Source organism: Oreochromis aureus, linkage group 3 (genome assembly GCF_013358895.1).
Source record: "Oreochromis aureus strain Israel breed Guangdong linkage group 3, ZZ_aureus, whole genome shotgun sequence".
In the NCBI taxonomy this organism is placed as follows: domain Eukaryota; kingdom Metazoa; phylum Chordata; class Actinopteri; order Cichliformes; family Cichlidae; genus Oreochromis; species Oreochromis aureus.
The window spans coordinates 71728832-71789586 of NC_052944.1; the positions used below are offsets into that span (position 1 = coordinate 71728832).

At 40.7% G+C, this 60755-nt stretch overlaps 2 long non-coding RNA genes and 1 pseudogene across 2 annotated transcripts; 2 read left to right on the forward strand and 1 right to left on the reverse strand.

Moving 5' to 3' along the window:
- Positions 1 to 13449: 13449 nt before the first annotated feature.
- On the forward strand, positions 13450 to 18373 carry LOC120437514. Its single transcript, XR_005611195.1, has 3 exons — positions 13450 to 13585; positions 14425 to 14506; positions 18261 to 18373. It is a non-coding gene; the product is annotated as an uncharacterized LOC120437514 (long non-coding RNA).
- Positions 18374 to 24495: 6122 nt separating this feature from the next.
- On the reverse strand, positions 24496 to 26105 carry LOC116324240 (annotated as a pseudogene).
- Positions 26106 to 37206: 11101 nt separating this feature from the next.
- LOC120437512 lies at positions 37207 to 40444 on the forward strand. Its single transcript, XR_005611193.1, has 3 exons — positions 37207 to 37663; positions 38438 to 38524; positions 39815 to 40444. It is a non-coding gene; the product is annotated as an uncharacterized LOC120437512 (long non-coding RNA).
- Positions 40445 to 60755: the final 20311 nt, after the last annotated feature.

The following is a 60755-nucleotide window of genomic DNA, read 5'->3' on the forward strand; positions in this document are numbered from 1 at the left end:
TTAGGTCATCACCATATTCGGAAGAGTATGCCACAAGGAGGAACCTCTATGTTGCATTTAATTCTTAAAATACATGAATGTTCTGTACATGCAAATTAGGTGCTTGTAAACGCAAGAAGGGGCGTTACAATACCCTGATGTTATAAAAGCAATCTAGAGTGTATTTTGGGTAGAGATGTACAACTGTTTGGCAGTTTACACCTCTCCACGCTGCGTGCATTCATTAAAATCAATTGTTTGATTGACCTCTTCTGGACCATCATTGTTTTACTCTCCTCCTCAATTTCGAACCCGTAACATTTGGTGCATTGGCCGAGGGTTGAGGGAGAAAAGGTGGAGGTTGAGACCGAGAGGGTCCAAGGTGCTCAAACAGGCAGACACGAGTCAGTGGTCGAAGTGAGTGGACATAAGCCGGCTTATTCAAAGGTAAGGCACTACCTGTTGAATTATTTCCAAACAGTGCTGAATTGGTTCTGACAAAATTGAAAGTCTACTCACTGAAAATTACTGGTAAAGGTCTGTTTTGATTTTGGTGAAAATCTCATGAGAATTGAAGTTGAAGTAATGATAATGTAAGGTTAAGTGACAGTACTGATTAAAGGAAATGCAGTTGGACTGCTAAGGAAAGAGAATTTAAAGTAGTTGGACTACTGAATTTAGGATATAGGTCATTTGAAATCTGTATATGGTCATACAGTTATAATTGAATATAAAGCCGGGCTTGGACACCGATATGGTGGGTTTGTGATTTTTGGGGTGTCTTCAAAATAATTAAATTGTATAGAGCGGGACTCTGGGAGTCTAACAAGTGCATTTGTCGGAAGGTGACGCTTCCAAGTTGTCGGTGACGATCGACAGCTGCCTCGGGGAGGGATAGTTCACTTGGCAAGTGTGGAGAACTACGACACTCCAAAATAGCCACTGACTGGGTCAGTTTACCGTCCGGGCGGTGGTTTGCACTTTTTGGTCAGTAGAAACCGGGTTTCGGGCGTCTACCTTTTAACTTAAAACTTCGGGGAAGCCTGGGATGTGGGGTGTCCACATAACAGGGCTTTTCGGGTTGAGTTGATTGATGCTTTTAAATTGTGTAGGGTCTTAGATATTTGGCCACGGCCCGGGGCGAGACTGGTTACAATTGATGACAAAAACTCAGGAGTTTATCGGTCGGACCGTTAATTTAAAATTGTCTAAATTGTGTAGGTTTTGAAATGAGAGGCCTAAAATCTGTGCAGTTGTAATCATAGGACGTCTGTGTAAATAGATTAAGAGACTTGTCTGAGGCTGAGAGTCAGGCTGGTATTATTTTTAGATTGTGTGTGTGTGTGAGAATGCAAATAAGGCAGCTGAGAGGTCAATAGAGTATGAGGAAGTTAATAGGGACTGCTAGACATTGCGGGTGCACGTACTTAAGACGCTGGTTTTGTTTATTACAATATGTAAGTAAAGTTTTATTTCTTGCCATGACTGTATGACTTTTGAGGGTTTTGAGATAGGATACATAAACTGTTGATACTTAAGACCGTTACCTGGGTTCTGAGAACTGAAATTGAATTTGAGATAATTTAATTAATAAATATGTCTGTAAGCCATGTGTGTTTTGGGGTGTCGAAGTAAGATGTTTTAGGATTTTAGATGGGTTTTGTTTCAGTTTGAGATAATATATACAGTTACATTTTCTGTGTGTGTGTTGTTGAGTGACAACATGCGCAGTTTAAATTGGGCGCTGTTCCTTCCTCTTTTAGTTTCAAAACACAAAGGCTGTTAGATTAAAATTACTGTGAGTAACGGTTTGACTTTTGACTAGGGAAATAATATGCTTACTTTTGGGTCTATGAAGATGAGAGGTTGAGTTTATTTTTCTGTTTAAAAACACATAAGTATATGCACTTAGTACACCCACTCAAGAAATGATTGTGTGATTGATGCTACAAAACTGACCTAAAGAATGGTGATGTGGGTGGAGAAGTCTTAGTTGTCCTGATGTGTGAAAGAGCGCTATTAAAATGTGTGTGAGTGAAATGAAGGCATATGGTTTTTTAGTAGAATTACTGATTATTTGTAGATTGTGAAATTAAAAGGAAGTCTCTGCAGAAGCTGTAGAAACAGGAAAACCGTGTGTGTGTGTGTGGGACAGGAAATGCATGCCCATAAAAAGGGAAGCTCACGGTGACAAGTGTGCACCCAGAGTAGAGAGAGAGAGTTAACTCTAGGCACATGAAGCAAATGAAGCCTTTAAGAAAAAATGAATATAATACTAATTATATGGTTTAGTGTGTCAATACAGGTGGGCGTCTTTCAACTTTGCAACCTTGAGTTCAGCAGCAGAAAAGTAGATTAAAAGAATTGGGAAAATAAGCCAGTCTTTGGCTCGAAATTGTGCGGCTGGATCTCTCACTTTGTCCCTGAAGCGGAGAAGAAGTTCAAAGGACAGTCAATCGCCTGATGAAGACCGATAGAACATCGTGGACTTGAATACAGCAGGCAAACGACAGTGCCACTGATCCAGTAACACTGATGACGACTGACGACCAGTGTAATGTAACATGTACTGTGAAAATACAGGCTGGGCAGTTGAACAGTGGGATAAAGAATTGTGGAAGAGCACTGGACATTGAGTGATATTTTGCCATGCTGGGACTTAATCTGAAAGAAAGACTGTAAAGAAACAGAGAAGAAGACAACAGCTGAGTTGAGACTGTGTTTTTGCGGGAGCTTTGAAGCCCGAACAGGACATTGTGCAGAGAAGACCAGTGAGAGATGAAGCTGGGACGAGTTTGACTGCGAGAATATAGGATATAATTGGATTGAAAATTGAAACCTGAACTCATGAATTGTTTAGGGATGTCCACCATAGCATAACAAAGAGGTAAACATTAGAAAAGGTAAGAATAATGAAAGAAATAATTGTCATTACCTTAATGAATAGAAAACACACATACAAATTGTTACATGTGAGATTATTTTTGAAATGAACCAGAAGTGAGATAGTTTGAACCTAAAGCTCAGTGGTGAAATGCATAAATTAAATATGAATATATAGGATGCAATGAAGAAACAGCTTACACGTAGTGTACATTAACATGAATACATCGCAAGGCAACGAAGAACTCAATGAATTAATTTAATGAAGAAGCAGTTTACACCCAATTAACATAAAATGCAGGGAAGAACACGCTTACATGCCTGGCATAATTGGTGTTTCTGACCAGAGACAGAGAAATGGGTTATTTAACCACTGGTGATAATAATGAAAATGTCTTAGTTTTGTTATTTTCAGGAGTAAAGCAGACTTGGACCAAGTCTCCAGATCCAGCAGTCGGAAGAAAGTTAGAGGTTAACATCTATGGATAAGTTAAGGCAAGTTTCTGGTTGAATTGTTCACAGCATGATGTGTCCAGGAACCTGAAAAGCAAGCCCCAGCTCCTGGCTGAAGACCAGGAGGGCGGTAATTTAAGGTGGGAAATCAAAATGTGGGTTAGTAACTCGGGAAAAAGAAAACTGACTGCTTAACTGGAGAGTTGGGAAGAAGTCTGGGAGACTGTGAAGTCATAGATGCAAAATAACATATACCCATACACACACAAACAGAAAATGCATTAACCTTATAAAGACAAGCTCCTGAAGCTTAATGAACAGATATTGATTAAAAACCTGGCTAAGAACATAAGCATATGCAATGAAGATCTGCTTGCTGCTTGTATGAGTGAGAGAATGGTGTGAATGGTTCATAAAATAGATGGAAAAACAAAAGAAAAGTGTCTATAAGAGTGACTCAGGAGTGCTCTTGCACTGATTGATCAAAACAAGTGATTAGTATAGAAAGAAAATGAAAATAATTCAATAATGTGATAAAGTTTAAACATGTATTTCTTTTGCCAAGTTAAATTGTTGAGATATGGCTGAGTATGGAAAAGTTTGAGAGCTTGTGTGAATGTGGACAGAGGAGGTTGCTGTGTGGGTGTGATTGAGGCCTTAAAGGAGGGGTAGATTGTTCAGAGGTGCAAATTTGATTAGGAGGTGTATAAATTAGTGTTGACACATTGTTGTAAGGTGTTAGGCTGAATCTGAGTATGGTAAAGTGCCTAACCGGGGTTATTGTTGTGTACGAAACGGTGCAGCTTTTGGCGAGGTTTTCAGTGTGTCGAACGGGTGAAATTTCAGATTGTTGAAGATTTTTGAGGCTGTTGTTTTATTTTTAATAGAGGGAGTTTTGATAAACATGGACATGTCTAAAAGGGCCCATAGTTTCTATAACAGTGCACTTAGAAAAAACCTGTCAGGTGATTTTGTTTTGTGTTTTGATGAGCTAATAATCAGCTCTCTTTTTCTCATTTTTGTTCTAAGCAGGCCTGCAAAAGAGTGGATAACAGCGCTGAAAATTCTCGGTGACCTTCTCCAGATTACAATAGGCAGAGGAGAAGGCTAACTCTCTGTCTAAAAGGATTGCCATGAGCCAATCCAGTCCAAAAGCAGAAAGAAGAACTTTTTTCTTAAAACAAAGTAAAACAAATAAATGAGTTGATGTTGCTGAGAGTGAAGACTGAAAATTTGCGAGATAGTCTCCACTGTCAGCAAGACCTGATGTTAATGCATGTGAGTGAATGTGTGTAAATGGATGGTGACTGGACGGACGAGGCAGACCATAGGTTGGACCGACTGGACACTGACAAAAGACTGGACTAAGGTTAGACACATGACTGATAACTTTTCTGTTTTAAGTTTTCTTTTTATAATACAGGTTGGATCATAAGTGAGGAAAAACTGAGTATGAAATGTGAAGTTCTGGTTAACACACAGGTTTTTGTTTCTAGGGCGTTTCAAGGATGCAGGCTGTGGATGGAGCCAAGAAAGGATTTGACATGATGATTAATTTGATTTCATTCCTTAAATACAGGTTTGAAGGGCCGGAGCATGTATGCCTAATATGATAGGACTAAACTTTTCTTTTAATTTCCTAAGCTTGAGTGAAGGATTTTGAGTTTGTAACACATGAGATGTGTCACAAAAAGGGGGGTGTTAATATATGCGATTAGCTACATGAAAGGTGCTCTTTTAGGGTTACTAAGCAAATGTCTACGTGACCTTTCTGAGTTCTGAGAATAACTCTGTTAAGTTGACAGGAAACACGTCGAGACAGCAATATAGGGCAAATATGTTTGAGCTTGTAATTAAATGTGGGGCTTGAAAAGAGGAAGCAAATTTGGTACAGGACGTACTTGAGATGATCAGACGAGAGAAAGGAGAAGAACAGAGCACAAATACACCGAGTTGTTTATATTACAAAGAAGATCAAAAGCTTGTTAGACACAGGTTATAATGGAAGAATATAAAGGGATGAGAGGAACTTTACATAACATAGAAATCCTGCAACAATTGTAAATTGCCCAAACACAGTGTTCAGACCGGATATGCGCTACCCGTTAAAGGGGGCGAAGAAATCAGGCCTAAGTTTGAAAAATGAAATGGGTTAACTCGATAGAGGATGTTTCCAAAGGTAGAGAAAATAATGTAGGACCTTTTACCAGGAGAAAGCTAATTGTATCTTTTACACTTTACAGTGTGCATTGAGGGAAGTCAGGAATAGTTTAAATTAGGATTGAAAAAATTAAACTAGGTGAAAAGGGGGTGTAGCAAGTGGATTTAGGGCAGTTCACAGCCTGGCGTAAACGCAAGGTGCTGTCACACAGCTTAAGTTATTTGGTTGATTTATTTTATGACAAAATAATAAGGAAATATTAAAATATACAACACGTTGAGAAGATCTCTTATGTTATATTTTAGTGTTTAACATGGAAGATGCCTCTCTGGAGCTTCTCTCCTGATGCTACTCCACCAAAAGAAGCTTATTTATAGAGACTATGTCAGCTCCCAAACAGACAACAACAAACCAAGACTAGCAAAAACAATCTGAATATAAATAATAATAAATAAAGAACAATACAGAATCCAAATCTGAACCAAAGAACAAAATAGTGAAATGTGGATTATTGGGTTTTCTCTGTATATATGAAGTATTTGTAATGTGTATCTGCTAATGAAGGCTTGTAGAGGCCAGTTTATACTCACAAACAAGTGCTCAGCCAGACTGAAAAACAGGAAGCTTTAGTGCACAAGGCATATTAATAAATATAGACACAAAAAGAGAACTCCCCATATAAACAACGTTCAAAAATGTGTGAAGTATAAAGTACCGAAATAACACTATATAAGTCACAGCTGATGATTCTAATGTTAGAGAGCTCTTGCAACTGGCGTCTGAGCTGTGCAGAGGTCTCTCTTAAGACAGGTACTTATGTAGGTTAGCATGAGGTTGAGTTAATTTTATACACAATGCATAACTGTGCTTGTTTAGAGTTGATGTTCTATCCAAGAGGGTTTTAAGCTTCACTGGTGAGAGTGTCCAGGTGATACATGTTGAGGGAAGATGAGAACATAGCAGGTGAATTGCACGCACGCTTACAAACACACATGATTTAAATATAGGCCAGGCCAAAGGCCTGGACTTGATGCAGCTTTCAACTTTACAGCTCCTAACTTGTAGGAATGGCGTGGAGTGTAATGAATGAATGCAAAACATGCTTACAGACACAATCATAACAGGGGTTTATTTTACAGGGTAAAGGTGGACCACAGGTTGCTTTGTTTCTGCTTAGCAACTACTGAGGTAAATGGTGTTAAAGATAAATATGCAATAAGTGAACAGGAAATGTGTGAGGGTGAGCCGGGTGAAACAAAATGTTGTAGATAATGGAAACTTGTCTAACGGGCATTAACAGTAACCTTTGCATGTTATGTATATGCTTGAGGCCAAAAGAGGCGTAAATCCAGATAGAAAATTTTGAAGTGTGCTTTTTAGCGGAGAGTCAGGCTGACATGGGGATGGTGTGCATTTTACTTGGGTTGTGTTTAATAAGACTAAAAGCGTTGCTCTCACACACATAAAGAGTATTGAGATTGAATAAAGTTAATATAATGGATAGAGCCCAGAACATGATAATATATAAGTGAAATCAAATGCAATGTGTGATTTCACTTTTATTGGGAAAATAATTAGCCAAGAAATGTGTATTGAACTCTCCACATACTTTGAAACTGCGCAACTCTGAGTGGGCAATGTAATGAAGCAACTGTTACATATTTGCATTAAACTAGTCAACATAGACTCACCACAAAATGATGTAGGATGTTGCCCTGCAGCGGGGGCAGAAAATCATTTGCAAACCAGGGATCTTATGTTGATTATCATATTCTTACTTATGTACACACACACACACAGAAGGGAAAAATTTCAAAACAAAACAAAAACAACTTCGCTTAACCTGTCAAGCACAGGAGCAAAATAAAAATCTTTTGGGCTTTGTTAAAATTTCTTTAGTAAAAGTGTAAAAGGCCAAACCTAGGAAGTTCGGCAAACAGGAAAGTTCCTCTAGTATCAGGAGTTAATAGTCAGGAAACATTTCTCACATTAACGCCTTATATCTGACAAATCATTGACTCATAGATGCAGATAGACATACAAGTGCACATACATCCAGATGTGCATTTAGACATTAAAAGTGTAGAGACATGTACACACAGATTGGCAAACCGGTACAGAGTCTAGCTGAAGAGCTTAACAAAGTAGACGTGGCAGTAGGGTTTGTGATTTGGCCTGATATGATATTGTGAACCAACTTTGAATAATGACAGGAACCTGAGATGAACACAGTAGGTTAGTAAGGTGTAGCAGAGAAAGGTTGTTTGTTTTCTATCCCTTACAGGAGAAGATTTCCACTAGAGAGGGACCCAGAAAAGGAGCAGAGACCACTTAAGCATGAAGTGTTTTCAAGTGGGAGCTGGTGTTTTATTGCTGGACCACCTAGAGGACATGAGGTTGTTGTCGGATTAGCTGAGTCAGGGGGCGGCTAGAGAGGGTCAGAGTGAAGGTAGTGGACCTGGGAATGGTGTAGTGACGTCTTTGGAAGACGTCAAAAGGGGGAATTGTGGAATTACAGGGATTATTTTACATAACCATCATCTTATCATTGCATTAATTATCATTTCATCGAAGTGTTTATTGAAGCTGCTGGCATTATGTTATAATTTATATTATAGGGGTTATCATAATCAAATATTAACATTTTTATTACAGGTGCAGTTATAACTACTTTAAAATGATTGAGTTAAATATATATGTATCATAACTCATATGCTGAGTATATTGTTACAGTAAAATAGTAGCTGAGCAAAGGCCTGAATGTATTCAGCTTCTTGTGGTATTTGAGTTTGCTTAGTTACAGGTGACGGAAGGATGTCCAGTCCATGGTGACCTCAAAAGCCTTAGGTCATCACCATATTCGGAAGAGTATGCCACAAGGAGGAACCTCTATGTTGCATTTAATTCTTAAAATACATGAATGTTCTGTACATGCAAATTAGGTGCTTGTAAACGCAAGAAGGGGCGTTACAATACCCTGATGTTATAAAAGCAATCTAGAGTGTATTTTGGGTAGAGATGTACAACTGTTTGGCAGTTTACACCTCTCCACGCTGCGTGCATTCATTAAAATCAATTGTTTGATTGACCTCTTCTGGACCATCATTGTTTTACTCTCATCCTCAATTTCGAACCCGTAACAGAAGCTAATACCAACTTTAGCTAGCACTGTAAAAACAACATGTAGATGCATTACAGATTACTTTTCATATAGCATGAACATATAGCATGCACTACAACAATTCTGTGAAAACGTACCCAACTAAAACAAATGTATTTAAATTACTTACCTTCTCAGTATGCCTGACTCAGTGCCAAAGGTTGCATGTGCCTAAACAGTCTTCCAGAATCTGGCGGTCAATTGCGCTCTCCTTAAATTATGTTGTTGTCTTATTGGATAAGACTCTAGGTCTTATTATCCAATCATATTTAGTTGTTGTCTTTGAATATATTGCATCATTTCCGGTTGTGGTCAAACATGATTACAATGGTTTTAGTATTCTAATTTAGTCACTTTAAATCAATGCAAGAAAAATGAGTAGTCTCAGTATTGTTTATAATCAAGTAAATGGTACTTTATTCAATCATGTAAATAAGAGAAACATGAAAGGCTTGTGTAGAATTAACTAAATTCATTTGTGCAAATTCAAAAGCCTGCCAATTCTCATTTTTTCAGTGTACTTTCACTGTAGGATTAATAAAGTTTTGTTCTCACTTGTTTTTCTCATGTGATTCTTTGGGTTTCACCAAAGTGTCAGATGTAAAAATAAGAATTGCGTTGGTTTAGTTATGTTTAATTGATACAAAACTCTTCAGTGCAAAAATTATAATTAAAACCCAACAACAGGAACTTGTAGGTGACAGTTAATGGCACAAACACAAGCTTCAGTATAGAGTACGAGTAAGACTGTAGCCGGGATTTAGAAATGAGTGAGGACCAGAATTGCAATCCTGTCATCTATTCAGCAGGATAAAATGTTACACTTGTAAAGAAACAAGAGTTGCAATCAAAAATAGAAATTTTAAAAAGTTTATTTTAGTTTGCGTAGTTTTATTCTTTTGCAGGGGCAGCTGTGTATGTATAAATATGGAAGATGAAAGCTGTCTGTGTAAAACAAAGGAAACGAAACAATAAAAAAATGGAAAATAATTATTTTAACTTGACATGAAATTAGCCTGACTTACTCCATGACTCTGGACCTACGGAGTCTCTGATTCACTCCTGGTGCCTGAACCAACCAGTTAACCAGTTAATAACCTAAATATAACCCAGTGAGTGGCAGGCAGGCCAAAACTTCACAGAATTCTCTACAGTAAACATATTGGTTTGTGCCATTTTTTCAATCTTATTTTGAAATAAAAGAAAAAAAAAGGTTTAAAGTCATGACCTCAGCGACCTTATAGTTCATTCTGACCATGAGTGTGCGAAATGTCTTAATGTCTTTACTACCTTACTCAGCCAGAAACCATTCAGAAGCAGCTGATAAGACAAAAATTCAATTTTATTTACTGATTGTTTCATTTTAAGCAAAATTAAACAAACTAATATTTCGCTTCTCTGCTTTACCAGAAAATTTAAAAAAAAAACTTAAAAAAGAGGATTGAACGTTGTGGTGATCAGCAGGAGAGTACAGCCTCTATGCAGAAAGTAATTTTGACTGTTCATAGTAAATATGTTCATTGTACTCCATAGTAGTCCACTGTAGAAGCGTCACTGACGATCTCCTTATATCCATGTGGCATTTAAACCGAAACACCTCCCTCTACTGGTCATATGTAAAACTTGAAATTTATTGAAGATCTGTTCAGAGGCTCGTTAGAGAGTTTGGTTTCAGTTACATCATTCTTGTGACCTGCTGAAAACTAGATTTTCATGGTTAGGCTTTAAAACTGAGTGCCAGATTCTTCTGAAGTGTCAATATTTAGTCGTCCACATCACACAGAACGCTTTTAATCTGTCAGAGATTTTGATATAAGAGTGAAATTATTTAAAGGTGATTCATAACGTTTTTTATTCATTCATTTAAACTTTAAACAAATTAAAGTTCCCTAAATTTTAAGTCAAAGGTCTTTTTGCCAAATTATATACTGTAATGTTTTACTTGAACCTCATGCTGGCAGTGTTGCTCACTGTTAGGTTGCCTGGAAGACAGTGCAGTATATCACAGTGCATCACAGACATCATGTGTTTATACATTAGGGTGTATTTACTGCAGAATAAATGTACTTTAATGTACTTTAATCTTCATCAGTGTTGGATCACATTACATTGGACCTTATTAGTTTCTTTAAACAAACAAACAAATAAATGCATCCATGCAGTGCTGCAACTTTTAAGCTAGCATTAAAACTCAGTGACTGCACATTAACAGCAAAGAACAGTCTGCAAAAAGAAAGCACTTTTTACTTCTGACTGTGATTATTAAATATGTTCACTGTACTGTACAGCTGATCAGGATGCCCATACATGTTAAAACTGATCATCATAATTATGAACAAATATTTAAGTAAACATGTTTTTTATTAATGAGTTGAATAAAATACTGACATTCTATTAGGAACTGCAGATGCTCAACTTGTTTATTCTCCAGAACAAAATGTGGAAGCATCACTGATGATCGGCTTGTATCCATGTTAGTGTTTAAAGTCCAACATCTCCCTCTAGTGGCCATATATAAAGCATGTGTGAGGATGGTGTTAATGTAAAATGTGAATCATAGTGTTCCAGTCAGTCATCAGTGTGTCTCTGCACAGCTGTAATTAAAAGGTGTTCAGAGGGCCTCAGTGTCTGAATGGTTCCAGTTCAGCTCCATAACAGCAGCGTCCCTGGTTTGATTCCTGTGTTTCAGCTCATATCTGCCTCTCTCACTGAGGGGGACGTCCACTACATGGACATGGATTTGTTCATCAACCAAACTACAGATCACTGAGAACAGAGGACATGAGATTCTCTTTAAAGTTTGTGAATGAACTATGAAGTTTCACTGAGTACAATGTGCTTTATTGATTCTCATATAAAACTTATTTCTTTTTTTTAATAATACATGGGCATTTAAGAATAGATTCATTAATGAAACGGATATTCACCACTACTCCCGGAGTATCAGTTGTACCACTGTATCTGTACTAAGAAAGGAACGGGACATCTTCAGAAGAAGAAGGCGCGCTTTACTTGGTGTGACAGTGACAGAAATATATATATGTATTTTATAATGTTATCACCCACAGCCTTTGCACTTATGAATAAACCACAGACTCAGAGGAAGAGGGCGGGCTTTACTTGGTGTCAGTGAGAGAAATGAAAAAAAGCTCAAATGAGTGAGAAGGACGATGAAGGAAACATCTGTGCTGTGTCTGCTCTGTAAGTAGAATCTCTGTGTTTGTTTGAATTCTTGTACTTTGACTGTCTGCTCTCCTGATAACTGATGATGGAGGAGAAGACATGAAAAACAAATCAGGCTGAATTCAAGTTCAAAACACCACGAGGACCAACTGCAGGTCTGAACTGACGCTTTATCTTTGCTCAGGAGTCGAGGAAACACAGCAGGCAGTGAAAAGCTCAAATCATTCACTCATTATATCAACACAGCTGCACAGTTGACACATGACTTTACTGGGTTATTATAAGTAATGGATATTTTCTATAAAATCTGTGTATTCAGTTCACATGATTGTAATCATTATGATCACTGTAAGAACTCTTTTTTAGATCAAACTTGTTTAGAAAAATCCATGTAGGCTTTCCAGAAAGGTTTGGATTTGTTGGGAAATGTTAATGAAGCTAAAAGTGAATGATCCATAAATTATATTTAACAGTACAAGTGTCACAGAGGTGCAGTGGTAGTCAGTCCAAACATCAGCTGGTGATTAATGTTTTCTACTGGCCACTCAAATACTTTTATTCTCCCTCATGGTTAAGTGTTTAAGAGGATGGATGGACCTTCCGCCATTTAAACACTTTCTTCATTTGTTTCTTCAAACTTGGCATGAAATAGAAAATGAGCAGATATATCAGAGAGACGAGTTTGTGTGTTTGTCAGCTGTTCTTCATGTTCACCTCAAATCAACCTGAGTGTCATTTCTCTTTAGTTCTGATCTCACTGCTGAGCTGCACAACAAACCAAGGTCAGTAACCTTCTTCTGTCACAGTTTAAACCTCAGAAATGCTCACTGATATGACCTGATTGGGTTCATGTTTGCAGATGCTTGTTGACAAATATCTAACAGATCATCAGTTTTTCATTGTAACCCTCACAGCTCGTCTGACTGTGAGTCCCAGCAGCTCTCAGTTCTTTGAAGGAGACTTTGTGTCTCTGAGCTGTGAGGAGGACGACAGCTCTGCTGGATGGACTCTGAGGAGAAACACAAGCAAACAGCAGAGGACTCAGTGTGGAGATGGGTGGGGAAAACCAGCTGGTTCTTCCTGTAACATCACTATCATGATTCATGACAGTGGAGTTTACTGGTGTGAGTCCAGAGAGGGTCCCATCAGTAACATGGTTAACCTGACAGTCACTGGTAAGCTGAGTGTGTGGAGTTAGTGTTGATGAAGCTGTGTGTAAATGGATGAAATGCTGTAGTTTGTCTCTGTGTTGAGGTGGATCAGTGATCCTGCAGAGTCCTGTCCTCCCTGTGATGGAGGGAGATGACGTCACTCTGCTCTGTAAAACAAAGACCACTCCCTCCAACCTCCCAGCTGCTTTCTATAAAGATGGCTCCCTCATCAGGAAGCAGCCTACAGGTCACATGACCATCCAGCATGTTTCCAGGTCTGATGAAGGCCTCTACAAGTGTGACATCAGCGGTCATGGAGAGTCTCCATCCAGCTGGATCACTGTCACAGGTGACACACTCACCTGTCTGTGTTTCTGCAGCTTTCAACATTCACAATGTGACGACAACTTAATGACTGTGTTTGCTTTATTTTAGACAAACACACCACCACACCTCCACCTACATCCACACCTCCACCTACATCCACACCTCCACCTACATCACTCTCTCCTGCGGTTCTCTCTGTGTCGTCATTTGTTGGATCATTCTGTTTTGTGGTTCTACTGGTGTTACTGGTTCTGCTGGTGAGACGATGTGTTCACAGGAAACCTGAAGGTGAGACTCAGACTTCGGATTACCTGCAGGTGTTTCAACACAGGGCTGTTCATTTTAAAAACAGGAAGGATCATGTAGACATCATTTGGAGTTAGAGATCATTTAAAATTCCTTCTCCTTCTAAATTTCAGAGTCTGACTTTAATTAAGTTAATAATTTTGTAGTTTCTGTGACATCCTAAGGTGTTGAATCTTCATCCTGATGATGAACGCTGACAGCTCTGTGAGCGTGGTTGATCACTTACTCCTGTATTTCATATATTTAATGCATCAAAAGCTTTTCCTGACTTCTCTGCTCTCTCTGTGCCTCCTGATGAACACAAAACTGTATTTAACAACCAAAATCATATATTTTTTTTTATTCTTTCTCCTAAAACACCCGGTAAAAGTTCTTTTCAAACTGAACAAAATCAATTTGGTAATATTTTTTGTCTTTAGTGAAAGTTTGTGTGAGTCACAGTAACCTGCAGTGTGTTTTCATGATAATGAAGAATCAATATCACCTCTTCTTAACACCAGCTACATATACTCAGAAGCACAAGACACTTCTCTTTTGGCTAATAATAGTGTTCATGCTGTGAGAACATGTTTGCTTTGAGCTTTGTGGTGAAGCACGTCAGTGTGGCAATAATGGCAACATTGTGGTCGTTTACTTTTCTTGTTCTCAGAGACACCTCGCTGTTCTGTGTGCTCATTAGCAAAAAAAAAAAAAAAAACTGTAAAAAGGTGCATAAAAGTAATCAATATTAAGAAATAAAACTTATTTATGTGGCTGTAGTGCAATAATATCACAACGCTGTTGCAGTACCTGCAATAATTTTAATGTGTTTTATTCTGCAGAGAGTGAAGCAGCTGCAGTTGATCCATCACAGAGAACTGAATATGTCAGTTATTGACTAAAAACCATCAGAACATGGTCCAGGTACAGCTGCTTTTTATCTTTCACTTTGGACAGAGACAAGCTATCTGCTCACCTTGTTTCCATTCACCATGCTAAGCTAAGTTAACCACATCAGGACTTGTGAAAGGGACTTCTCATCACTGTCACACAAAAAAAATCTTTTGCATCAGTACCGACTCAGATCGACTCAACGTGATTTGATTTGGATCAAGTAATTTTTCATTATAGTCTAGTACCACCTAATGTGAGTGGTCATCGCAACAAAGGAGGATGACAAGGCCATAATAGACCCGCTGCTCGGTCTGTGGCTTTTCGTCAGACTTGGGGACCACAGTGTTGTTTTTTCTTTGCTATTTCAATTGCTGGGTTTCACAAATGGTGTGACACTCTCAAGACTCATCGAGGGACGCCACTGACAGTCCAATCAGTGGCATGCAGTTTGTTGACATGAGATTTTCAGATGGCCTTGGATAGTATCACAGTGCATTAGATACTAAAAAAAGTACCGGATACCAGTTACTATGACCTAATGGAAAACCCTGGCAGCTGTGGCGAGCTAACCTGAGTAGGTACTAATGGAAAAGTATTCCCTGAATAACTGACCTGTACCTTTAAAGAGATATGAGCAGCAGGTTGTGAGGGCAGTTACAGATGTGTGTTCCTCTTTATTCCTCTCAGAATAAAACTAATTTCTACACTTAGGGTATTTTAGGTCACACTAAATATAATGTTTTTGTGATAATGCTCTAGAAACTGTTTTTGTCTGATTTTTGATAAGTAAGAAACACTTTGGACAGTACAAACAGAACCTGACAGAAGCCAGTTTCTATTGAAATGTAAAAAAAAAAAAAAAAAAAAGGTCCATCCATCCATCTTCATCCGCTTTATCCCGGGTTGGGTCGCGGGGGGAGCAGCCTACGTAGAGAAGCCCAGACCTCCCTCTCCCCAGCCACCTCCTCTAGCTTATCCGGGGGAACACCAAGGCGTTCCCAGGCCAGCCGAGATATAATCTCTCCAGCGTGTCCTGGGTCTGCCCCGGGGCCTCCTCCCGGTGGGACATACCCCGAACACCTCACCCAGGAGGCGCCCAGGAGGCATCCTTGTCAGATGCCCGAACCACCTCAACTGGCTCCTTTCGATGTGGAGGAGCAGCGGCACTACTCTGAGCCCCTCCGGGATGGCCGAACTTCTCACCCTATCTCTAAGGGAGAGGCCAGCCACCCTTCGGAGGAAGCTCATTTCCGCCGCTTGTATCTGCGATCTTGTTCTTTCGGTCACTACCCACAGCTCATGGCCATAGGTGAGGGTAGGGACGTAGATCGACCGATAAATTGAGAGCTTCGCTTTTACATTCAGCTCCCTCTTCACCATGACGGACCGGTGCAGCGTCCGCATCACTGAAGTGGCACCAATCCGTCTGTCGATCTCCGGCTCCCTCCTCCCATCACTCACGAACAAGACCCCGAGATACTTGAACTCATCCCCGACCCGGAGTGGGCACTCCACCGCATTGTTCCTCCTGTATCCGAGGTTCGACTAGCGGATGAACTCTCCTTTCCAGCACCCTGGCATAATCTTTCCCAGGGAGGCTGAGGAGTGTGATCCCCCTATAGTTGGAACACACCCTCCGGTCCCCCTTCTTAAAAATGGGGATCACCACCCCGGTCTGCCAGTCCAGGGGTACTGCCCTTGATCTCCATGCAACATTGTTGCCTCTCCGAACTCCTCCCACACCCGAATTTTTGATTCAGCCACTGCCCGAGCCGCATTCCGCTTGGCCTGTCGATACCTGTCAGCTGCCTCCGGAGACCCACAGGCTAACCAAGCCCAATAGGACTCCTTCTTCAGCTTGGTGGCTCCCTTCACCTCTGGTGTCCACCATTTGGTTCGGGGATTACCACCACAGCAGGCACCAACCACCTTGTGGCCGCAGCTCAGCGGCTTCGGCAATGGAGATGCTGAACATTGTCCATTCGGACTCAGTGTCCCCAGTTTCCCTCGGAATGCTGTTGAAGCTCTGCCGGAGATGTGCGTTGAAGATCTAGCGGACTGGGGCCTCTGCTAGACTTTCCCAGCACACCCTCACTATACGTTTAGGTGCACCGGGTTTGTCCAGTGTCCTCCTCCGCCACCTGATCCAACTCACCAGCAGGTGGTGATCAGCTGACAGCTCAGCCCCTCTCTTTACCCGAGTGTCCAGAACATATGGTTGCAGGTCTGGGGATACGATGACAAAATCGATCATCGACCTGCGGCCTAGAGCGTCCTGGTGCCACTTGCACTTATGGACACTCTTATGTTCGAACAAGGTGTTTGTTATGGCCAAACTGTGATTTGCACAGAAGTCCAATAACCAAACACCTCTTGGGTTCAGATCAGGGAGGCCGTTCCTCCCAATCACGCCACTCCAGGTCTCGCTGTCGTTACCCACGTGAGCATTGAAGTCTCCCAGCAGGACAACAGAGTCTCCAGGTGGGGCACCTTCCAGCACCCCCCCCAGGGACTCTAAGAAGGCTGGGTACTCTGAACTGCCACTCGGCGCATAAGCGCAGATGACAGTCAGGACCCGTTCCCCAGCCCTAAGGCGCAGAGAACAAACCCTCTCATCCACCGGGAAGAACCCCAACGTACCGGCAGCAAGCCGAGGGGATACCCCAGCCCACCGCCTCTAACCAGGGCCAACTCCAGATTGAGACAGAGTCCAGCCCCTCTCCAGGAGACTGGTTCCAGAGCCCAAGCCATGCGTAGAGGTGAGCCCAACTATATCTAGCCAGTACCTCTTAACCTCACGCACTAACTCAGGCTCCTTCCCCACCAGAGAGGTGACATTCCATGTCCCAATTGCCAGTCTTGGCAGCCGGGGACACCCAGCACAAAATGCACCTGACCCCAATGGCGCCTACTGCGGGTGGTGAGCCTGCGGGAGGATGGGCCCATGTCCTCTTTTTGGGCTGTGCCCGGCCGGGCCCCAAGGCACTAAGGCCCGGCCACCAGACGCTCGCCTCGGGGACCCTCGCCGGGCCTGGCTCCAGGGCAGGGCCCTGCTAACCCTATCCCGGGCAGGGTAAACTGTTCCCTCGATGTTTTTCTCATAAGGGTCTTCTGAATCGCTCTTTGTCTGGTCCCTCACCCAGGGCCAATTTGCCATGGGAGACCCTACCAGGGGGCAAAAGCCCCCAGACAACATAGCCCCTGGAAACCCTGGGACACAGAAACCCCTCCAGTACGATAAGGTAGCGATTCACGGAGAGGAAAAACGGTGATGATCTTTTTTTTTACAGAGGACCTGTTCTGGTGTTTCTTGTTTGCTGTCATATGCCTCATGTTCCTCTTGTAGATGCTTGTATTGAACAAAGTTTCTATTAATGGGTTCAATGTATGTAAATGTAACTGTGAACTTAAAGCTCAGGCTGCAGCTCTAAACTAATCCCTAATATGACAGATAAGCTCCAGGGAACAGACATATATGAGACAGAGGGAGGACAGACAGGGAATGCAGAGGGAATAAATTAAAAGTAAAAACTAAAGCTGAGAGAAGAAGCATTAAACTCAAACTAGAAGAAATCATGTGATCAAAGTTAAAGATCAGCACAGATCTGTGGGCTCCAGGTTTGAAGAAGCAGTTTAAGTGTGAGCAGTATGGAAGCTCTGTGATTTGTAAAGTCTGAACTGGGACTGTGTGTGATGCAGAGAGGTGGAGATTGGAGTTCTTTACTTAACTACAAAGCGTTTAATCATGTTTCCTGTTGTTCTAACTGTTTGTGTTTGTGTTTAGACTTTAAACCAGAGCCAGACATTGTCTACTCTTCACTGAAGTAGTCCACCAGTCCAACCACTGATGTCCAGCTGCTGGTCTCTAACTGGTCCCCCCAGCACCTCAGACCAGAGGACATCCACATGCTAACAAGACTTCTGTGGGTTTCACAAAGGTCTCAGATTGAAAACTGGACTTCTGGTTTGGTTGTGGCTAAATGACACATGCCTCTCTTAACTGAAGAAAACAAAGAATAAAGACTAAACCACAACCTCAGCCTAAAAACAACCAGAGCACCATCCAGTGTCTTTAAACCTTCTTTTATTTGTGTTTGAGACTGAAGAGTTTTATCTCTTTGTTTCCTCAGTCACCTAGAAATCAACCAGCAGCCACTGGCATGGTGAAAAAGTTGTATAATTGTTTCACTTTTCTGTGTAAATTAATATAATTGTCTGGTAGTAGTTCTTTGTGTCACTTTCACCTCTTCAATTAATTCTTTAATATTAATATTAATAAATAAGTCAATAAACAATTCTGTTTACCGATGGTATGAGTTGTAAGATCTTTGGGTTGATATTGTCACAGCATCACCTTGATCACAAACTATGCCACTGTTGAACTAAAACGCAACATAAAATCCAATGAGAAAGTAAGACGGGTAAAAAAGAGCCATGAAAAGATCATGAACAAGCATGTCCAATTCAGCTTTGGAGACAACAGTCCTGACCTTAGCCACATTTCTTAAATGGAAAAAGCTAGAGTGGGTCACAGACTTGATGTGAGCATCAAAAGTCAAATATTGGTCAAAAAAATAACCAAAGAGTCTGAGCTGCAGCTTTTATCATCGATGAGAAAGAACCCAGATGTGAACCGTGTTCTTCAATAGTTGACTTTAGTTTTCACAAAGCATTGTTGTTACAGCAGAACGGCTGATGTTTAACAACAGTTTAACCCTTAATTGACAAAGGTTCCAAGATAATCGATTGCTATGAACTGGTGGTAGTGTGGACTTGAGGCAGCCAGGTATCCCAGAATACATTTCAATTCAATTTTATTTATATAGTGCCAAATCACAACAACAGTCGCCTCAAGGTGCTTTATACTGTAAGGTAGACCCTACAATAATACATTATTTCAATTCACAAGCAGCAATGTGATCTAAACTGTAAGTAAAGGTTTTAAAATACCCTTGTCACCCCTGTTTTCTGTCACCAAAAACACTTTAAATATTGTTTTAATATTGAATGTAGTGGCGTAATCTTCACATGTGTGCTCAGGTTGTCAGCATAGAACGTGTTTGCTAAAATGCTTCATTCTTTTTGGTAATTTCGCTAGCTCCGCTAACAGTCAGCTGACAGAGTGTACCAAGCTCACAGTCACGGTGTTCCAGTTTAACTGCTTTTTACATTAACCGATTAGATTTATTTATGTATTCCATTCTCTGTGTTCCATATGTTGCATCCGCAGATTCTCATTTTCACCAACATGTCATGATACGGCTGTGGCGTGGATGTAGGACCCAAATGCAGGACACTCAGACAGAGGAATAAACTCAAAGAGGCTGCTTTAATGCAGTTGCAGAAAAACTCCACAAACAATAAACTTGCAATAACAAACCGATACAATACTAAATACTAAGAAACCTGGAGAAAAGAGACTAGGGACGAAGAGCATGGAGGGAAACACACACACACATAGCATAAGGGTATGAGGCAACAACGAGCACTGGAGGACATACAGACAGGGAGGAACATTAGGGAACAGGTGGAAACACAGCTGGAATTAATTGGGCAGGACAAGGCAAGGTAAGCAAAACAGAATATACTAACATGAGACAAAGACCTTCAAAGTAAACTGAACTCAGGCTGAACTCAGGTGCCCAATAACGACACAGTAAACTTGCAAAAAATAATTTTATTGTGTAATTTCTATCTTTGTACAGCACTTTGGCCAACATTTTTGTTGTAATTAAACTTGCTTTATAAATAAACAAAACAGTACAGAGAGAAACACATGGGCAGGAAAGACTAGACACAAAATCGAGGGAGCACATAACCCAAAACCTAAGAACTAGAAAATCTTAACCAGAATAACACCAAAATGAAAAGATAATAATAATCAAAACAAAACCACTGAGTCCACAGACTCAGGACGATAACAGAATGGTTGTCTCTTTCTGTCAGTGGTGGTTCATCATGTGGTTTAACAAGATTAAAGACTCAGCAAAAAAGGTCTCCATCCTCTCCAGCTCCAACAAATGCATATATCTGTCAATATTATCTTCAGACAATAATTAAATTATTTTAATTAAAATTCTGCCTGGTCTACTGTCTCTATGTTTCTGTCATATAAATAATGAGCCAACATTATCATTTTCCTCACGACACAATCAATTAGCTCGACAGAGCCTCAGTTTACCTGCATACATCCTGGTTACCTGTCAGCTGTTTAACACTGCTGTTGATTCAACAAACACACCCATGTTACCTGGTGACAGTCACAGTTTAACATGGGCAGCTGGTGCTTGATATAATGTAATGTCGGCACGATATTGTGCACAAGATAAGTAAATGCTGTTTGTTTGAACTGCTGGAGCTTGTTTCCCTCAGAGTGAGTGATCTGGGTTAAAGATGAAAAATGTGATTTAAATGGACAAGACTGATACTGAGAAAACTACAGAGCACTTTATCTTTATCTCTATCTTTATTATATATCAGATCAGCTACCTATGACAGAGAGTCTTGAGGAGAGCATGTGTGTGGTTTGGTTGATAGTGTTCGGGGGGTGGGTATTAGAGAGTGTTGTCGTTGGTGTGTGCGGTAAAAAAAGGAGCACAAGTTGGGGCAGAGAGTAATTGGGGGTTTGTTTTGATTCAGAAGAGCACATTTTTTTCCTGTTGTTTTGGTGTTGGCTGTGGCCCACAGTAGCCTGTGTTACTGTTTTTAATAAACAGCTGGTAACGTCTTGATGCATGCTCAGTCGTCCAGGTAAGTAAATCCCCAAAAGTTGATTCTGTTCATCTGGACGTAGCATTTTGTGGGAGAAATGTTTCATCACTCATCCAAGTGACTTCTTCAGTCTCAGCTGACTGCAGGTTTCCCCAATCTTATAAACAGTACATTTGCATAATGACTGAAACCAGCCCACTGAGGGAACAATGGGCTGTGAGATCAGTTCCTTGATCATTAATATGCAAATTCTCATGTCCATTGATCAACAACCACTGATCAAAGCTCATTGATCAAAGACCACTGATGTACAGCACGGAAGAGTCTCACAGCCAAATTCCATGCTCAACTCCAACAGGGTGGATGGAGAGGGTGGGGATGGACATCCTGGGTCCATTCCCCTGCACAGCTATGGACTATTTCACAAAGTGGCCAGAGGCATACAGTTTACCTGACCAAGTGGCCCAGACAATTCGAATGCTGTGGTCGAGGGGATGTTCAGAAGATTTGGGGTGGCTGAAGTAATTCACATGGACAAGGGTAGGAACTTTGAATCCCATGTGTTTGCGACCATGTGCAAGAAACTAGGCTCCCATAAGACCTATACAACGTCCCTCCGACTACAGAGTGATGGACTCGTTGATAGATGACAGAGCAACTGGCGCTAGTGACAGCTAAACATAAAAGTGACTTCATGTCGATGAAGGTTCTCAGTCATCGAGGTCATTGTAGTCCTAGGAGCTTGGAAAGAAAAGTGTCTGGACTTGTTTAAGTTGCTTGAAGACGTTTTATCTCTCATTCGACAAACTTCTTAGGTTTTAGGGTCAAATGGTGGAGAGTCCCAGGTTTAAGCCCTGTGGGAGAATCCTCCGAAGAGGGACAATGGACCCCCTAATGATCCTCTACCTAATCAGACAAGTCAAGGTGTGAAAAGGGGTGTAGGTCACAATCAGCCAAGTTTTCAAGTGAGGTCATTGGGAAAACTAGCCCCACCCTATCATGTGATTTCCCGAGGTCACATGGCCCAGGATGTGAGTGGGCGTTAAGGCGTCTGGGAAGGGATCTCAGAATCAGAATCAGAATCTTTATTGTCATTGTCACAGGTGCAACAAAATTAAAAATGGTCCCTGATCATTGCATCATCCCTAACGATATCAAAATATAAATAAAACAATAAAATTCAATAGTAAAATAAATAGAATACTAAAAGTGCTAATAAGAGGTATCAACAAACATTCACATACATTCACACATACACGCTTCAGTGAATGCATAGATTAATACAAGAGTGCCGTAATTGGTGATTGGCAACAGTTCAAACATGGACTGGCCAGGATGTGAGGTATCTTTTATGACATTTTTGGGCCTTTTTAAGACAGCTGGTGTTGTGTATGTCACAATCTGGCAGAGGCAGACTGCATGGAGTGACGTAGAGGACCCAAAATGGAGACAAAATGGAACGTGGAACAAAACTTGAATTAACAAAAAGCGAGCCGTTTAATGAGGCTGGTAAAAAAAAAAAAAAAAAGGTAAAACAAAGGGCAAGGCAAACTAAAGTAAAACTAGATGAAAAACTTGGACATGAAATCTAGAAACATGGCATGGAAAACATAGCGTGAAAAACAGACAACCTGACAAGGAATAAACAGAAACACACAGACTAAATACACACAAGGGTGATTAGGGGAAGTGGAAACACATGGGGAAACAGCTGACACTGGTCTGACATAACGAGACAAAGGAAGCAAAGCTGACTACACTGACATAGGACGCAGACCTACAAAATAAAACAGGAAACATGAGACACAGACAAGACAATATAAACTTGACAACATAAGAAACACATAAAGGGCAAAAGGAGACTAAAACACAGGAGTAGAAGACACAAGGGGAATCTAAATAAACAAATGAGCTTAGATAACCTAATGAACTTAAACATAAACCATAAACATCAAAATAAACTCAAACTTAAAACGCTGGGTCAAAAGACCAGGATCATGACAGTGTAGATCTTCCAGTGTGGGGAGAGGGCAGCTGGTGATCTTTTGAGCTGTGTTAATGATCCCTTGGAGTGCTTTCCTCTGAGCCACTATATGCAATAGGTTAGAACACTCTCAATGGTGGCTTTGTAGAAGGTCACCAGCAGTCTCTGTGATGTTCTCCTGGGAATTCTCAGGAAGTACAGTCTCTGTTGGGTCTTTTTCAGTAGCTCAGAGGTGAAACTGGATTATGGATGGCAGACAGGTGGTGTAATAAACCATCGCCTCTGTTCAAAAATGGTCATTCACAGTGGACATACATGGCTTCTTTCACTCCTCTTTCAAACAATCTGTCTTCTCTCTCCAAAATGTGAACATTGGCATCCTCGAAAGAGTGACCTTTGTCCTTTAGATGCAGATGGACAGCCGAGTCTTATCCTGTGGAGGTGGCTCTTCCATGTTGTGCCATGTTTTTATGAAGTGGCTGTTTGGTCTCTCCAATATAGAGGTCCGGGCATTCCTTGCTACACTGTACAGCATACACGACATTGTTAAGTTTGTGTTTAGGAGTTTTGTCTCCTGGGATGAACCAGTTTGCCTGAATGTGTTGCTGGATCCCAAGTAAACTGGGGTGTCGTGCTTGGAGAAGACTCTCCTGAGTTTTTCCGATACACCAGCTACATAGGGGATGACAATGTTGTTGCATTTTTGTTGCATTGCATCTTTCTAATCCTCCCTAGTTGGTGTCTGATGTTCTTTTCTGTGAATCTTTGCTGTATTGATGAAAGCCGAATTAGGATAACCGCATGTTTTAAGAGCAGACTTTGTGTGTGGGGGCTTCCAGAAGCCCAGGGTTAATAATCAGGACCCTACAAAACCGGGCAGAAAATGTTCCCTATGAGCCTGAAAGGAAAAAGAGGGAACACACACATGTAAAGGAAGCTCTTAAAAAATGAGGTTATCCCAATTGGGCTTTTATTAAGTTTCCACATGCCGGTTGTTATTGTGGAGAAACACCTACTAAAGAGAATGGCCACAAGGCCAAAGCAAGGGTTTTGAGTCAATCAGCGTTAACTTTGCACCCTGAGTTTGATGGGTAAAGCTTACAGATAAAATAAATTCATGAAGACAGCCGAAGGGTCAGGACTGCCAAAATGAATTAAATAAATACATCATTAAAGTTGATGATACACCTTTTGGTGCCCCTGGACACATCATCAGTGATGTAACCTGGGGTCATTGGGGGTTTTGGGTATTTCAACAATCAGACCCCCTCTCCCAGGCGACCCAGCCAGGGTTGATCAAGCCCCAGCTTTTGTCCAGGTAGCGCTACCCTACATGCCATGCCTCTCCTCTTTTGATCCACAGCCACCTCGACGCTGCTTCTGCTGCGTTGGTGGCCAACTTAATGGCTCTTCGCTGGTTAGCCCCTACAATCCCTAGCATTTTGTTGGGTTGGCATCTTGCCCGCCAGCCATTACTCCGACACTCCTCCACTAACTTGGAATACTTTGCCCTCTTTCTCTCATGAGCTTCCTCCATACGGTCTTCCCAAGGTACAATAAGCTCCAGAAGGATTACCTGCTTGGAGGCAACTGAAGTAACAACGATGTCTGGCCTCAGAGTTGTCTTGGCTACCGCTTCGGGGAACTTAAACTGCTTTGCCAGGTCAGCTCTCAGCTCCCAATCGTGCTGCTGGCTTCTCCCCAGCTTTTATAAATGTTACCTTGTTCTTAACTGGGCAGGTGCTCTTATTATGACTGATCCTGCTGCAGATCAAATCCGCTACGGCCTTCAGGACTTGATCGTGTCGCCAGCAATATCGCCCTTGGGCCAGGGCTTTTGGGCAGCAACTTAAAATGTACTCCAGGGTTCCTCTGTTCTGACAGAGAAGACAGCCTGGTGTCTCCACCTTCCCCCAAGTGAAGAGATTCGATGGACTTGGTAGCACATCATATACTGCCTGAATCAGGAATTTGATTCACTGGGGTTCTGCTTTCCACAGATCATCCCATGTGACCTTGCGCTCTACAGCTTGCTCCCATCTTGTCCAAGCCCCCTGCTGCCTCAATTGCACAATTTGGCTGGTTCGCTTCTCCTCAACTCCTGCCCACACCTCCTCAAGGATCAGCAACCGCTTCTCTTTCCCCTGTGCCTTGTTGTAGTTCGGTGTTCTACTGCTACCCAAACCCGCTCTTCCCTGGGCCACTGTACCCACTATCACCCTTTGCTGCAGCCTTGATACTGCAATGTCTACAGCCTCAGCAGCCCTCCACTTCCGCCCGGTCCTAACCTCTATTCCAGCCAGGGCAACGTGGGGGTCACTGGACTCTCGATATTGGAGCAGCTCCCTGGACCGGCTCACCATAAACTCCTCACATAGGCTGCTAAAGGGGAGCTTCAGCTTGTTGTTATGACCATACAGAGCAATGCTACTCAGGCTTCGTGGCAGACCCAACCACCTGTGCAGAAACCTGCTGATCCTCATCTTGAATCCTTCCACTGTTGAGATGGGAACTTCATAGACTAAGAGGGGCCACAAAATCCGGGGAAGAATTCCATCCTGATAAATTCAGGCTCTAAACTTGCCAGGAAGGCCAAATTTATCCACTGATGAGAGCCAGGCTTCCAGGTCTTTGTTGGTCGCTTGTATAATTAAGTAAATGGGTCAATAATTAATTAAATGTGTTAATTAAATAAAAATTGAAATAAATAAATAATTGATTGAATGTTTTAAATGAAATTAATGGACATTTAATTTATTATTTTAATATTTGTATAATTAATTAATTCCAAATGTAATTAATTAATGACAAATTTTATTAAATATTTAAGGATCTATTTAATGAATTCATTTTGTCACTCCTGGCCCTCCATGGACCACTATTTCCTGTAGTATCAGCTGTACCACTGTCTCTACTATTGAAGGAAGAGGACATCTTCAGAGGAAGAGGGCGGGCTTTACTTGGTGTCAGTGACAGAAATGAAAAAAGCTCAAATGAGTGAGAAGGACGATGAAGGAAACATCTGTGCTGTGTCTGCTCTGTAAGTAGAATCTCTGTGTTTGTTTGAATTCTTGTACTTTGACTGTCTGTATACCCACAGTATAGTCAGTGCAAATAAAAATAATTATTTTAATTATTGCTGTTAAAACAATGTTGCTCATTTTCAGAGCTGCTTTGTAAATATGCATGCCAAACTAGAGGTAGAGGAAACGGCATATTTGTGAGATCTTTCAATAGTTGCTGTTCAGCAACTGCTGTTGAAATGATTTTAGTATTAGAGGCATCATAGAGGTCCAGTTGTTACTGCTGTTTGTGTAGAGTTGTTCTTTATGTTCACCTCAAATCAACCTGAGTGTCATTTCTCTTTAGTTCTGATCTCACTGCTGAGCTGCACAACAAACCAAGGTCAGTAACCTTCTTCTGTCACAGTTTAAACCTGAGAAATGCTCACAGATGTGACCTGATTGGGTTCAGGTATTGATAATGTCATATGTCAGCACTCGAGATGTGATGCAGAGGCAAGTTTAACTGAAGGCTTTTTATCAGCACTTTATTGAGCTGATAAAAAACTGATTTTGACAAAAGCAAACAGATCATCAGTTTTTCATTTTAACCCTCACAGCTCGTCTGACTGTGAGTCCCAGCAGCTCTCAGTTATTTAAAGGAGACTTCGTGTCTCTGAGCTGTGAGGAGGACGACAGCTCTGCTGGATGGACTCTGAGGAGAAACACAAGCAAACAACAGAGGACTCAGTGTGGAGATGGGTGGGGAACGTTAGATAACTCTTCCTGCGACATCAGTTACCTCGTTGAACGAGACAGTGGAGTTTACTGGTGTGAGTCCAGAGAGGGTCCCATCAGTAACATGGTTAAGCTGACAGTCACTGGTAAGCTGAGTGTGTGGAGTTAGTGTTGATGAAGCTGTGTGTAAATGGATGAAATGCTGTAGTTTGTCTCTGTGTTGAGGTGGATCAGTGATCCTGCAGAGTCCTGTCCTCCCTGTGATGGAGGGAGATGACGTCACTCTGCTCTGTAAAACAAAGACCACTCCCTCCAACCTCCCAGCTGCTTTCTATAAAGATGGCTCCCTCATCAGGAAGCAGCCTACAGGTCACATGACCATCCAGCATGTTTCCAGGTCTGATGAAGGCCTCTACAAGTGTGACATCAGCGGTCATGGAGAGTCTCCATCCAGCTGGATCACTGTCACAGGTGACACACTCACCTGTCTGTGTTTCTGCAGCTTTCAACATTCACAATGTGACGACAACTTAATGACTGTGTTTGCTTTGTTTTAGGGGAACACATCACCACACCTCCACCTACATCCACACCTCCACCTACATCACTCTCTCCTGCTGTTCTCTCTGTGTTGTCATTTGTTGGATCATTCTGTTTTGTGGTTCTACTGGTGTTACTGGTTCTGCTGGTGAGACGATGTGTTCACAGGAAACCTGAAGGTGAGACTCAGACTTCGGATTACCTGCAGGTGTTTCAACACAGGGCTGTTCATTTTAAAAACAGGAAGGATCATGTAGACACCATTTGGAGTTAGAGATCATTTAAAATTCTTTCTCCTTCTAAATTTCAGAGTCTGACTTTAATTAAGTTAATAATTTTGTAGTTTCTGTGACATCCTAAGGTGTTGAATCTTCATCCTGATGATGAACGCTGACAGCTCTGTGAGCATGGTTGATCACTTACTCCTGTATTGCATATATTTAATGCATCAAAAACTTTTCTGTGCCTCCTGATGAACACAAAACTGTATTTAACAACCAAAATCATATTTTTTTTTATTCTTTCTCCTAAAACACCCGGTAAAAGTTCTTTTCAAACTGTACAAAATTAATTTGTTAATATTTTTTGTCTTTAGTGAAAGTTTGTGTGAGTCACAGTAACCTGCAGTGTGTTTTCATGATAATGAAGAATCAATATCACCTCTTCTTAACACCAGCTACATATACTCTGAAGCACAAGACACTTCTCTTTTGGCTAATAATAGTGTTCATGCTGTGAGAACATGTTTGCTTTGAGCTTTGTGGTGAAGTGTGTCAGTGTGGCAGTAATGGCAACATTGTGGTCGTTTACTTTTCTTGTGCTCAGAGACACCTCGCTGTTCTGTGTGCTCATTAGCAAAAAAAGAAAAACTGTGAAAAGCTGCATAGAAGTAATTAATATACAGCACTGTTGCAGTTGTTCCTGCAATAATTTAATGTATTTTATTCTGCAGAGAGTGCAGCTGCAGTTGATTCATCTGTAAGAACTGAATACGTCAGTTATGGACCAAAAACCATCAGAATGTGGTCCAGGTACAGCTGCTCTTTATCTTTCATTTTGAACAGAGACACACTAGCTGCTCACCCTGTTTCCATTCACCATGCTAAGCTAAGCTAACCACATCAGGACTCCAGCTCAGAGCTCTGACTTGTGAATCAGATTTCTCATCACTGTCACAAATAAAATCCCCTTTTGCATTTTGTCAGACTTGGGGACCACAATGTTTTTTTTGTAGCTATTTCCATTGCTGGCTTTCAAAAATGGCAAGATGCTCTCATGACTCATCGAGGGACGCCGCTCACCATCCAATCGGGGGCATGCAGTTTGTTGACATGAGATTTTCAGTTCGCCTTGGATAGTATCACAGTTAAGTAGATACTAAAAAAGTACCTGATACCAATTATTATTTTTACGATTTTGAATTCAATTCTGGATTTAACAGGAAGCCAATGAAGGGAAGCCAATACAGGAGAAATATGCTCTCTCTTTCTAGTCCCTGTCAGGACTCTTGCTGCAGCATTTTGGATCAGCTGAAGACTTTTCAGTGAGTTTTTAGGACATCCTGATAATAATGAATTACAGTAGTCCAGCCTGGAAGTAATAAATGCATGAACTAGTTTTTCAACATCACTCTGAGACAGGATAATTCTAACTTTAGAGATTTTGTGCAAATGGAAGAAAGCAGTCTTATATATTTGTTTAATATGTGCGTTGAAGGACATGTCCTGGTCAAAAATGACTCCAAGGTTCCTCACAGCATTACTGGAGGCCAAGGTAATGCCATCCAGAGTAAGAATCTGGTTAGATACCATATTTTTTCAGGGCCGAGTACAATAACCTCAGTTTTATCTGAATTAAGAAGCAGAAAGTTAGCGGCCATCCAGGTCTTTATGTCTTTAAGACATTCCTGCAGTTTAACTAATTGGTGTGTATTACCTGGCTTCATGGATAGATAGAGCTGCATGTCATCTGCATAGCAGTGAAAACGTATACTATGTCTTGTAATGATGCTGCCTAAGGGAAGCATGTATAATGTAAATAGAATTGGTCCTAGCACTGAACCCTGTGGAACACCATAATTGACCTTAGTGTGTGAAGAGGACTCTCCATTTACTTGAACAAATTGGAGTCTATTAGATAAATATTATACAAAGCACTGCAGCACAGTACCTGTAATACCTACAGCATGTTCTAATCGCTCTAATAGGATATTATGGTCAACAGTATCGAACGCTGCACTAAGGTCTAGCAGGACAAGCACAGAGATGAGTCCACTGTCAGAGGCCATAAGAAGATCATTTGTAACATTCACTAAAGCTGTTTCTGTGCTGTGCTGAGCTCTGAAACCTGACTGAAACTCTTCAAATAAGCCATTCCTCTGCAGATGATCTGTTAGCTGTTTGACAACTACTCTTTCAAGGATGTTTGATATGAAAGGAAGGTTGGAGATTGGCCTATAATTAGCTAAGACAGCTGGGTCTAGAGATGGCTTTTTAAGTAAAGGTTTCACTACAGCCACCTTGAAGGCCTGTGGTACATAGCCGATTATTAGAGATAGGTTGATCATATTTAAGATCGAAGAATTAATTAATGGCAGGACTTCTTTGAGCAGTTTTGTAGGAATGGGGTCTAAAAGACACTTTGATGGTTTGGAAGAAGTAATTATTGAAGTTAACTCAGAAAGGTCAATTGGAGAAAAAGAGTCTAACTTAACATCAATGGTACTAAAAGTAGCTGTAGATAATATTACATCTGTGGGATGATTATTGGTAATTTTTTCTCTAATGATAAGAATTTTATTTGTGAAGAAGTTCATGAAGTCATTACTAGTTAATGTTAAAGGGATTGTTGGCTCAGTAGAGCTCTGACTTTTTGTCAGCCTGGCTACAGTGCTGAAGAGAAACCTGGGGTTGTTCTTATTTTCTTCAATCAGTGACGAATAGTAAGATGTTCTGGCTTTGCGGAGGGCTTTCTTATAAATCAGCAAACTATTTCTCCAGGCTAAATGATGATCCTCTAAATTTGTGACACACCATTTCCTCTCCAGCTTACGAGTTATCTGCTTTAGGCTACGTGTTTAAGAATTATACCACGGAGTCAGGTACTTCTGATTTGAGACCTTAGTTTTCACAGGAGCTACAGTATCCAGAGTCGTACGTAGTGAGGAGGTAAAATCATTAACAAGATAATCGACCTCTGTTGGGGTAGCGTTCAGATAGCTGCTCTGCTCTATGTTGGTACAGGGCATTGAAGATGATAACAGTGGGTGGATTATATTCTTAAACTTAGTTACAGCACTTTCAGAAAGACATCTACTTTGATAAAGTCTACTCTCCACTGCTGTGTAATCAATTATTGTAAATGTGAATGTTATCAGGAAATGATCAGACAGCAGAGGGTTTTCAGGAAACACTGTTAAATGTTCAGTTTCTATGCCATATGTTAAAACAAGATCTAGAGTGTGATTAAAGTGGTGGGTGGGTTCTTTTACATTTTGAGAGAAGCCAATTGAGTCTAATAACAGATTAAATGCCATGTTGAGGCTGTCATTTTTAGCATCTACATGGATGTTAAAATCACCCACAATAATTATTTTATCTGAGCTGAGCACTAAATCAGATAAAAAGTCTGAGAAATCAGACAGAAACTCTGTGTAAGGCCCAGGTGGACGATAGATAATGACAAGACTGGTTTCTGAGATTTACAGCTGGGGTGGACGAGGCTAAGCATCAGGCTTTCAAATGAATTAAAAGTCTGTCTTGGTCTTTCGTTGTGTAATAGGCTGATTAATAGGTTCAGTGTACGTTCTGTGAGCCTAAAGCTCAGGCTGCAGACCGCTCTAAACACATCTGAAGCTGAGAGAAAGAAACACTAAACCCACACTAGAAGAAATCATGTGATCAATGTTAAAGATCAGCACAGATCTGTGGGCTCCAGGTTTGAAGAAGCAGCTACAGCGTGAACAGTAAGGAAGGTCTGTGATTTGTATGTGAGCTGGTTCCCAGCAAAGTCTGAACTGGGACTGTGTGTGATGCAGAGAGGTGGAGATTGGAGTTCTTTACTGAACTACAAAGCTTGTAATCATGTTTCCTGTTGTTTTAATTGTTTGTGTTTGTGTTCAGACTTTAAACCAGAGCCAGACGTCGTCTACTCTTCACTGAAGTAGTCCACCGATTCTTCCACTGATGTCCAGCTGCTGGTCTCTAAATGGTCCCCCCAGCACCTCAGACCAGAGGACAGAGGACATCCACATGCTAACAAGACTTCTGTGGGTTTCACAAAGGTCTCAGATGGAAAATTGGACTTTTTCTGGTTTGGTTCTGGCTTAACTACACACACGTTTCTTAACTGAAAAAACAAAGAATAAAGACTAAACCACAACCTCAGCCTAAAAACAACCAGAACATCATCCAGTGTTTTTAAATCTTCATTTATTTTTGTTTGAGACTGAAGAGTTTTATCTCTTTGTTTCCTCAGTCAGCTAGAAATCAACCAGCAGCCACTGACATAGTGAAACAGTTTTATAACTGTTTCACTTATTTATTTGTATCACTTCCACCTCTTCTTAAAGTCAATGAAGAGTTTTTTGTCTTTTTTACTGATGGTATGAGTTTGAAAATCTTTGGGTTGATATTGTTACAGAATCATCTTGATCACAAACTATGCCACCACTGAACTAAAACACAACATAAAATCCAATGAGAAAGAGACATGAAATGATCATGAACAAATATGTCCAATTCAGCTTTGGAGACAACAGTCCTGACCTTAGCCACATTTCTTAAATGGAAAAAGCTAGAGTAGGTCACAGACTTGATGTGAGCATCAAAAGTCAAATATTGGTCAAAAAATAACCAAAGAGTCTGAGCGGCAGCTTTTATCATGGATGAGAAAGAACCCAGATGTGAAAAGTGTTTTTCAATTGTTGACTTTAGTTTCCACAAAGCATCATGTTTTATTCATTCCTCCTTCACTTGGGAAACATTCATAGTGTCTCAGTCTGTAGTGTTTTAGTGTCTGATAAACTACGAACTAATGAACATGTGAATCACACCGGACTTCCTGAAGAAGCTCAGCTCAGAGCTCCTCCCATTAAACATCTCAGTGAATTTTGAAAAGGCCACGAATCACATAAAAAATCTGCTGCCCTCTACTGGTAAAACTTGTTGTTACAGCAGAACGGCTGAAGTTTAACAACAGTTTAACCCTTAACTGACCAAGGTTCACACAAGAATAATGTTCTTTTTTTGCAATCTTGGCTAAGAAAATAAATAAATTTAAATTAATAAATTGAGGAAAATCTTTGTCTCTCTGAGGTTTCAGCTCAAAAACGACATGACCAGTGAATAGAGTATTTCTCTGCAATTACTGACTCTGAGCAAACAATCTTGGTATCAAAATAACACTAATGCTATAAAATTTCATCAGAGGTGTAAATATTACAGCAGATGTTACTATGTAGAAATCACAAAGGCTGGAATATAGACAAATGAGAAATTTTTCCTCACCTTTTTTTGTATAGCATAACACCCCATTTGTAAATATTTTACTGTATCCTAAGCACCACAGTAATACTTCCCATTTGCTGAATGTGTGGTATTCTCTTTTCAACACTCTATTCTGCAATACATATGTGTGTAGTGTACAGTGTTGGTCAAGTTACTTGAAAAAAGTAATCAGTTACTAATTACTGATTACTTCCCCGAAAAAGTAATCCCGTTACTTTCCTGATTACTTATTTTCAAAAGTAATTAATTACTTAGTTACTTAGTTACTTTTTAAAAACACGATTTACAACCTGAATAGGTGATAAAGCGATAGATCTTTCAGCCCAATTCTACTTTTTCTGCATAATCCATCATACAAAATGTAATCAAATGGAAACGTCTCTTTTTAAAACTTTAAACTTTAAATCTTTTAACTTTATGCATCAAGCAAAAACTTAATTATATGCAACATTCTCTGACTGGAAGAAATTTGTTTAACAATTAAACCTATTTTCTGCACATTCCAGCATATAAAATAAAATACGTGATAAATTACACTCACTCTTTCAAATAGATGAAAGTAAAACACAGCAGAAAATAAATAAAACCAAAGACTAGCGTCCTGTTGCTCTATTTTCACCTATAAAGCAGGACTGGGGTAGGCGGAGGTTTACCCTGGTGCAGGTGTGCCGCGGCGGTCAGTGGAAGAATCCACAAGTTTCTCTGTGAATTTCACATTACGTGGTAGCGCACTCGCTGCTTGCTTGGAAGTTTAGGGGGTTTTTTTCGCTGTAAAAAGAAGTTTTCTTCCCACGCACAACGGACACTAATGTTTTTGTCACTTTTTATAGAATCAAACTCAAAATAAGGTCAGTACTTCCACGCTTTGAACGCTGCATGCTACACTCTCTCTGCACTTGATATATTATGATCTGCACACAGCTGTTGTCACGAACGTCGCACTCGCTTACGTCACTGTCATGAGACATTCTCGCAAAAAATCACGGTTTTAGTAACGCAGTAACGCAGCGTTCCTACGTGAAAGTAACGGTAATCTAATTACCGTTTTTGCAATAGTAATCCCTTACATTACTCGTTACTTGAAAAAAATAATCAGATTACAGTAACGCCCATCTCTGGTAGTGTAACATGAACGTAAATAAATGCTCAAAATTATGAGATAGTTGGAAAATATAAAATAATGGGGTATCTAAGCCTTAAAGATAAAAATAAATTCTAACAAGACCAATTTCTCTCACATCTCGTTTAGGTAAAATAATGGGGGGGGGGGATGGTTAATGACAGACTAACTGACTTTTTAGAATCTAAGGAGAAGATTAAGTGTTATGAGTTTGCATTTCTAACAGAGAAGTACTTTAGACCCAGCTTTTTGTTTAGAACATGAAATTAGATAAGGGTAAAATTTGGGGTAGTGTTTCTAGATGTCAGGCAAGCAAATGATATGTTATAGAAAGAAGGATTATTGATTAAAATGAAACCGATTGGGATCAATGATAAAATGTTTCAGTGGATAAGCCATTTCTTAAAGAAGTAATATTAGTGCTAGAAAAGGGAAAGAATTGAGTGCAAATTATCAAGTAGAATTTGTACCCCTTAAGGGAGATAGTCTAGTTTTATTACTATGATCAATTATATTTTTAGCAATAAAAACAAGTCTGTGGGTGTCTCACTGTGTGCAGATAATGGTGTTATTTGGAAGAGGGGGAGAAATATAGGATGTATTAAAGCAAAATTGCAGGAGGCATTAGACAAGGTAGAATCTTGGGCATCAGAACTGGGATTTAGATTTTCATTATGAAAAACAAGGGGTATCGTATTTACATATAAGAAATACAGTCTTCATATTAATCTTAAATTATATGAGAATGCTATAGAAAGAAAAGATCATTTTAAATATTTGGGAATCTGCTTTAACAGTAAACATATGCACAAAAAGATGTAAAAGGATTTTAAATATATTTAGGTGACTGAGGACCAGAGAATGGGGTGCAGATAGAACGCCATTAAAGTCTATCCACACAGTCCAAACTGTGTGAATACTTGGAAGATATTTCATGAGCTTTATTTTTTTATTGCATTTCATTTTTTAAACCGCTTCCTCTTTTTTTTTTATGTCCAAACTTTATTTTCTCCCTCAAGGAAGACGTACGTATATGAATTTGTTTGTCCATGTCTGACTGTCTGTTAGAAACTGAACATCCACAATTTTAAATATATCATTGAGTTGAATTAATTTAAGTAAAAATTTCTGTCAAGGTCACACCCAACGTAAAAAACAAAATTGTATACTGCAAACAATTTCTTTCTTTTTTTCTGTTATATTTTTTTAATTGTTTCTAAAAGCATCATCTTTAAACTTGACAGCTATATACTAGCCCTTGACATGAGTTACCAAGGCTGGCCAAACATTTGACCTTGATTGTTAGGTGCCAAGGTCAAAGTTGAGCTTGAAAAAAATATTGCAATGAACCATGTTGATTAATATAGAAAGAGCATGGAGGGAGCTTTGAAACAAAATATACATATCTTTTTAGTACAATGCCATATGGTTTCACCATATGGCATTCATATGGCGCCATAAAGTTTCACTCACAAACTGCATGAATATGTCTTAAAATGTAAAGTTTTCACGAATCATAAAACCCATTATTTCACTCAATTCTGCTTCTCATCTAGATAATAAAATACACCATTTTAGTAGGTAAAGCATCAAGGACATTGGTCAAAGGTCAGCCTACAGTGTTATAAAAGCATATTATAACATGTTGTAATACAAAATGTCATAAAATATCCACATTTTAGTTTAGCCCTTTCACTATGCAGAGTTGTACTCTGAATGCTCTTACTGAAACATGCTGGTGACATCAAAGAGAAAATGAGCAGATACATCAGAGAGACAAGTTTGTGTGTTTGTCAGCTGTTTGTGTGGAGTTGTTCTTTATGTTCACCTCAAATCAACCTGAGTGTCATTTCTCTTTAGTTCTGATCTCACTGCTGAGCTGCACAACAAACCAAGGTCAGTAACCTTCTTCTGTCACAGTTTAAACCTGAGAAATGCTCACTGATATGACCTGATTGGGTTAAGAGAGAAGTTTAACAGAAGGCTACGTTTTTATTGAGCTGAGAAAAACCACATGAAGCAAAACACAAAACTATACTGAAAAACCAATGCAAATGTATGAATCCCACAAAGGAGCTGAGACACCAGCAGAGAAGAACTAGGAAACATAATTGAACAGTACAGTCTAATGAAGGACAAAGGGATATTGAGACAATGTACACGCAGATAGATCATTAGGGCAAGTGGAAACACAGCGGGAATAAATCATGAATACGAGACAAGAGAAGTTCTGTCACAGTTTAAAACTGATAAATGCTCACTGATATGACCTGATTGGGTTCATGTTTCACAATGGCTCTTGCATACAAAACTGAAACAAGTGAATAAGCAAAATAAATTTCACAACCATAATAGTTAGGAGAAAATTGCTGTAAAGCAGAGAATTGATTTTTCATTTTAACCCTCACAGCTCGTCTGACTGTGAGTCCCAGCAGCTCTCAGTTCTTTGAATATGACTTTTTGTCTCTGAGCTGTGAGGAGGACGACAGCTCTGCTGGATGGACTCTGAGGAGAAACACAAGCACAGAAACCAGAGCTGAATGTGAGGAGTGGGGAAAGCCAACTAGTTTAGCTCATCCTTCCTGCATTATCACTTACATCATCCTGCAAGACAGTGGAGTTTACTGGTGTGAGTCCAGAGAGGGTCCCATCAGTAACATGGTTAACCTGACAGTCACTGGTAAGCTGAGTGTGTGGAGTTAGTGTTGATGAAGCTGTGTGTAAATGGATGAAATGCTGTAGTTTGTCTCTGTGTTGAGGTGGATCAGTGATCCTGCAGAGTCCTGTCCTCCCTGTGATGGAGGGAGATGACGTCACTCTGCTCTGTAAAACAAAGACCACTCCCTCCAACCTCCCAGCTGCTTTCTATAAAGATGGCTCCCTCATCAGGAAGCAGCCTACAGGTCACATGACCATCCAGCATGTTTCCAGGTCTGATGAAGGCCTCTACAAGTGTGACATCAGCGGTCATGGAGAGTCTCCATCCAGCTGGATCACTGTCACAGGTGACACACTCACCTGTCTGTGTTTCTGCAGCTTTCAACATTCACAATGTGACGACAACTTAATGACTGTGTTTGCTTTATTTTAGACAAACACACCACCACACCTCCACCTACATCCACACCTCCACCTACATCCACACCTCCTCCTGGTTCCACCTCCATCACTCTTCCTCCTGTTCTCTCTGTGTTGTCATGTGTTGGATCAGTCTGTGTTGTGGTTCTACTGGTGTTACTGGTTCTGCTGGTGAGACGATGTGTTCACAGAAAACCTGAAGGTGAGACTCAGACTTCCTGATCTTACAAGAGTTGGTTTGCTGAATGATTTAACAAAAAATGTACTATTTTTACTTTGTTGGATTGACATTCTTTTTCCATTGAAGTAATTGCAAGTTGTTGAAAATTACAAACATAGAAATATGTTCTAAAATAATTTCTTCATGCAAGTAAGAGTAATGACAGTTGTTAAATTTCATTATTTCAGCTATACAACAAGAAGCTGCAAATGATAATTTCACAGACATCACATATAGTGACATCAAATCATCACATCATCAGCAAAGGGCAATCAAACACCTCAGAGGTAACATTGTGTCTTTCTGTCATGTGATATGGGTGGTAGTTGTGAAATAATTGTTTCTGCCAGACCTTGTGAAGATAGATATAGGAACAACAAAGATGCTGCTAGGAAAGCTTTAACTGCCAATTACCTGCAGAGGAAAAGGTAAGTCCTGAGGAGGTCTGAGCTGGGCAATTAATAGCTATGCCTTGCCGGGATAATAAGCTGGCAAAGAAGGTGATAGAAGCCACTGACATCAAGGCAAGAAAGTTCCTGAACATGCATGGAGGTTTCACCCCAAATCCTGAGACTCTATGCTAAGCGGAAGGAAAGAGGGAGGAAAGGAAGGACTAGTGAGTGTCAGAACCACTGTTCAGGATGAGACAACAAACATCCATGAGTTGTAATTATATAAAATTTTAGTTAATATGAAATGTATAGAAAGACATGCTGAACAGACTAAATGTCTTTTTGATATAATGATTTATTTTGTCTTCTCTAAAGTCCGCATTAAAACCAAAGAAGCAACTTCCTTTTGTTTGCACCAGTTAACGTGACAATGTTTCTCACTGCTGTGCATTGCGGTTTGGCTAAAATAAATCTTGGTGAAGTGCAACATTTTGCATTAACAGAAGATAGCAGCTTTGTAGTTGTTGACCTTTTTCACACTTGACCTCTTTCTGGTCAACTGTTGTTTCACAGCAGAGTTTTAAGGAATTAGCAAAAACATAAAACATAAAGTCTATTATTTAATTGCAGTTGTTGTTGTTGAACTAATTTACATGTTTTATTCGGCAGACATTGATACAGCTGTGGTGTACTCAACAGTGAGAACTGAAGATGTCACTTATGGACAAATAGCCATCAAACCAAAGAAGACCAGAGGTACAGCTGATTGTCTTTAGGTCTGAACAGAGTAAAAACCAAAAGAGTAAATGTCCTTACGTTTCCATTCTAACTTAGCTAACCCTGAAATTATATCATCATTTGGCAGTCGCAGATAATCAGATAGAACCACCTATGTGGTCCAAAGTTTTGTTTCTGCACTAATAATTACTGTCATTGAGCAGGGATGTCAGACAGGCAAGCTAAACCAACAATCCAGAATGCTGGGCTGTTGAATACTGGGTAACACTGGGTAGAACACTACAACTAAAAAAATATAAACCATTTGTTGCAGTCCATCCAAGAATAAACTGTTTAGATATTACATGTTCAATTCAAAGTTACATATACAGTGCCAGATGACAACAGTTGCCTGAAGGCACTTTAAGATTCTACAACAATACAGAGAAAACAGAGAAAACCTAAACAATCAGATGACCCCCTAAGAGCAAGTGCTTTGGTGACAGTGCGAAGAAAAACTTTGAACAGGAGTTTTAACATCTGGCAGAGGAAAGCTCAGGGAGACGCAGCCATCTGCAGTAACTAGTTGGGGGTGAGGAGAGGAACACAGGACAAAGACACACAACATACAAACCACGTGGTTGAGGTTCCACCACCACCAAATATGAAAGTCAGGCGAGCAGAAACCCAAACGTGAACAGCAACATGAGAGCAAGTGTGGGATGCTCAGATAGCAGCTACTATTTATAACCTTACCACATAATGGAACTGGCCACCAACCAAGCAATTAATTATGCAATACTGAACAAAGGATTTATTCTCCCACAGATCTGTGGGAGAATAACACAGGTTTGTGTTTTGTGAATTCCATGATTGAATAAGACACAGGTAAAGTCGTAGTAAAACTTTAAACCAGAGCCAGACGTCGTCTACTCTTCACTGAAGTAGTCCACCGGTACAACCACTGACATCCAGCTGCTGGTCTCTAACTGATCCCCCCAGCACCTCAGACCAGAGGACATCCATATGTTGACTATTTTTATATGCTTCATATATTTTTTCTAACCAAATTATACTCAAACTTTAAGAGAAAACACAATTTTGTTTAATTGAAAGGCAATTGGTCATTTAGAAATGTAAGTACATTTTTGACACCAATACCTTTAATATTATTTGATATCTTTGCATTATTAAAAACAAACAAACAAAGAAAACATTTTTTGTTGAGACACTTTTGTTGTGTAGTTTTGTGGGTTTCACTGAGGTGTCACATGGAAAATTTAACTTGTTTACTTGTGGCTAACTGATGCACATCTCTCTATACTGCAGGAAACAAGCATGATACAGGAAACAGCAAAGGCATCATTTGATACTGTGAACTGCACAGCAGAGCTTCAGTGCAGGATGTGTCTGTTTGAGACTGAAACACTTTATGTCCTTGGACACTCAGAACCCAACCAGCAGCAGGTGACATGGTGCAAATGTTCATTTTAATGAAGTGTTTAATCTTGTAATCTTCTTCTCATTTTGTAATGTAATGTAATGTTCTGTAATGGCATAGACTCAACCACAGGTCACCTTGCAATAGCCACATATCAGGTGTGGTCAAACCTGTGTCATGAGTGAGAAACAAGTTTCAAACTGATTCAGATTAGGCCCATTTTGTCTTGGTACTCCCTTTTATTAGCAAGATGAATTTCTATTTAATATGAGGTCGATTAAAAAAAACCCAAAAAAAACAAAAACAGACTGAATGTATCAAATGTTATTTTTTGATATTTAATTTTGTCTTCTCTAGAGTCCTGAATGTAAAACCAAAGCAGCAACTTCACTACAGTGTTTTCTATTTTGGTTAATAATAGCTTTCATGCTGTGAGAACATGTTTGCTTTGTGCTTTGTGGTGAAGTGCATCAGTTTGTAGAAACGGAAAATAAAAGCTCTGTGGTCGTTCACCTTTTTTGCACAAACACCCACGGGTTCATTCTGGTCAACTGTTAGTTCACACTGTTTGTTAAGCAGTGGAAAAAAATCACCCTAAAGTGTACAGTACTATTACAGTCGCTCCTGTGAAAGTAAGTTGCATGATTCATTCTACAGACATTGATCCAGCTGCAGTGTATTCAGCTGTGAGAACAGAAGAAGTCAGTTATGGACAATTAGCCATCAGACCAGAGGTACAGCTGCTCAACCAGCAGTTTACAGTCTTCATTATTAGCTAAACACTTCCTCACTCAAGCTCACAGTGTAAAATAAAATTAGGTAAACTTAGTAAGAAAAGTGATAGCTTAATCACACCCAGATTTGACTTTTGTGAATTTCATGGTTGATTCGAGACACATCTGAAGTGCTGGCAGTATTTGAAGATGCTGATATGAGTAAACATATTAGTATATCTTCTGAAAGCAGTAAATTTAATGATAAAAAATGTGCTTATTGACGACTGTGATCTGGTGTCTTTGCAGTATTGATAAACTTTAGTTCTTATTTTGTTGTCACGTGGTTCTGTGGGTTTCACTGAGGTGTTGGATGGAAAATTTGACTTGTTTGGGTGTAGCTAAGTGCAAGAAACAAACACTAAACTGCAACAGCAGGCTAAAGACATCAGTACTATCTTTCACTAACCATATATTTGAGAGAAAAGCTGCAGAACCAGATGTGTCTGCTTGAGACCGAAAGCACACTCTCAAAGACCAATGAGTAGCATGAGACATGGTAATTTTTTTTTTTTAATTGTTGAATTTTTCCAGCAGTTTAAAGAAAATTTGTTTTCTTTTCTTTTTAAACGGTTTCGAAATCAGTATTTCAAGTTTGTCTGATGGTCAGACTGAAAAAAGCAATTTCGGCATGTTAGACTGGACACCAGAAAATAATCACAGATATTTTACAGCTTTGTTTTTTTTTTGGTTTTTTTTTTAAACCTTGGGGTAGAGGAAAATAAACTTGATGCTGTCAGTAGATTATTATCCTTTGTCAGCTGACCTCACTATCTAATGTACTTGTATAAAGCATCATATTCTGCAAAACATTCATAGCATCACAGCCATAACTTTACCATGTGAGGTTTTTATTAAAACTTTTTAGTTTTTTGAACCACAACCTCATGAACATGTGATCACATCTCATGAACCAGCACTGAGCCCTCCTGATAAACCACTCACTGAAGAATGAAATAGCCATGACTCACATTTCAAGTCTCCTGTCTACTAGTTATACCGAGTACTACGGTTTGCTGGCCTTCTCCCTTGGGGGCTGTGGTTGGGCGTGGCTCAAGCCTCTTATGTGGTAGGGGCTCCGCCAGGCTTCTGATGGTTCGTGGCTCAAGAGTTGGGCGTTCGCCTTGTAATTGGAAGGTTGCCGGTTCGAGCCCCGGCTTGGACAGTCTCGCTCGTTGTGTCCTTGGGCAAGACACTTCACCCGTTTCCTACTGGTGGTGGTCAGAGGGCCCGGTGGTGGTCAGAGGGCCCGGTGGCACCAGTGTCCGGCAGCCTCGCCTCTGTCAGTGTGCCCCAGGGTGGCTGTGGCTACAATGTAGCTTGCCATCACCAGTGTGTGGATGGGTGGATGACTGAATGTGTAAAGCGCTTTGGTGCCCTTAGGGACTAGTAAAGCGCTATACAAATACAGGCCATTTACCATTTACGGCATTACAAATATGGTTGACATTTTACCGAGGCATATTGCCTTGGTAACGTAGAGGTAAACATAACGAAAAACCCAGTAGGTCAGTTTACAATGTGTTTTCAGTTCAGAAACACAAGCATGTCAGTTCTTCAGGGATCTGCTCTGCAGGTCATCCATGCACTGAATATTATATAATATAATATATTATATAATATTATATATATATATTATATTATATTTGTAAATTTAAAAAAATTAAGGGTTTTCTGGTTTAGTTTCTTAAGATTTTACTAGTGTTCACTGAGCCCACTCCACTATCTTTTGGGGTGGTTGTTTAATACTGTAAAAAAATTATTGTAGTAATACAGTAAGTATTATGTAATATACCCTACATTCTACATTTGTAATTCATTCTTGATGCTGAACTGAATTTATGAACAGACCATAAAATCAGGAGCTTCTATCAACCTCATCATCATCTTCATCTGACAGTACACATAATTTCTAAATGTTATTTAGATGATCAAGTATATCTGCAGTGAAAGTACTAAAACGTTTTAATAGAATAAATACCATAACACAGGCATTTTTTGTCTTATAAAAATCAGTTGTGTCTTGTTCCTGTAAAATGTGTCACAATAAAAGCCATGTTGAAAAATGAAGGATCTCTGCCCTCAAAAAAATAATAGTCACCAGTGTTGGTTTAACTTAAAATTTGATTATTTACCTGCTTTAAACAGATAAACAAACAGCTAAATGCAGAAATACATAAAGTGACAAAAAATGGATGGATGAGCCAGAGTATTGTTGATCTTCTTGTATGCATGTTTGCATTTAAAGTCCAACATCTCCCTCTAGTAGCCATAAATAACCCATGTGAATCATAGTGTTCCAGTCAGTCATCAGTGTGTCTCTGCACAGCTGTAATTAAAATGTGTTCAGAGGGCCTCAGTGTCTGAATGGTTCCAGTTCAGCTCCATAACAGCAGCGTCCCTGGTTTGATTCCTGTGTTTCAGCTCATATCTGCCTCTCTCACTGAGGGGGACGTCCACTACATGGACATGGATTTGTTCATCAACCAAACTACAGATCAATGAGAGCAGAGGACATTTGATTCTCTTTAAAGTTTGTGAATAAACTCTAAAGTTTCAATGAGGGGGCGACCGTGGCTCAGGGGGTTGGGAAGCTCATCTGTAACCGGAAGGTTGCCAGTTCGATCCCCCTACTCTCTCTGTCCTGGTCGTTGTGTCCTTGGGGAAGACACTTTACCCTATCGCCTACTGGTGATGGCCAGAGGGGCCGATGGTGCGATATGGCAGCCTCGCTTCTGTCAGTCTGCCCCAGGGCAGCTGTGGCTACAACTGTAGCTTGTCTCCACCAGTGTGAGAGTGAATGAATAGTGGAATTGTTAAGCTCGTTGGGTGCCTTGAAAAGCGCTATAAAAATGCAATCCATTAATGAGTACAATGTGCTTTATTCATCCCCACATTAAACATTTACATTACAGGTACAACACAGTGTGACTGTCTCTATATTTCAGAATTGTTTCATTAATGAAGTTGAGATTCATGCACTGATATTTCTGGTAGTGGTAGTTGTACCACTGTCTAGGTACTAGTACTAATAAAGGAAGAATATGTGTTCAGAGGAAGAGGGCGGGCTTTACTTGGTGTCAGTGAGAGAAATGAAAAAAAGCTCAAATGAGTGAGAAGGACGATGAAGGAAACATCTGTGCTGTGTCTGCTCTGTAAGTAGAATCTCTGTGTTTGTTTGAATTCTTGTACTTTGACTGTCTGCTCTCCTGATAACTGATGATGGAGGAGAAGACATGAAAAACAAATCAGGCTGAATTCAAGTTCAAAACACCACGAGGACCAACTGCAGGTCTGAACTGACTCTTTATCTTTGCTCAGGAGTCGAGGAAACACAGCAGGCAGTGAAAAGCTCAAATCATTCACTCATTATATCAACACAGCTGCACTGTGGACACATGACTTTATTGTGTTATTCAAAAGTAGAGGATATTTTACATAGATTCAGTTAATATAGGTCAGCGCCCACATCTTTTTTGGGGGGGGGTTGCCTTCATTGGATAGTAAGTAGAGATGGACAGGGAATCAGGGGAACAGAGGAGAAGACATGAGTGCTGCTTTCAAACCATCCGGCACATTGTCATCTGCTATTGCACTGAGCTAAACCAGCGTCCCTCACAGCTGGTTTTAAGATATAAATTCATGATCATGGTCCAAAACCCTGTATTGACAGAGTTCGAACATGAAGAATCTAAACTCTGCCAATACTTGTGAGATCTCCCAAAAGATGGTTTTTGCTTGTTTGTTGTTTTTAAACTTTACACACACTCCAGTCTTTTGTTGCTCAGATTTTACTGAAGCATGTTACTGATCTAAGACTGAAAATGACCAGACATGTCAGAGAAACGAGTTTGTGTGTTTGTCAGCTGTTTGTGTGGAGTTGTTCTTTATGTTCACCTCAAATCAACCTGAGTGTCATTTCTCTTTAGTTCTGATCTCACTGCTGAGCTGCACAACAAACCAAGGTCAGTAACCTTCTTCTGTCACAGTTTAAACCTGAGAAATGCTCACTGATATGACCTGATTGAACTCATGTTTTAACAGATCATCAGTTTTTTCCCTTTTAACCCTCACAGCTCGTCTGACTGTGAGTCCCAGCAGCTCTCAGTTCTTTGAAGGAGACTTTGTGTCTCTGAGCTGTGAGGAGGACGACAGCTCTGCTGGATGGACTCTGAGGAGAAACACAAGCAAACCACAGAGGAGTCAGTGTGGAGGTCAGATGGCAAAGCTGACCAGGTCTTCCTGTAACATCAGTAAAATCCCCACATGGGACAGTGGAGTTTACTGGTGTGAGTCCAGAGAGGGTCCCATCAGTAACATGGTTAACCTGACAGTCACTGGTAAGCTGAGTGTGTGGAGTTAGTGTTGATGAAGCTGTGTGTAAATGGATGAAATGCTGTAGTTTGTCTCTGTGTTGAGGTGGATCAGTGATCCTGCAGAGTCCTGTCCTCCCTGTGATGGAGGGAGATGACGTCACTCTGCTCTGTAAAACAAAGACCACTCCCTCCAACCTCCCAGCTGCTTTCTATAAAGATGGCTCCCTCATCAGGAAGCAGCCTACAGGTCACATGACCATCCAGCATGTTTCCAGGTCTGATGAAGGCCTCTACAAGTGTGACATCAGCGGTCATGGAGAGTCTCCATCCAGCTGGATCACTGTCACAGGTGACACACTCACCTGTCTGTGTTTCTGCAGCTTTCAACATTCACAATGTGACGACAACTTAATGACTGTGTTTGCTTTATTTTAGACAAACACACCACCACACCTCCACCTACATCCACACCTCCGCCATCACTCTCTCCTGCGGTTCTCTCTGTGTTGTCATGTGTTGGATCAGTCTCTGTTGTGGTTCTACTGGTGTCATGCCAGAACTATGTACCTGTACATTAATGCTGTGGAAAGACTTCCTGTTCACATAGTCTCCTTCATTTACTGAAGGAGCAATGATTGGAATGTGAGTGCCATCTATACAGCCAATCACGCCTGGGAACCCTGAAAATAAATGTAAAATTTAAGTAGTAGTTAAAGTATCACCACATCATGAATTAAGTTTCGTTCATCCTGATACCTGCAATTTTGTGGAATCCCTCTTTGATAAATCTTGTGGGTCTGTGACCGGGGAACACCACAAACGAGTACAGGAGACGTTTCAGTGCAACTGTAACATTCCTGACTGCCCGACAGACGGTAGCCTTGGAAACGTGCTCAGCGTCAACAATATTATACAGAAAGCTCCCGTTTGCAAAAAAACGAAGTGCAATACAAATAATATGTACAGAACTGAGAGAATGTCCGCGATGTGTCACATGAGCAATATAAGGCCTGAGGATGTTATTCAAATAAATTATAGATTGTGCTGAAAACGGTAACGTTCACACAGAAAATCATCAGGAAATGATAAAATGTCCAAACGCGCTCTAATCACTCTCTCCCGGCGGAGAGCTCTGCGGAGAATTCAACATCTACTGGCTCTTCAAGGAAGGGGCACGCCATGTCTGACACTTCCTACAGTCAGGTTTCTGACAAAGAGGAGGAGAAAGTCAGGGTTAGTTGAAGTAAACCTGCTAGGGGGCAGGTTAGCTTCACGGAGTGTGTCGTCATAGTAACTCACTCAGAATTAATCTAAACTCGCTTTGTGAAACCGAAAACCCAGAGTTTTCGTTAACTCAGGGTATACTTACTCAGAGTTTGCACTAAACCGGCCTTCTGAAACAGGGCCCAGGGGTCCGTTCTTCGTACCTCGCTTACTACATCCAAGATCAAATGACACATCCAAGATCAAATCATCGCGCTAACTTTGAGCTCGCTAATCCGGTTCTCCGAACACACCTGTTGTTGACGATTAGTATAGCTGGATGAAGTAATGTGAGATCACTGGGTGGCTTAAAAGGGGCTACGCATCGATTGTAGAAACATTGATCGGCAACCCTGTGATTGGTCGGCGAAGATGTCGAAGGAGCGCGCACAGTATTTTTCGGCAGCAGACCAAGAACTCTTGATTGAGGGATATCAGGAGTTTCAGAGTTTAATTAAAACGCAGGGGAACACTGCAAAGGCTGCAAAAGCAAGGAGAGAGGGCTGGCAGAAAGTTGTTGACAAATTAAACTCGTAAGTAATTTATTATATTATATTACATTATATCCTCTTTCACATTAGAGCCACAACAGGACCCACTAGAACATGGGAACAAGTAAAAGTGAAATATAAGAATATTGTACAGAATGGTAATATTTATCACTTATATTGCTTTTAGTCTCTTGAAAAGAGACCCTGAAATAATCTGTTTGTTTGTTTATAACAGCAACCAAGAAAAGGGCAGAGCAAATAAAGACAGGTGGTGGTCCTGCACCCCCTCGTCACACCCCGGCTTTTTGTACTATGACATTTATTGACATTGTGGGGTTTTTTGTGTGTAGTTTTACATAACACTCCATCACTTTTACCTGTTCCCATGCAAGGGGTGACTGAAGCATGCACAGTAAGTTGGGAGATATATATATATCTATATATGTATATAGAGAGAGAGAGAGTGTGTTAAGTAAATAATACCCTCACGGGAAAATCGATATCTATCTATGAGCACACTGTCGCGCTGAGCTAAAGGATCCTGTCTATCCCGCAATATACGCTGAATTCTGAAAACTCTCCTTATCAATCTTGCACCTTCCTTGCTCGCGTACAAACGGACAGGACATGGCTGCGACAGACTTCCCAAATCCACCTTCGCTTTTATAGCCGTGGTCTCTCATCTTGATTACACGAAGTAATTTACTATTACTACTCTAAAATATGAATTACATCTGAAATAATCAAATACATGTAATAGAATGATTAATAGTACATTTCCCTTTTTTTAGGAAATGACCTGTATGTATCTGTATGAAATCAATAAAAGAATCAAATGCTGCATTATCTTTAGTTACATTGATAATATTTATTTATGGAAAAACAGTGGAGAAATATCGCTGTTGCTTTCGTATAAACGAAGCGGACATACCTGAGTGGCCGCGATCTAATCCTGTTTACATAAAGTAAGCCTGCTCCCGAGCAGGTTTACGCTTACGGATCTGTTGCTATGACAGCAAGTCCCGGATGAGCTTCGGAGAACCGAACGATCCAAGATCATGCGAAATCGTCAACAATCAAATCCAGCTAACTTACTTAGCGAGGTACGAAGAACGGGCCCCAGGTCTGAACTGACTCTTTATCTTTGCTCAGGAGTCGAGGCACATTGTCATCTGCTAATGCACTGAGTTAAACCAGCGTCCCTCACAGCTGGTTTTAAGATAGACAGTGATGATCATGGTCCAAAACCCTGTATTGACAGAGTTCGAACATGAAGAATCTAAACTCTGCCAATACTTGTGAGATCTCCCAAAAGATGGTTTTTGCTTGTTTGTTGTTTTTAAACTTTATACACAATCCAGTCATATGTTGCTCAAACTTTACTAAAGCATGTTACTGACATCACAGAGAAATTGAGCAGATATATCAGAGAGATGAGTTTGTGTGTTTGTCAGCTGTTTGTGTTGAGTTGTTCTTCATGTTCACCTCAAATCAACCTGAGTGTCATTTCTCTTTAGTTCTGATCTCACTGCTGAGCTGCACAACAAATCAAGGTCAGTAACCTTCTTCTGTCACAGTTTAAACCTGATAAATGAATAAACTACTACTGATCACAAACACACTCACTTCCTCTTACACAGTTTTTCACAATAAAAGATAAGACTTTATTGATCCCACGACGGGGAAATTTTTGCGTTACCTCAGATACAGATAACAGAAGGAACTACAAAAACACAAATAAGTACAATCAATGAAAAAAGAAAGATAATACACTATATACAATGGTAGCATACTCAGTATGTGATTATGGAAACAGGATACTTCCCTAAAATAAAAACAAACCATATATAATGCCAATGCTCTTTTATACTTGTTAAACACAGCATTATTCTTTAAAAATAAATTCCAACATTTTACTAAATATTTTAGATTTTAACATGGATTTCAATATTTTAATATTTCAACAAAATCTAATAAATGGTCGTTTTAACCTGATTACAAACAAATAAGTTGATAAATTAAAATAAACCAGTAAAGAAAAACTGGAAAATGTAAAATGACAAACAAAATAAAAAAGCCCACATGTACTGAACACATCAACAGGCTAACACACAACTAATCTGTATTTATATGTATCATGGTGATAACAACAATGTTGATCTTTGATTTGATGACATCGTCAAGCGTGTGAAGCAGGTTCAGCTTTCAGATTCATTGGTGGCACAGAGCTGGAACCTTTACATGAGGACAGTTGTTAAACTTACTGAACTGAAATGTGTGGATTACACATCAATAGCTTATTTCAAGCACAAATATCTTGTATTAAGTGAAAATTCTCCAGCTTCACTGTGTAAAAACAAGTTCATATATCTCACTGATGCATCACAGAGGCCGAGGGGGCGGCAATTTTTCACACCAGCCTATTAAAGAACACAGATTTAGTATATTACATTTGTTTTGAAAAAACTTTAATTAGAACAAAGATTTAAATGTGAGTTTTATAAAATGTAACCCTGAATGGTCCTCACCTTCAAAACAAATTCACCTTCTTCCTCTCGTGTCCTGTCTTTCTGAGATCTTTCTCCATCTCTCAGTGTTCTACATTCATTTATTTTTTTCTGGTAAATACAGCAGCTGTAACTCAGCTGACACAGACAGCGTGGAACAAAAGGCCACAATTGACTGAATAAGGACATTAAATGTTTGCTGGAAAGCTCACGATCTGTACTGGGAGACCGTGTGGAGGGAGGAAGAGGACCCAAAAGCAGACACTGAGGAAGACATTGAGGACCTCCCTAAGGTTGCAAAACAAAACCGAGCCTTCATTTGGGCTGATACATGAATAATAAAACCAAAACCGACAGCTAGGACTAGACTATGACTTTAGCTCATTCTCATTCTTTGTCTTGTGAAGCACTTTGTGATTTCTTTTCATCTGTGAAAAGCAATATAAATAGATTTTACTTATTTCCTTTCCTCTTCACACAGACCTCATGTCCCCAAAACCTTTAAATGTGGCCCACAGTCAAACTGAAAGTATTTCTTTAAAAAGTGACCCAGGTCACTGTAGTCAAAGGAGCCTCGAAAACAAACGTCTGGACTTCTTTGAGTTGCTTGAAGACGTTTCATATCTCATCCAAGAAGCTTCTTCAACCTTTTTTATTGTGCTTTTATTCTAATGTGTTTCTGTTCAGCAGTGCTTTCAGTTTGGTTGTACGTCTTTGTTTACAATGACGATAAAGCTCATCTCTGCTCTGTAAGAGGCTGATCTTTGTCACAGACACTTCTTGGAATGTGGTTTTGTGAGTTTTGGGAACAAAACAGGTGGAGCAGGTCTGTACATAAGAGGAAGTGTTGGAGTCAACATCTCATTTCACAACGAGGACGAAAACGAGGTGAGTGCTGCTCCACGTTCTTGTTTTTCTGCTGTCAGAGTGTAAGTGAACTGGAAGTGGAAATCAGGAGCTGTTTATTTGGAGCTGAAGGCTTAGCTGGGTTTGGAGGAGAGGTTAGAGAGGATAATCACAACTGGATCAGAGGAAACTCACCTTTCTGTTCTGTGTTGATTCTAATAATCCAATGGGAAAGCAGCATTCCCTGGGTAATCAGTGGAAATCCAAATCCTCTCAGGGATCCTCTCCGTCCTGCTCTGTAGTAAAATCAGCAATATTTGACCGTCCTGTTGCTCCCATTGAAATGTATACAGCCTATTTAAAATCTAAAAGTTATAATTGTCCGCAGCCTGCTGTTGTTATCACTGTCCTGTTTGAAATGGATACTAACTAGCTAACTGACTGAATGCCCATTAACCTTATAACTCCTGTTGTGTGTGTGTGTGTGTGTGTGTGTGTGTGTGTAAAAGTGTAAAATCAAATGATCCATTAATCAAGAATAATGTTGATCAGTGTTTCAATATTTATATCTTTTATTAGATCTTCGTGTGGTTTACTTGTTTGCCTTTTGGTTGAAAGTACACTGAGAGAGGACTTTTCATTAGTGATCTTAATAGTATTTTTTATATTAATGTAATTTTTCATCTAATTGAATACAATCTATTTGTGCATGATTGTCAGTCCAAAGAGGGAGAGAGGAAAGAGGGAACGTGAGGAGAAAGTACAAGGTCAGGAAGAACCAGGTAAGAAAACAGACAGGGAACAGTGACAGGTGAAACAGAAACTATTAAACTGACGAAGAGAAAAAACCTGATTTTACTCACACAATCTGGAAGTTGTGCTCTCCCTATATTAAAGCTGCTATACAGAATCTGCAAAACAAACTGGGTTGAAACATTTTTGACCCTCTTTAACAACATTCCAACATAACATTATCATTGATTGGGGAGATTAAAATTAATGATATATTTGTATGTGGTTCAGCCACAACTCTACTAAAACCTCAGCCAGTAATAGGTAGGCCAACTTTTGGACTGTCCAGTTGTCTGTATGACTGCTGCAGTACGTGCACCACATTTGCACACTATCAGAAAGTGCCAAACAGCCCTGGTGGAGTGAGGAGCTGTAAAGAGAAGCAGATGCTCTGTTTATATTCTACAAATGTTTTAAGCTGGTTTCAAAGATTCTGTACAGTTCAATTCAATTCAATTATATTTTATTTATATAGCGCCAAATCACAACAAAAGTCGCCTCAAGGCGCTTTATATTGTACAGTAGATCGCACAATAATAAATACAGAGAAAAGCCCAACAATCATATGACCCCCTATGAGCAAGCACTTTGGCGACAGTGGGAAGGAAAAACTCCCTTTTAACAGGAAGAAACCTCCGACAGAACCAGGCCCAGGGAGGGGCGGCCATCTGCTGTGATTGGTTGGGGTGAAAGAAGGAAGACAGGATAAAGACATGCTGTGGAAGAGAGACAGAGATTAATAACAGATATGATTCGATGCAGAGAGGTCTATTAACACATAGTGAGTGAGAAAGGTGACCGGAAAGGAAAAACTCAATGCATCATGGGAATCCCCGGCAGCCTACGTCTATTGCAGCATAACTAAGGGAGGATTCAGGGTCACCTGGTCCAGCCCTAACTATAAGCTTTAGCAAAAAGGAAAGTTTGAAGCCTAATCTTGAAAGTAGAGATAGTGTCTGTCTCCCGAATCCAAACTGGAAGCTGGTTCCACAGAAGAGGGGCCTGAAAACTGAAGGCTCTCCCTCCCATTCTACTTTTAAATACTCTAGGAACAACAAGTAAGCCTGCAGAGCGAGAGCGAAGTGCTCTAATAGGGTGATATGGTACTACAAGGTCATTAAGATAAGATGGGGCTTGATTATTTAAGACCTTGTATGTGAGGAGCAGGATTTTGAATTCAACTCTGGATTTAACAGGAAGCCAATGAAGGGAAGCCAAAACAGGAGAAATATGCTCTCTCTTTCTAGTCCCTGTCAGGACTCTTGCTGCAGCATTTTGGATTAGCTGAAGACTTTTCAGGGAGTTTTTAGGACATCCTGATAATAATGAATTGCAGTAGTCCAGCCTGGAAGTAATAAATGCATGAACTAGTTTTTCAGCATCACTCTGAGACAGGATATTTCTAATTTTAGAGATGTTGCGCAAATGGAAGAAATCAGTCTTACATATTTCTTTAATATGTGCATTGAAGGACATGTCCTGGTCAACAATGACTCCAAGGTTCCTCACAGTGTTACTGGAGGCCAAGGTAATGCCATCCAGAGTAAGAATCTGCTTAGATACCATATTTCTAAGATTCTCAGGGCCGAGTACAATAACCTCAGTTTGATCTGAATTAAGAAGCAGAAAGTTCATGCCATCCAGGTCTTTATGTCTTTAAGACATTCCTGCAGTTTAACTAATTGGTGTGTGTTACCTGGCTTCATGGATAGATAGAGCTGCGTGTCATCTGCATAGCAGTGAAAATTATGCTATGTCTTCTAATGATGCTGCCTAGGGGAAGCATGTATAATGTAAACAGAATTGGTCCTAGCACTGAACCCTGTGGAACTCCATAATTGACCTTAGTGTGTGAAGACGACTCTCCATTTACATGCACAAATTGGAGTCTATTAGATAGATATGATACAAACCACTGCAGTGCAGTACCTGTAATACCTACAGCATGTTCTAATCGCTCTAATAGGATATTATGATCAACAGTATCGAAGGCTGCACTAAGGACAAGCACAGAGATGAGTCCACTGTCAGAGGCCATAAGAAGATCATTTGTAACCTTCACTAAAGCCGTTTCTGTGCTGTGATGAGCTCTGAAACCTGACTGAAACTCTTCAAATAAGCCATTCCTCTGCAGATGATCCGTTAGCTGTTTGACAACTACTCTTTCAAGGATTTTTGATATGAAAGGAAGGTTGGAGATTGGCCTATAATTAGCTAAGACAGCTGGGTCTAGAGATGGCTTTTTAAGTAAAGGTTTAACTACAGCCACCTTGAAGGCCTGTGGTACATAGCCGATTATTAGAGATAGGTTGATCATATTTAAGATCGAAGAATTAATTAATGGCAGGACTTCTTTGAGCAGTTTTGTAGGAATGGGGTCTAAAAGACACGTTGATGGTTTGGAGGAATTAATTATTGAAGTTAACTCAGAAAGATCAATTGGAGAAAAAGAGTCTAACTTAACATCAATGGTACTAAGAGTAGCTGTAGATAATGTTACATCTGTGGGATCATTATTGGTAATTTTTTCTCTAATGATAAAAATTTTATTTGTGAAGAAGTTCATGAAGTCATTACTAGTTATAGTTAAAGGGATGGTTGGCTCGATAGAGCGCTGACTTTTTGTCAGCCTGTCTACAGTGCTGAAGAGAAACCTGGGGTTGTTCTTATTTTCTTCAATCAGTGACGAATAGTAAGATGTTCTGGCTTTGCGGAGGGCTTTCTTATAAAGCAGCAAACTATTTCTCCAGGCTAAATGATGATCCTCTAAATTTATGACACACCATTTCCTCTCCAGCTTACGAGTTATCTGCTTTAGGCTATGTGTTTGAGAATTATACCACGGAGTCAGGTACTTCTGATTTGAGACCTTAGTTTTCACAGGAGCTACAGTATCCAGAGTCGTATGTAGTGAGGAGGTAAAATTATTAACAAGATAATCGACCTCTGTTGGGGTAGCGTTCAGATAGCTGCTCTGCTCTATGTTGGTACAGGGCATTGAAGATGATAACAGTGGGTGGATTATATTCTTAAACTTAGTTACAGCACTTTCAGAAAGACATCTACTTTGATAAAGTCTACTCTCCACTGCTGTGTAATCAATTATTGTAAATGTAAATGTTATCAGGAAATGATCAGACAGCAGAGGGTTTTCAGGAAACACTGTTAAATGTTCAGTTTCTATGTCATATGTTAAAACAAGATCTAGAGTGTGATTAAAGTGGTGGGTGGGTTCTTTTACATTTTGAGAGAAGCCAATTGAGTCTAATAACAGATTAAATGCCATGTTGAGGCTGTCATTTTTAGCATCTACATGAATGTTAAAATCACCCACAATAATTATTTTATCTGAGCTGAGCACTAAATCAGATAAAAGTCTGAGAAATCAGAGAGAAACTCTGTGTAAGGCCCAGGTGGACGATATATGATAACAAGTAAGACTGGTTTCTGAGTTTTACAGCTGGGGTGGACAAGGCTAAGCATCAGGCTTTCAAATGAATTAAAAGTCTGTCTTGGTCTTTCGTTAATTAATAGGCTGGTGTGAAAATTGCTGCCACACCGCCCCTCGGCCTGTGCTTCAAGATTTCTGGTAGTTAGAATGACTCGGGGTGTTGATTCATTTAAACTAACATAATCATCCTGCTGCAACCAGGTTTCTGTAAGGCAGAGTAAATCGATTTGTTGATCAATTATTAAGTCATGTACTAACAGAGACTTGGAGGAGAGAGACCTAATATTTAATAATCCACATTTCACTGTTTTACTCTTTGGTTCAGATGTGGATACTGTATTGTTCTTTCTTTGTGATTTTTATGTTTAAGTTGTTTATTGCTGGCTTTTAGTTTGTTTTTTTGTCTGTTTGGGAGCTGACACAGTCTCAATGGAGATGGGTTTTTGGGGGTAGCAGGAGGAGAGAAGCTGCAGAGAGGCGTGTAAGACTGCAACTCTGCTTCCTGGTCCCAACTCTGGATAGTCATATTTTGGGGGTTTAATAAATTTGTCCACATTTCTAGAAATGAGAGCTGCTCCATCCAAAGTGGGATGGATGCCGTCTCTGCTAACAAGACCAGGTTCTGTTTAAGACTACGTTTCCTCCTCACCGTCACCCAGCCGCCCTCTTTCCCCAGCTGGTTGGGATCTGCCAGCTAGCGGGGCCTACGCTACCTTCGGCTGCACCAGCTACAGGGGCCTGGCTAGCTCCGGGTAAATAAAGGGTGCGAAGCCGAGTCTCCAATTCAGTAATCCTGGCCTCCAGAGCTGAAAATAAACTAAATTTGTTACAAGTATCATTACTGCTAAAGGAGGCCGAGGAGTAACTAAACATCTGACACAATGAGCAGGAAAGTGCAGGAGGGACAGGTGTAGAGGCCATGCTGCTAGCGAGTCGGCTACGAGCTAAGCTAAGCTAGCGAAACAGTACAGAGACAGTGGGCGTTTATCAATATGCGTACTTGTGCGTACTTGCGTTCTCGTGTACTCGTGATACGTCATCAGTCGGAGACCAAGTACTGTTCCAATTGGCACACGATCAAGCCGAGAACGCGAAAAAGTCCCGGATGTGTTCTCGATCCGCCCGTTTTATCGAGCATGCATCGGTGTGGACTTGGGACAGCTATATATCCCAGAATGCATTTCGTCCAAAACTCAACAGCGGACTCCCGGCACATCGTTTTCAACCCCCCCCCGCTCGGGGACTTCTCACTACTCAGGTTACAGAATCCCCAGCAGCTGTCTATAGTATTGAGTGTCCACTAGAATAGAAATAAAAGCGTTCTAACATCTCACCTGCTTGTTTTTATTAAGGTATGTACACGTATGTACATGTACACTATTTTTATTAATAGAGGTTTCACTACTGAGGTTAAAAATGATATATAAGTCACTTAGATCACTTCTAAATGTTAATGTTTGGTTTATTTCAGTGTTTTATTTGTTCCTGAGTAAACCGGTTTGGCTGTGATTACAGTTAAGCTTCATAACATGTTACTCACAGATAAATTAGGAGGGACGGCAGTAAAACTCCGGACCTGTGACATCATCACGCACGCAGGTGTTCCATTGTACATATCGCGAGTCCGTGCTCGCGTTCTCGGCGGGTACATACTCCCGTGCGTTCTCGGCGAGTACGTACTCACCGAGAACACGAGTACGTATTCGCGTACTTGGGCAGTGATAAACGGCCAGTGAGTGAATATCCATCCATCCATCCATCTTCATCCGCTTTATCCGAGGCCGGGTCGCGGGGGCAGTAGCCTAAGCAGGGAAGCCCAGACCTCCCTCTCCCCAGCCACCTCCTCCAGCTTATCCGGGGGAACACCAAGGCACTCCCAGGCCAGCCGAGAGATGTAATCTCTCCAGCGTGTCCTGGGTCTGCCCCGGGGCCTCCTCCCGGTGGGACATGCCCGAAACACCTCGCCCAGGAGGCATCCTTGTCAGATGCCCGAACCACCTCAACTGGCTCCTTTCGATGTGGAGGAGCAGCTGCTCTACTCTGAGCCCCTCCCGGATGGCTGAACTTCTCACCCTATCTCTAAGGGAGAGGCCAGCCACCCTTCGGAGGAAGCTCATTTCTCATCAAGAGCTGTTTACCACACAAGAATCAGATCTTCAGATAGGATTCCCCAACTCTCTGTGAATGGTACTCATGGCCATTGATCAGTGGTCTTTGATCAGTGGGTTTTGGTCAGTAATTGTTGATCAATGGTCATGGGAATTTGCATAATTATGATTAAGGAACTAACCTCACAGCCCATTGTTCCTTCAGTGGGCTGGTTTCAGTCATTATGCAAATGTACTGTTTATAAGATTTGGGGAAACCTGCAGTCAGCTGAGACTGAAGAAGTCACTTGGATGAGTGACGAAACGTTTCTCCAACAAAACGCTACGTCCAGATGAACAGATTCACCTTTTGGAGATTTACTTTCCTGGATGATTGAGAATGCATCAAGACGTTTTAACCCACTTTGGCAAGGACTGCCTAAAGCTTGTATGTCAGTATGAGCAAACAGCACGTAAGATGGCGGACTACAGGAACCACCTGAGATTCAGCCTCAGATGCCGACAAAACAGGATTACGCCTAAAAGTCTGCAAATGAGCTCTTCAGTTAAAGGCTTCCGCGCAACAAAAATCCTCCAGAAGGCATATCATCAGTTGCTTAATGAACAGGTGAGGCAGACAAATTTTACCATCGACATGCTAAAATCTCAAGAGGAGCGGATCTGACGGAGACTGACAATGCTTTTAGATGAGGATACTCTTAAAAAGGTCTTTGACTTCACTGAGAAGGCTCGTCTAGCACAGCACAAGAAGTCTAAGACCAGGCAACAAAGGAAGTTTGACTTACTTTTTGTACGTCGGAAACCACTGCAAAATACGGAGAGTGTCCTCAGTGGCCAGAAGAGACAAGGATGCGACACGGAGGATGTGGACAAGTGGGTGAAGAATTTGTCTGACAGACAGCTCACCCAAACAGAGAAAAACATCCTTGCTAAAGGGTTGAATTTTGCCGTCACACCGAGACAAATCCCTCTAGTGGAGCTGATCACAGGCACAGAAACAGCAATTCGTAACAACAATATTGCAGAAGTGGAAGCAGAGCAACTACGGACGAAAGTTTTGGCCTGTCTCAGCAATGCAAAGCCCCCAGCATCCAACATCACCATGGAGGAGAGGAAGGCACTCACATCACTTAGTGATGACAACAACATTATCATCCTTCCAGCAGACAAGGGTAGGTGCACAGTATTGCTAAACCAGAAAGACTATCATGAGAAAATTTTGTCACTACTCAGTGATGAAAATACTTATGAGCCCCTGAAACGAGACCCAGGAAGTGGTTACAGGAAGAGGGTGATAGACTGTCTGAAGCAGTTAGAACAAGACAAGGCTATTGACCGGACCTCAAACCACAGGCTGTATCCAGGGGAGTCTACACCAAGACTGTATGGTTTACCGAAAATACATAAACAGGGTGCACCTTTAAGACCGATTGTCTGCATGATCAACTCTGTCACCTATAACATCTCCAAGTTTCTGGCTTCGATCCTCAACCCGCTGGTGGGCAGCTCTGAACACCACATCCAGAACACTTTGGATTTTGTTGAGAAGGTGAGAGATGTCATTATGGAGGCAGATGAAACCATGGTCTCGTACGACGTTACATCTCTCTTCACTTGCATCCCAGTCACGGAAGCGTTGGAGGTAGTCCGCAAGAGATTACAGGATGACCCCAACCTCAGCAACAGGACCACTCTCAGCATCGACCAAGTGTGTTTGCTTTTGGAACTGTGTCTTCATTCCACCTACTTCACATACAAGGGTCAATTCTACAGGCAGAAACATGGGTGTGCCATGGGCTCCCCAGTTTCACCCATCGTGGCCAATTTGTACATGGAAAAAGTGGAAAAGATGGCTTTGCTATCCTACCCTGGAACACCACCAAGCCATTGGTTCAGATATGTGGATGACACCTGGGTGAAAATCAAATCTCAGGACGTACTACATTTCACGGATCACATTAACTCGGTGGACCGACACATCAAATTCACCAGGGAGGATATGAAAAGTGGCAGGTTAGCCTTCTTAGACTGTGAGATTTCCATCAGTAATGGGGGACATCTAAAAGCTGACGTGTACCGTAAACCTACACATAGGGATCAGTATCTAAGGTTTGACTCTCATCATCCACTGGAGCACAAACTGGGTGTCATCAGGACGCTACAACACAGAGTGAACACCATCCCCACTGACACAGCGGCCAGGGAGGCAGAAGAACAGCACATCAAGAAGGCCCTAAGTAAATGTGGTTATCCCAGCTGGACTTTTGTCAAAGCTGGAAAGGCTCCTAAAGAAAGCTCCAGCCGATCCAGGAGAGAAGAACCGCTGCCCAAGCGAAAACCTGTAGTGATCCCATATGTGTCAGGAGTATCGGAGCAGTTGAGACGCATTTTTTCTAAACACCGGGTCTCTGTGGCTTTTCAACCCCAAAATACGCTGCGCCAAAAACTGGTCCACCCCAAGGATCGGGTCCCCTGACACAAAGAGAGTAACATAGTGTACGCTGTTAAGTGCCAGGAGGTTTGCCAGGATTTATACATCGGGGAAACCAAACAACCTCTAGCGAAGCGGATGGCACAACACAGAAGAGCTACCTGGTCAGGCCAGGACTCTACAGTCTATTCACACCTACAGGCCAGTGGACACCCTTTCAACGATGAGGATGTACACATCCTGGACAGGGAGGAACGCTGGTTTGAGCGCAGAGTCAAGGAGGCCATTTACGTGAGAAGGGAAAGACCATCTCTGAATCGAGGAGGGGGCCTAAGGGTACATCTGTCACCATCTTACAATGCTGTGATTGCAGCCATTCCCCAACTCTCTGTGAATGGTACTCATGGCCATTGATCAGTGTTCCTTGATCAGTGGGTTTTGGTCAGTGATTGTTGATCAATGGTCATGGGAATTTGCATAATTATGATTAAGGAACTGACCTCACAGTCCATTGTTCCTTCAGTGGGCTGGTTTCAGTCATTATGCAAATGTACTGTTTATAAGATTGGGGAAACTTGCAGTCAGCTGAGACTGAAGAAGTCACTTGGATGAGTGACGAAACGTTTCTCCCACAAAACGCTACGTCCAGATGAACAGATTCAACTTTTGGAGATTTACTTTCCTGGATGATTGAGAATGCATCAAGACACTTCAGATAGGATGTATCTGCAATAAAACCTCCCCCAGCACAGAGGGGCTGGAGAGGTGGTCAGGGTCAAAGGAATGTCTTGATTCTATAGATTGAACTCAGACCTTACAAATTTAAGAAGCACAATGACAACATTCAACAATTAGACTTAACAAGATGTTCTTAGTGTGCTGGCTGTGACCAGCTGACCTGCTGCTCTCTGTGGATGTACACACCTGAATCCAACCAGATGTGAGCAGATGTTTCCTGGCTGATTTCATCGTCTACACTGTTTATGTTTTCTGTTTGGTTGATGGCACACAGTGTGTGCCATCAACTGATAAACATGGAGGAGGAAGTGTGATGGTCTGGGGCTGTTTGCTGATCCAGGGTCGGTGACTTGTGCAGAGTGAGAGGCTCCCTGAACCAAAACAGCTACCACAGCGTCCTGCAGCACCATCCAGGACCCTCTGGTTGGTCAGGGGTTCATCCTACAGCAAGATAACGACCCAAAACATAAGTCTAAGCTACACCAGAACTACCTCAGGAACAAAGAACAAGATGGTGAGCTTGAAAACATGAAGTGTCCAGCACAGTCTCCAGACTTAAACCCCATCGAGCTGGTTTGAACTGGACAGAAGAGTAAAAACAAAGCAACCTACAAGGTCCACATTTATGGGAACTTCTGCTACAGATATGGGAGAATATTTGATTTCTATTGTAGACAGAATGCCACGGGAGTGTTCAGTCAAAAGTTTAGAATAAACTTTGGTCAATAAATGTGTTTCATGATTTATTTTAAATTTAAATTTCACCTTATAACATCATTTATATCATCAGACAGTAATGCTTTCATGTATTATGGCTCAACTGGGTGTGACCACACAAACTGTTACTTTTTCTTGTCGGGGTGGTTTATTTTGTTTGTTTGTTTTTACTGATTACTTCCCCCCAAAAGTAATCCCGTTACTTTACTGATTATTTATTTTCAAAAGCAATTAGTTACTTAGTTACTAAAAACGTGATTTACAACCTGAATAGGTGAAGCGATAGATCTTTCAGCCCAATTCTACTTTTTCTGCATAATCCATGATACAAAATGTAATCAAATGTAATCTTTTTAAAACTTGTTTTATTAGTTTTAATCTTTTAACTTTATGCAT